The sequence below is a fragment of the Eulemur rufifrons genome, chromosome 6 (assembly GCF_041146395.1).
Source record: "Eulemur rufifrons isolate Redbay chromosome 6, OSU_ERuf_1, whole genome shotgun sequence".
Classification (NCBI taxonomy): domain Eukaryota; kingdom Metazoa; phylum Chordata; class Mammalia; order Primates; family Lemuridae; genus Eulemur; species Eulemur rufifrons.
The window spans coordinates 81,508,061-81,578,964 of NC_090988.1; the positions used below are offsets into that span (position 1 = coordinate 81,508,061).

Here is a 70,904-nt window from a genome sequence, read left to right on the forward strand (position 1 = left end):
GTCACAGCCTGCTCGGGCCTCCGTTTCCTAATCTGTGACAGAATCTCTGTACCACTTGCTTTCTAGGGTTGGGGAAAGATTTACAAGCACAGCAATATGTGGAACAACCTTTTGCAACAGAGGAACGTGCTACCCAGAGGTGAAGGGTCAGTAAATAAGGCCCGAAAAGGCAAATCCGAATGCACATGACCACGACGGAGGCTCAGAACCTTGCCTGCTCCCGGGTGGCGTATTTTCCAGATGCTGCTGAGGTCACCAGGAGCAGAGGGAAGTGGTGTCATATCCCCACTACTGTCATGGCTTGGCAATTTGGAGATAACTACAGCAACGCTATTTTATTTGTTTAACAAGCACTTATGCAGTACTTGCTTTTTTGCAAGGCACTGTTCTCCGTGCTTTACAAATATTTACTCGTTTAATCCTCCTATAACCCAGAGGTAGTCACTGTTCGCATGGTCATTTCATGTGGGAGGAGATCGAGTCTCAGAGAGGTCAAGTAACTTACCCAAGGTCACACAGCTTAAGGGGTGAGTGTCCACCTAAGGCAGCATGGGCTTTCTCCTTCTGTCCTTTCTCACTCCTCCTCTTGCCCCGTCAAATACGGTCATAGAGTTCCTTATGCCAGCTTATTTATCTCAGGGGCATGGGACTGAGATTTTGGTGTGAAATCACATGACTGGTGTTCCCGACTGACTTAGTAGCTTCAGTTCTAGTTTTCTGGCTGAGTTTGGTAGCATGGCAGAGTGGGGACGGGCTGGGGAATTTGGCTGATCTGGGCACCAGCCAATGATTTGCCACTTAGTAGCTGTTTGACTTTGGGAAGGTTACTTAACTTCTCTGATCTTCAAGTCGCATTTCATGAGGGTCAGGTCAGTTTACCTGTTGTGACAGTGCCTGGCACCATGTCAGACAGACAATCGATGCCTTCTTAATTCCCATATTCTCCTTCATCTTCATCTTAAGCAGTGAGCTTAGGCTTCAGGATTCAGAGATGCTTGTCTTTAAGGAGTTTGCAGCATGGCCTAGGTGGGGTTTGGGGAACATTCTAAATCAGGCGTCAGGGAACCTGAGTGCTAGCCAGGCCTGGCTGTCTTCTGCCTCGGAGACCTTGGGTAAGTTTCTTGCTGCATTGGCCCACTTTGTCATCTGTAAGTGGGCCTGGACTGGCCCCGCTCGGAGGCCCTGTCTGTCCTGTCATCTTCTGATTTGTCATATGTGGGTCAGGACAAGCCCATGCCCGCAGGGCCAGCGCCGTAGCAAGTGGATCCAGGGGAGTGTCAGTTCTTCCCTGCAGGCCACTCTTGCCCGTGCTCCCAAGGGCGTCCTCCCTGCGGTGCTCTGGGGAGGCCTCTTGGCCCTGCCCAGAAGTAGGAACGGTAGAGACGAAGACAGCCTCCCGTTCTCTTCCCCCGTCGGGATTGAGAGTGGCAGATTTGGGCGGTGAAAAATGAGTCAGAGGCAACTCCTTGTTGGGTGTGTGACTGTGCAGCTGATTGGTGGCTACGGAAGCCACAGTCATCGTTCTTGGCTGAAAATCACCCTCATTTAAGAGAGGTTGTGCGTGTGGCTGGGCTGTCATGGGCTTTGCTGGGTACCCAGGCAGCTTGGTGTAGGCAGCCTGGGGCCACCAACCGAGAAGTGGAGGGAACAGGAGCCAGCGTCATCCTCAGTGTCTTCCAGCCTCCCCGGGAAGTGGGTGTTCGGCAGGAAGGTGGAAGGTAAACACCTGGAACAATCCATTCTGCTCACTTTTCTGCTTCTCTGTACCAGTGCCATGGAATGAGAGGCAGCGCCCTCTCCCCAAGTTTAAGGTCCTTGTAAAGGGAGTTAATATCCTGTAATTACACGGGTGAATTGCACTTAGCAGGCCCATTTCACGAAGGGCAGTGAAATGCATCCTGTCTTAGTAGCGTGACCTTTACGGGGCAAGGTAAATCCCAAAGCTAGCCAGTGTGAGTTTGGAAGGGGCTTGCATGGCTTTATTTCTTCTTTGCCTTAGTTGTTGATTTGCATAGATCTTTCCAAATGATCCAGTGGTACGCTGACATTTTGAGACCTTCTAAAACTTAGCAGGCCTACTAAGACTTGCCCAGCATTTATAGATACATTTTATTAACTATTGGCTCATTCTGAGCATGAGGTGGAGAGGCAGAGACTATACAAGAAAATCGTACACAAGTCTGCTCTCCTTTTAAAAAAAAAAAAAAAAGCTAAGAGACAGGACATGCCATTTCTTTTTTGGTTTGGCTCTTGGTATTACAAGTTCCTCATTACTGTGTCCATTACCTACAGACAGCTTCTAGCACCCTCTGTGTCCTCTCAAAGGACTGCTTTGGTGCACAACTGAGCAGTCTAGACTGCTCCAGCTCTGACCACAGCAGCATGTTCAATTTGGAGGTGGCACCTCAGTTCCTCCTTCTTCAAATGCCACAGCTGGAGCTGCACAACCTTCTCCTCGGCCAGCCTGAAGGTTGCCACTCATGCCTGGAACATCTTTTTCTTTCACCATGGGTTTTGGGACAGAGCAGAATTAGCTGGTGAGAGAGGTGGCAGTGAGAATACTTCTGGGCTAAATCTGCTAAACCCTCAAGAAAAAAAGTGACTGTAACCTTGGAGGTGTTTCTTTCTGTTCTTCACTCTGTTGAGCTCCCAAACTCATTGTAAGTCACTCATTTAGACAGTAGAGTCACTAAAGAGTAAGAGACTGAAAATACAGGTCCGCAGGTGCCGAAGAGAGAAAGAGATGGCTGAACAGAAGCAGCCCGTCCTTGAGGCCCTCGGTTCTGCCGTTCTCCTGGGCATGTCCCATGGTCTCATTTCATCTCTCACCAGTCCTGGGAGGTTGGCACTGGTAACAGCTGAGGACTTTGGACTCAGTGTGTCCAAAGTCATACAGTTTGGGAGTGGCCAAGTTAAAACTCGAACCCAGGTTCACTCCAAAGCTATTGCCTTTAACCATGAAGCCATAAAGTCTCCCAGGAACTGCCACTAGGGAACAATATCCTTGAGCCCAACCCTGCAGGGTAAGTTGGGTTTAGATAAGCAGAGAGGAAAAGGGAGAGAATTCTGGGCAAGGAGAGCAGTAGGTAGGATGGGAAGCCTGGGGGAGGGGCTGAGTGTGACATGATACAGTGCCCCCCGGGGCAGAGCCACCATGGTCTCCAGGGCCATTGTTAAGTCTCCCATTGCCTAAGTGAGTGCCTGTGCTTAATGGGTAGTCAATGAATATTTATTGCATAAATGAATACACTGGTAGACAGTTATCTTCCCTATAGACTGAGTCCTTTGAGGGCAGGGACTTGGTCTCAGAAATCTTTGGGTGTTCCACAGCTCACAGTGGTCAATAAATAGTAGATACTCAGTGAGTATGCCTGGATGGAGTGAATGAACAAACAGCAGGTAAGGGACCGTGAGGGTCTGTGGCTGAGTGAAGAGACACTGATACTTTGGGAGACACTGAGCAATACACATGGAGTGGCATGGTAAGGGCGTATCATGGAAGGTCTTCAGGGCCAAGATGAGGAATTCTTGTGTTCTTCTGGAGGCAGGTTTTAAAAAGCCATATCTGGCCAGGCATGGTGGCTCATACCTATAATCCCAGCACTTTGGGAGGCCAAGGCAGGAGGATCACTTGAGGTCAGGAGTTTGAGACCAGCCTGAGCAACATAGCAAGACCCTATCTTTATGAAAAACAATAAAAAGAAATTAGCTGGGTGTAGTGGCGCCTGCTTGTAGTCCCAGCTACTCAGGAGGCCGAGGTGGGAGGATCGCTTGAGCCCAGGCGTTGGAGGCTGCAGTGAGCTATGATCATGGCACTGCACTCCAGCCTAGGCAACATAGTAAGACCCTGTCTCTGAAAAAAGGAAAAAGCCGTCTCTTACTGCACAATGTTGTGGGCTTCAGGCACCCAGGCCGTGTCCTAACTGATGCGTATATGTGGGAACCAGAGTCACGCACAGCTCAAAAATCGTTTTTCTACAGGACTGGGCTCAACCTGGTCCCATGGTCACTGTCTTCCCACTTTGGGGTGACCACACTGTTATAATCAAAAACAAACCTGTGAAAACTTACAAATGGGAACCCTCAGGGAGTGGATGCTGTTGCTGGGTCCTGTAGTTGTTTTTAGGATAGTTTGGCTGGAAAGTCCCAGCCAAAATCCTCTAAGATTTGGTCTCCTCGGACCAGGAGTTCTCAGTAAAAGCTGCCCTCTCTTTTCAGGTGTTGGCTACATTTGTGATTTTAAGAAAGCCTGAGGGCAGGAAGGCAGCCCTGGGAGAAGCCCTTTTCCTGGGCAGTCAGAACCTTCTGGTCCTAGAGGCGAAGCCGAACCCTCACCTGGACTTATGACCCGTGGCTTTCCTCCCATTCTGCCCGTCGAGTTCCACAAGATGGGCTCCTTCCGCAGGCCTAGACCACGCTTCATGAGCTCCCCGGTGCTCAGCGACCTGCCCCGGTTCCAAGCCACCCGGCAGGCTCTGCAGCTGAGCTCCAGCTCGGCCTGGAACAGGTAAAGGGGGCGGCCAGTGTGGGGCGGAGGGCTGCCAAGGGCCAAGGCAGGGTGAGGGGGGACATCTGGGCACTGGCTGAGCTGCCGCCGCCCCTGGGATCTCTGCCTCTGGAAGGCCGTGATTATAGGGGCAAATGACATTGAGAGCAAGTTCTTACGTCCAGTTGTGTCCATTAGCTTAGCAGAAAAGTAGATCACTGGGAGCCTCTGGCCTGTCAGAGTCAGTTAACCAGTTGGATTGGAATTTGCAGTTACTGTTCATGCTCATGAGTCACACCCCACACTCTCAGAGTATCCGAAGGTGGGCTCGTGTAAGTTACCTCCTTCCCATTTGGGAAGAGAAGACATATATCTATGAAGAGTTAAATTGAGTGGCGTAAACCGAAGATTATCAGTACCTGTGAGCCACAGGTGCTTGGGAGTTTTGGTAGGTGTCTAGCCCACCTTTCCAGCACCAGGCAGTGCGTGGAGACTGAATCAGTTCTATGCCTTACGCTTTTGTGGGCTACCATTTTTAAAATCTATGCAGATACTCTTTGGATGAATTACGTGCATCATTATTTTAAAGCATGACTGAATTCTTTGTCGTTTGGGTCAGTTTGGGTTTTTTCAATGATTGGACACAGAAACCACAACTCCGATGATGGGGATGGAGCGGGAACTCTGAAACGTTTTGGTATTAAATGGATTCTTGTTCTTTAAAGAAAAGGCCCAGGGCCCCGTATAGAGGCAGGATTGTGAGCAGCTGTTTTGCTGAAAGGTTGGGCTGGGGTCCCAGAGCCTGTGGCCTTAAGCCCTGTGGCCCCTCGAGGGACTAACTCTTACTGGCTATACACTGCACAGGAGTGGGAATGGAAGTGGCATGTAAAGGAAACCAAAAAGGAAACAGGCCAAGGAAAGTGTTATTAAAAAGGCAAGGAACTATCATTTCGTGTTCGCGCCAGGCCACCAAGCTGCCCTGTGAAGGCAGTGACCTCCCAGGAGAAAGCCCCACGCAGGGCAGCTCCTGCTTGTAGTCAGTGCCACTTCGGATTCTTCCAGGCCCAGTGGTGCCAGGCACGCAGTTTCCTGAGAGCAGATCCCAAGGCCTGCCCTTTATTGTCACCGCGCACCAGCGGGGCTGCCAGGGAGGCGAGGGAGGAAGACCTGCCCGCCTTCGAGAAAGCGGGGGCCACTTTGGAGTCCTTTGAGCTCGTCTTCCTTCCTCTCCAAGGACGCTGAGAAGGAAATGGTAGACTCCGGGCCTGGAGAACGTGGCTGTGTTCGTGCCATGGGTTTCCTGGCCCTTCCACTCGCCTTTGGCCCTGAGCTGCTTGTTGAAATGGCCCTGAAGGCAGATTCGCTAACCAGGTTTTCTCTGTTTCCCTGCAGCGTCCAGACCGCTGTGATCAACGTTTTCAAAGGGGGTGGCTTGCAAAGCAACGAGCTCTATGCACTGAACGAAAACATCAGGTATGTGGCAGGCCAGGTCTGGTGCTGTGTCCCCCTGTGGGCTTGAGCTGAGGCAGAGGGGCTACCCCACCAGGAGCCTTACCTCAAGTTTTGTAATGTTCTGTTTTTCCTGCTGGGTTCTTGTTGCTTTTTCTGTCAGCTTTTATGTTGCTCTTATGGCTGTTGACTTCTGATCCAGAGACAGTTCATCCATTTGTTCATGTATATAGTGTGTTTTAGGGGGTGAGGGATAGAGAGTTGATAGATGGTAGCTGTCATTTATTCTGTAAACATCTGTTGTGCTCTGCTTAATCATTAGGCACCATATCAGGCCATGTGGTTTAGTGGTCGGAACCAGAATGCTTGGGATTTTACTGCTATACTTTTACTAAGTGGTTTACCAACAAATGTTTGAGTGTCTCCCTGTTGGCTAGGCACCAGAGAGACAACAAGGAGCAAAGACAGAAGTGGAACCTGCCCTCTTGGAATTTATTTTCATTGGGAAGATAGTCACTAGTCACTTAGTCACGCATGTAAATGTAAAATTCAACTGTGACGGCTGCTACAACACAGTTGATGGGATGAAAGCATGTGTTAGTATGACTTGATCTTGCCAGGGAGGCCAGGAATGGCGGATATGATGCTGGTGCTGTGATCTGAAGTGTCAGTGGGAATTAACTAGGTGAAGAGGGCTCCAGGTGATAGAAACTGCTTGTGCAAAGGTCCTGTGGTTGCAATGAACAAGGAACCAAAAGAAGGCCCGCCCAGGAGCATAGGGATGTGGTTGGGTTTGTGTTTTGGTGAAATGAAGGTGGAAAGTCAGGCAGGTCCCTGAGCACCAGAATCTCCTAGGGGTAGGAGGTTGAACCATCAGAACTTTGAACGCCCTGGCATTCATTCCTCTCCGGGTGTGTTCAGTGCAGAACATCAAGGCTACAGACCCAGCCCTGGAGTGGGCAGAACAATAAACAAGGCCATTATTTGGGTCCTGTTTACATTTAGTTAAGGCCCGTGTTAAGAGTAAATGAGGTGTTTTAAGAGCTTTGCTTCCATTAAAACCTTTAGAGCTCATAAGTAAACAGAGTTGTGTTAAATTTCTACCCATGTGCTTGAATTTCACATCAAACTTACATAAATATGGAAAGAGACAAAAGCGATTATCTAGCCCAAAGGCTGATTTTACAGAGGAGGAAACCGATGCCCCAAGAAGTTGAGTGATGGGGCCAAAGCTGGGTCAGCCAACCCCCAGGTTGCAAGAGCTCAGTTTTCCTGTAAGAACTATAAAACTAAGATCCTGGCCTTTCCATGAAGTTCTTTAGCTCACAATAGAAGTGTAAATAAATAAAGCAGCAACTCAGGAACGTGCTCATTGTTCCTCACTTCGGGAGGCTGATCCTGAAATTGTACTTAAAAGCTCTGTTTGTGGGCAGCTTGGAAAAGTAGAAGCCAAGCCAGATGTCACCAGCCCTGTTAGCCCCGGGGCTGCTAACTCAGAAGCCTTTAGGTGCCAGGCAGGCCTTCTAAATGGGTGAAGCTGGCCTGGGTGCCCAGAGGTGAAATCTCACCGTGTATCGAAAGGGGATTACCTCGGCAGAACACAGGTGCAGTGATATATGGTCTTATTTCTCTAGAAGAGCCGGAAATTGAGATTTTTATGTGAGATTTCCTGACTTTCAAATGTTGGTAAATAATCCAAATTTCCCCAAACATTGGTGCAGGCCAAACAAAACACATCTGTGGACTGAATGTGGGCAGCAAGCTACCCCTTAAGGGGCCAGCCGTCGCATGCGTGGGGAGCCATGGCTGCTGGGGGGTGAGTCCTGACAGTGCTAGGCACCTTCTCTGTGCATCGATACGTTCAACCCTCCTCACAGCCCTTTGTTAGGAGTGGTTGACAGGGGAGAAAATTGTGGATAAGAGAAACTATGTAACTGGTCCAAGGTCAGACAGCTGTGAACAGTGGAGTCAGGATTTGAACTCCTCTCTGACCTAGACATCTGGTATTAGTCGGCGTGGGCTGCCATAACAAATACCATAGACTTGGTGGCTTAAACAACAGAAATTTATTTCTCAATGTTCTGGAGACTAGGAAGTCCAAGATCAAGGTGCTGGCCGACTCAGTTTCTGGTGAGGGCCCTCTTCCTGGCTTGTAGGTGGCCACCATCTCAGTGTGTGCTCACTTTGACCTCTTTGTGTGTGCGAGGGGGAGAGCAAGATCTCTGGTGTCCCTTCTTTTGAGGACACGAATCTCATCATGAAGGCCCTACCCTCATGACCTCATCTGACCCTAATCGTCTCCCAAAGGCCCCATCTCCAGATCTCACCATATGGGGGCTAAGGCTTCAACATATGAATTTGTGGGGACACACAGCAAAACCTTTGTTCTTTGCACTATATTGTAACGTCCGAGAGAGAAGTTTTGTGTTGGGAGAAGGGTTAAGCTGATGGTTCCTGATCTTTTCTTCTGTCATCATTCCTGTCCCGAGGCCTCTGTGGGCCATCTCTGATCATGTCCTGTGATTGACACGCCACCTGAGGAGCACGGCACTCCCCCAGCCCCCCTCTCTGGCGTTAGGGTTAGGGGTGCCACTAGAGGTTCCTCTCTGTTTTGAGTGATTTTTTCAGACTGGTGGGAAATGCATACAATGGGGGCTTGAAACTATTTGCTCAGATGTGACTTGAGCCCAGAATAAACCAAAGCTTTAAGAAAACCAGAGCTTTCACTCCCCATGTTTCTGCACCTCTGTCTTCTGGTCTCTAATACAGTGGCTAGAATGGAGATCAGTTTTCACATCAGACTCGGGGTATCGCCGAGAGCTTGAAGCGCGTCCCAGGCATTGGTGTGACCTGGACATCCCAAGCTGAATAAAGCCAGGTGACTTGCACGTGCTCCCCCAGCTGCAAGTTCCTATGTGGAAACAAACACAGCTGCCCTTATTTCAGAATTTAAAACACTGAGATGGACACGCTGCTTTCTGGTTACATTCGAATAGACCCTTGGGTTTTGATTTTCCTTTTGGAAGACTTGTTTGCGGAATGGATACATCAACTCAACAGGGTTGGGGCACGACCAGTGGGGCACGGGCTGAAGGGGGCACAGGATGGTAGGAACGCTAGAAAGAAGATATGGAAGGAGAGAAGGCTATGTTGTTCTCGGGCCCATCTTTCAATCAGTTGTGACAGTCCTGTTTACAAGAAGATCTGTGCTAGGTTCAATAGAATTTTTTAACTTAACAGAATAGCTTCTTGGATTCAGAGACTGGGGATCAAGATTAGGCCAGCGTGTGACCTTGGGCCAGTTACTTCATCTTTCTAAATCTGTTTTTTCTTTTATAAAATGAAGGCAATAATAATAGCACCAACCTCAGGGTGGTTCGGAGGATTGGGATAATGCTAAAAGCATCCTTAGGAGAGGATCTGGTGTATAATAAATGTTTAATAACTCTTAGCCATTATTCTTATCACTGGGAACATTTAGGAATAATAAAGTGATAAATGAGGGTGAGTATTGCGCATGAGAGCACAGAGCGGTGTGATGAATTGCTCCATGCACAGCACTGTATAAAGACTTTTCCAGCAGTTCGGATGGGGTGAGCTCACTCTGACCTGGAGAGTCTGGGACCGGCTCCTCAAAGAGTGTGCTTGGAATTGAAGTTTGGGTGAGGCTAAGTTCTTACAAGGAGAGCCAGCTGTTTCTCCTTTCCACAGAGGAAAGAGCAAGAGGAAATGACTTTCTCAGTTCTTCATTCTACTCAAGCCAAATGGTAATAAACTTTTTGATGGATTATCCAAGTCCAGTGTTGAAGCCTAAATCAGTTTCCCTGGGCCGCCCATCCTAGCCATCCCTGGCCACCTTTCTAATTGTGGAGTTAGCGTGGACCTGGGCAACGTGAATTTATTGAAATCTTAGCCAATGCAAAAGATGAATGGGAAGGTCGATATTTTATGTAACTGGGTCCTGTAATGCAGTCATTACAAATAAGTAGCCCATTCTCTGAAAATGTGTCATTGAAAATGGGCTCTGGTTTAAATTTTAGCAGACAGAATTTGAGGTTGCTATGAGGAAGAACTTGGGACTGAGGATAGCCAAGTCCTGAAACACAGTATTGGATCCAGAGACATCTGTCTCTGTACTTTAAGAGTAAATCCATCAGAAATGTCACACCTCAATATAGCGGCCAATGTTCCCCCAAATAAAACTCAGGGCACATGATCTATTGATATGAAAACCATAAATAAGGATATTTTCTAATGAAACTGCTTTAGAAAGCAGAGCTTGTACATTGTTATATCCCCAAAGGCAAGACAGTGACTTTTCGGAGTAGATATACGATGGCTAAATACCCCAATCATCACACAATCTATAATTCTGGCACCCCCAAATTTCCATCCCCCATAGCTTGGGTTGATCCTGGGAGCCTTCTTGTTTCTCTATGGGTCACTGATGTGGTTTTCAACGCCCCTCTCCAGCCTCACCCCTGACGTGGCAGCATTTTGGCAGTGGGGATGAGTTTGGTTAGAGGTTTAGGTTTCATGAGCCCTTCCAAGAACAAGAGTGGCAAAGCTCTCTGCCCCAGGGGCACACTCTTCCTAAACAGTCCTCTCAGCCAACTGTCCTACTGATTTTATGTGACCAAGAAGAGTTAGAAAACTGTGGGGGGAAAATACCCCCAAGGTTTGTGTTTACTGGTTCTTGTAAGAACCTATACACAGTAGGTTCTTAAAAGTGCTTTTAGTCTTAGATGGGTTGGGGTGTTACATGTCTAAGGAGGCGTCACTGATTGTTTTATTTATACAACGAATGTTTGTGGGCTGCCCTGCCGCGTACTGGGCTGGGTTCTGGAGTGGCCCCTGAGGTAGCTGGTTCTTGCTCTTGGGGAGCTTACAGCAGGGTGAGAGAGGGGACCTAAGCCGGCAGTTATCACATGATGTTTTTAGTGGGGTGATAGCAGAATCTAGAGTCCTGGGGCTGTGTTGGGGAGAGGCACATAATTAGATTCAAGACAAAATGATATCTAAGTTGGAATGTGAAAGGGGAACAAGCGGGGAGCAGGTGGAAAGGGCAGCTGAGGATAGAACTTGCCTGTCACCACTCTCTTCATGCCCTCCCACCCCCTCCCACCCCTCCGACTCCCTGGGAGGACTTGTTTCTCTGCAGAAATAAATGCTCAGAGATGAGGTTTCCGGAAGCCAGACATGAGTTATCTGCAGCTGGCCCGAGGCAGGAAACGCATTTTCCTTCTCTCTCCAACCTTCTGTTCTTGCCGGGAGGGAGGAGGCGTTGTGAAGGAAACCCCAGAGATTTTCAAGGAAAGGGGAGGTTCCAAGAATTGTGCTTGATCTCTGACAGGTCTGAGTTGAAATGTCCTCCTTCTGACTCAGTTGGCTGCTCCGACCCCGCAGGGAAATCCACCTCGGATTTTTCCACCTCTTTCACGGAGTCTGCCGACTGCAGTGGGACCCACAGCTGGGGGAAGATCTGGAAGGAGGTGAGAAGGGGCGCCTGGGTCCAGCGCACAGGCTGGGGGAGTAGACCTGTCTGAGGCCCCATTCCATGAGGTTATGACTATAGCAGACACTTGCTTAGCGTTTAGTGTGTGCAAGGCTCTGTTCTAAGCTGCAGTCCCCAGCGGCCGTACAGCAGGAGGTGAGCAGCGGGCGAGCAAGCAAGGCTTCATCTGTGTTTACAGCTGCTCCCCATCGCTCTCATCACAGCCTGAGCTCCACCTCCTGTCAGATCTCCGCCCCCAGTTCCTCCACTCCTGTCCGTGGAAAAATTGTCTTCCGTGAAACCGGTCTCAGGTGTCAAAAAGGTTGGGGACCACTGTTCTAAGTGCTTTATGTATGTGAACTCTTTCAAAACTCCCCACACTCCTGTGAGATAGGTACTATGTCCCTGTCTTACAAGGAAGAAGTACAGACCCAGGGAGGTAGAATAACTCACCCAGAGTCACCTATGGACTAAGTGCCTGAGCTGGGATTTGAACCCAAGCCTCCTGTGTTATTTATTTATTTATTTATTTATTTTTTTTTTTTGAGACAGAGTCTCACTCTGTTGCCCAGGCTAGAGTGAGTGCCGTGGCATCAGCCTAGCTCACAGCAACCTCAAACTCCTGAGCTCAAGCGATCCTCCTGTCTCAGCCTCCCGAGTAGCTGGGACTACAGACATGTGCCACCATGCCCGGCTAATTTTTTCTATATATATTTTTAGCTGTCCATATAATTTCTTTCTATTTTTAGTAGAGGTGGGGTCTCGCTCTTGCTCAGGCTGGTCTCGAACTCCTGAGCTCAAACGATCCGCCCACCTCGGCCTCCCAGAGTGCTAGGATTACAGGCGTGAGCCACCGCGCCCGGCCAATTTATTTATTTTTTTAAGACAGAGTCTCGCTTTGTTGCCTGGGCTAGAGTGAGTGCCGTGGCGTCAGCCTAGCTCACAGCAACCTCAAACTCCTGGGCTTAAGCGATCCTACTGTCTCAGCCTCCCGAGTAGCTGGGACTACAGGCATGTGCCAGCAGGCCCGGCTAATTTTTTTTATATATATTTTTAGTTGGCCAGATAATTTCTTTCTATTTTTAGTAGAGACGGGGTCTCACTCTTGCTCAGGCTGGTCTCGAACTCCTGACCTTGAGCGATCCACCCGCCTCGGCCTCCCAGAGTGCTAGGATTACAGGCGTGAGCCACCGTGCCCGGCCTTCCTGTGTTCTTAAATACGTAGTAAGTAGGCTGCAAGAGGCACACAGAGCTGGCATTGTCCAGATGTAGGTTTGAAACAGGTTCACCAATAGACCGTGAGGAAAGGGAGGCATTGTCTTCTGAGGAGCCCTGGTTTGGGAAGGATTAAGGTGAGGTCTTCTCTTTTGGGCCCTGATGACTCTGCCCGATTGTGTGTTGCTACCTGGTGCCTGCTGTGGTTGAGAGACAGACTTGGTTTGGAGGGTAGGAAGGGTAGTTAGAGGGAAGCGGCAAATCGGAAACCCCCGGGGATGGCCCACATGGTGTTTGACCTATAAGTTGTTTAGAAATCTAGACATCTCGGCCGGGCGAGGTGGCTCACGCCTGTAATCCTAGCACTCTGGGAGGCCAAGGGGGGGCGGATCGTTTGAGCTCAGGAGTTCGAGACCAGCCTGAGCAAGAGCGAGACCCCATCTCTACTAAAAATAGAAAGAAATTATATGGACAGCTAAAAATATATATAGAAAAAATTAGCCGGGCATGGTGGTGCATGCCTGTAGTCCCAGCTACTTGGGAGGCTGAGACAGGAGGATCCCTTGAGCTCAGGAGTTTGAGGTTGCTGTGAGCTAGGCTGATGCCACGGCACTCACTCTAGCCTGGGCAACAGAGGGAGACTCTGTGTCAAAAAAAAAAAAAAAAAGAAATCTAGACATCTCACCTGAACACCCAGGTGTCTGGCCTCTCTGGAAAGGTCCAATCTGTCGATGCTGGACCCTCGGTCTGGCATGGAACCCGCCAGGGGAGCGAGGCCTGGCTGGGGCTTTAGAGAAATTCACCTGCTTCCCTTCCTCACCTGTGGCTTGGGAGGCAGCACTGCCTGAGGTTCAGGCGGGCCTCTGAGTCGGGATCCACCCGTGTATGGCCCCGGGCAAGGCTCTGCACATCAGGTTCCATCCACAATGCTGCATGCAAATGGCATAGCATAGTGCATGCCACCTAATTAGGAGCTCAATAAATGCTCTTTGTCAGTCTCCTTTGTGTTTCTCACCGTCCCCACGGCCACCCACTAGAGTGCAGACAACAGGAAGGTGTTAGTACTAGCATGTCCTAAGTCGTGGACACCACCTCCGGTGGGCCCCCGTGGAATGGATCAGGGGAGGAGAGGGGTCTTTGCATAGGTCACTGCTTAAAATATGCTGCCTCCTTGAAATACGTCCTCTTGCAGCAACGAGGTGGGCATCTTCAGAGAATCTAACAGTCAGGCTGGGTGGGCACTGACTGGCTACAGCGCTGGGCACAGGACCCCGGGGGGCTGCTATTCCTGGATCTTGACGTGGTCTGGGTGGATCTCGCAAAGGAACCGGGTTGGGATACTTGGGTGCTTGGGGCAGCCCCTATTAGCCAGATGGCACAGAAATATTTAACAACGGATGTGGTGTCTGGACGCACCCTGGCTACACCGCAGCGCTTGTCTGCAAGCTGCCTCATGCTCTTTAACCTCGCCTGGGAAGAGCCTGGGGCAGAGAGAGGGCTTTTGCTGCCTTGGGTCTTTCCCTGTGTGCGGGGGAGATTGTGCCTCGGATCCGAGGTGGTTTCTCCCTGTCACGTCTGCCCTCGCCCGCTCTGCCTGCCATCCTGCCGTCCCGCCGTCCCGCCGTCCCGCCGTCCTGCCATCCCTGAGTCCCTCCACCGGCTAGAATTCAGCTCTGGCAGTGCCTCCTTTATTTACCTTTAAACCCACAGAAGTGGGAAGTTGAGTTAACAAGATGGTGAGGAGTAAGATAGCAGGTCTGTGTAATAACAGGAAATCCTGTCAACTGGGGTGGTGTCTCAGCTGGTCAGCCTGGGAGGGAGAAGGGGTGAGATAATATAGACCAGTGAATGGTTCCCCATTTTTTTTTTTTCCCTATTATGGCTCCTTTTGGCTTGTGATTGAACTTCATGCTCTGTTTCCCGTTTTGGCCCGGTCCCACGTAACTCTTCCCTTCCCATTACTCTCGTCTCCCCAGCTTCCTCCTCTTAGCTCAATGGCTTGGTGGTGGTGGTTGTTAGCAGGAGAATTCTATTTTGAAACAAAACCTAGGCCCCGAAGTCCAGAACGTGAAACAGGTCGAGTGGGGGCCGCTGAAGCTGGGGGGCTGCTTTCATGTTAGTTTCCAGTACCGGCAACTGTTTTCTCCAAAGCTCTGCTTCCACCTTCCCACCTTCTTACCCAGGGGGGCCTGGCCCTAATATACTGCCCCCTTTGTGAGTTTCCTCTGGGTCCTCAATCCCAGGTGTAGGAGATGCTAGTTTGGCTGTATGTGTAAGAAGATGCTGAGAAGCGGTGATGAGGAGTCCTCATGAGCGTGGGCTTTGGGGTTCGACAGACCTCGGTGAAATCGTAGCGGCTTGACGCTTGCTGAGCCTTGCTGTGGGCCACGCACTGTGCTCGGAACTCGATGAGGATTAACTCATTTGACCCTTGCAATAATCCTGTGAAGCAGGTATCCTCTTCGTCTTCATTCCTCAGTTCTAGTTGAGGAAATGAAAGTGTGAAGGACCAATGAATCCGCCCAGGCTGTTGCTAACACCAGCTACTAAGTGGCTGTCGGGAGTCAGACCCAGGCAGCCCTGGACTCCCTGCTCTCAACAGGACACCTGTCATCTCTGGCCTGTGCTTGTTGGGGTCATTTTCCTTGTGTATAAAAAATGAGGATATTACTACCACCTTTCGGTTCTGTTTTAGGCATGAATGGAGAAACACATACGTTGTTGACAATAGTATCTGGCACCCAGCAAGCGCCCAGTAAACTCTAACTGGAAGAGAAAAAGGCTCCATCCTAGGAGCAATTTGTTTACTGTTCCTTATTGTGATGATTATTTTTTATTCCAGTAGATAATTGCTTTGCTGTTGGCAGGGAAGGAACTCTAGGAAAGAGGCGGAAAGTAGAAGGCAGGCTGCCAGATTCTAGGACCGAGCCTCATGGGAACGTATGTCCCAGGTATCAGGAATTAGGATTTTCGTCTTTTCTGCATCTAGGGAACCACAAACCACAGGCTGTTTAATTCGGCTGTCTCTCTCTTGCTTTTCTCTTCTTCCTTGTCCTTTACCAGTTAAATTGGTACACTTAGTACGTGAGGTTACAGGGTGAATTGTCCCTCTGTGATTTGGGCCTATGTATCTCTGTCTCAATATTGTTTACTCTCAACTTTAGGGTAAGACAAACCTCCCGTGCCCTACGAGAGAGTGGCCCAGACAGGAAGAAATTGTTGTCTGAGCTCTGTCTGTTTCACCCTTTTCTTCTAGCATCCAGCGCCACGTCTAACACATAACAGGTTTTCAGTAAATGGTTACGATTTGAAGAATTAAGTATTGGGGTCTCTGATCTCTGAGAGTTCTTTCCTTTTGGGGGTATAAGGAGAATGTGACTCTTAAGTGGAGGAACTTCTGCCAAGTTCCACTAGAGATGGTGTGTGAGGACAAAGGTGTCTAAAATCCCCTTTTCTCAGTTCAGCAGAGATAAGAAGAGAGGTTTTCTAAAGCCTTGTAACCCAGTGCACGCGGCGTAAACACAGAGTGTAGAAACCGATGGCAGATTTGCAGCGCTACTCAGCTGTGGTCTACCCACAGGTTGGCTTAGGCAGCACTGTTTGGCCAACCTGTGGGTAGCCCCGGGCCCCCTTTCCTCAGCTGTTCACTCTGTTATGTAAGAACAGAGGTTCTCAGGGTACCAGCCTGAGGGGGCTGGACAGGCAGGTTCCCAGGACTCGTGGCATTCTCCGTCCCCCTGTGCAGCCTGCTTCCTGGTAGGGAGACTCACTCACACCCATGGTTCTTTCTTGGCTTCAGGCCATCCTGCAGTCACTTTGGTTGTGGTGATTGTATTTTAGAATCTTTTAAAAAGTTATTTTTGAATAGGATTGTATTCACATGGTTCAAAAGTCTTAAACATACAACAAGGTAGACAGTGGAGAGTCTCCCACCCCTGTATCCCAGAAACCCAGCTCCCATTCCCCACCTCCTCGGAGATAAATATTATAACAGTAGCCTATGGGGCATTCTTCCAGAGTTTCCTGATGCGTATGTAAGGAATATGTATGGGAACATAGCTGGCGAAGCTGGACACGTTATACCAGGCCCACGGACTGGACTCGGGTCCCAGGTGGGGTAATATGTCATCTGTGGGACAGTGTCTCCCTTGAACTTCAGGGAATAAAGTTTGCTAAAGTGTTTCATTGCCCTATTTAATTTCCAGTAATAACTTCCAGCTTCTCCAGTCTCTTACTGGGGAGGGATGGAGAGGAGGACACAAAACCTATACACACACACATACACACACATATATAAATGATTTATTGTATATATATATATGATTTTTTAATGCACGTGTTTTTTTGTATATGTTTAAAAATCAAGGAGCTATATATTTCAGTTCAGGGACTATAGGAAACCAAATCATATTGTATATAGCTAATACAGGCTCAAAGTGCAGTAATTGCCCACTCAGGACATTAGAATCTTGGCTCAAATGATCAGGTAGAGTCTTTTCCGTCCAGATGACTCTATAACAGTACCTAGCGGAGAGGGCTTTGAACTCGTGATTTGATAAAGGGACAAATACGTGGTTCTCCCTCTGTACCTGGTTAGAGTTCGTTACGTGTAAAGTACATAAAGCAGATTCCCACATCTGTGTCCAGTTCCTTGTCATTGAGGAACCAGTCATCACCCCGTCAGCGTGGCGGAAGGCACCGCTTCACGTTCTGCTGCTTTATTCTTACCCGTGACTGTCCTAGCACCGCTGACACGGCTGCGTCTAGCTTCAGAGTCCTTTTCGCTAAGGCCCTGTCTTGGCAGTTGCATCATCTCCTCTGGCTTCTGCTCCATTATTGGCTGATTTCTACCTAGACTTTGTCTTCCTGTGGTGCTGTGCAGAGTGCTGGCCTTGGCCGTGGTGTAAGGGTGCTGTGCCCCCCGCCTCCCCCTGGGGTGCAGCCTCTTCCTGGTAGGGAGGGGAGAAGGCCTCTTGGATTCCTCAACTGGTAGCATCAAGTTTCACCACTGTGACACGTCCTGGGGCAGTCGTCGCTGGTATAATCACGTCCAGCCCCAGTTTACGGTTTTTACGCCAGCACAGATCCCTCTTCCGTGTTGTTCCAGTTGGTTTTTGACCTTGAAGTCCCCTTACCCCTGACCTCTTTCTAGTTCATCTTACCCGTGGCATCTTCACGAGCACAGCCTTTTCCTAGCGTGGGTTTCTCGGGACACCAGTTCTGCAGCGTGTCACTTGATCTCAGCTGTGTTAGTCCCTCAGCATCGTGAGTACCCGAGATATCCTTGGCAGAGGCTCTGCCCTAAGGGGCTCATTGTTAGGACTTGTTTTTCCACTTTTTCATGAAGCTTGGCTTCTCCACCTATAGTTTTTTTTTTTCTTTAAAGGTGGGGTGTTGCTTTGTTGCCCAGGCTAGAGTGCAATGGCACGATCATAGCTCACTACAACCTTGACCTCCTGTGCTCAAGCAATCCTTCTGCCTCAGCCTCCTGAGTAGTTGGGACTACGGTGCATACCACCACACCCGACTGATTGTTTTCTTATTTTTTGTAGAGGCAGGGTCTCACTGTGTTGCTCAGGCTTGTCTCCAACTCCTGGCCTTGAGTGATCCTCCTGCCTCAGCCTCCCAAAGTGCTGGGATTGCAGGCGTGAGCTGCCATGCCCAGCCTCACCTGTGGTTTTGAGACTTCCAATGGCCACCAAGACCTTGTTAGGAGGTGTCTCTGTCTCCTGTGGGTGGAAGCAGACTCCTTACCTCTTTCTGTTCCAAAGCCTCCACCTATCCACTAAGAGCTGCTCTCTGGGTTGCTGTTTCCTATCTGAGAGAGGCCTCTGCCTTGAAGACCACCTATGCCCAACCTGCTCTTAGCTCAGTGCCTTTTGACAAAGGCTTCCCTGTCGCTGATCAGACCTGCCCACACCTGGGAGAACCCCTGGGTTGTGTTGATGGGGTGGCCCGCCAGGAGCCTGCCATGAAACTGGATCTCAAAATGCAGCATCCACCACAGACACATGTTTGCAGCTCTCCAGGGCTCTTTCTGGTACAGAAAGTTAGGTCATGGGTATTTCTCTCTTCTGTCTCAATGCTATTGTCCCTGTTGTCTGCACAGAGTGTCTTGCTGTAGCCTCCTGTTTACCCTTCAGTGACATGTGTGAACATGTTCTGGGGGGAGGTAATACCAGTAAGGGTTGTCAGAAGCTTGAGCATTTGTTCCTTGATAACCATAGCCCGTGGGTTGAGTAAAAGGAAATCAGTTGAAGCCCTGAAGAGTTTACTCCCTGGGGGACACGTAGGCTCCGGGAAGCCAGTCAGGCTTGTTTTGAGCTCCCTCACCTCGTCTGGATCACACGAAAGAAAGAGCAGGGGGGACGGCCCCATTATTTGTCACAGAGAGAGGGAGAGCTGGTTCCAAAACCCTCATTTTTTGGGGGGCCACTTAAGATTCTTTGAAATTATCTTGAGTATGTTTATTAATGTGCTGTCTATCCACCAAGCCCCGAGAGAGAAACTCAAGAGAGTTTCAGAGCCCTTGCCTGTCGTGTTCACCTTGGTACTCCTGGTGCTAGAACGTCTGGCCCTTAAAGGGCAGCTCAATCCTTGTTTGTTGCTAGATAAATAAAATCTCCATCTGCCTGCTATGGTCCTCTTTGGGGACTGGCTCGGTCTGTCAGGGAGGGGTGGGGAGACCACCCGAACCATGGCTCCCAGTGGAATTTCAGGTCTGAGTGTCTCTGATGGATTTGGAGGAGAGACGAGGTAGGGTTACAGGAAAAGATGTTGGATTTGCAGAAGGACTGGGTTCAAATTTTGGCTCTGACTTATTTGGGGGCCCTCTCTGGGCCTCAGTTTTTTTTTTGTCTGTATAGGAAGAATATTAATTGCCGCCCCCCGACAAACACACATACTTCATAATCCTTGAAGAATGTATGAAAAATGCATTTCAAACTATCAAGTGCTCTGCAGATGTGGAGGATTGCAAAATGGTGATGGTCTCTCTCTTCCTGACTGCTTTTTGATTCGTATGAAGCCAGGTGCCTTGGGCTGCCCCTGCCTACCCTGGTAGAGTTAGGATTTCCGGTGGCTGCCCTCTTCTGATGGTTACTTTCCCGAGGGAACTAAGGAGCAGATCTTCCTTCACTGCAATTCCCCGATAGGAGTGGGGGCTGGGGGGTTACCAGGTCCTAGGAAAGTGCACTCCTTTCTTAGGCCTGGCCCCAGCCCTGTGCCACTGGCCAGCACATCATCGTCATCATGGGCCGTGAGCTCATCACCACGAGCTGTACCATCGAAGGCTGCTTGACGGTGTTTCTCTCTCCCCAGGCGGCTGTTGAAGAGTGAACTTGGATCGTTCATTACAGACTATTTCCAGGTAAGCCATGGGGGTCTTGGCACCCGTCATCACGCATGTGGGCCCCTGTCCCTGAAGGGATGGCCAGTACTGTGCAGCTGGACATTCCTCCATCCACAGTTACACATCCCAGTCCCTGCTGCGTGCCAAGCACTGCAGCGCGGTGGCTGCAGAGGGCCACAGGCCAGTGTGGTCCCTGCAATTAACAGACACTGCAGTCTCATGCAGCAAGACTCAGGACCCCTTTACCCTCGTAGAACAATTATTGCTCATTTGGGTCATGTCTGTCTATCTTTACCATATTAGCAATTAAATCTGAGAAGCTTTCAAACATGTCTTAATTCATTTAAATAATATTTATTACGTATTAGCACAAATAGCATTTTTTTCCCCTTGGTGATCATTAGTTGGTTGCAGCAACAAATAGCATTTTTGTGAAGACTAACTTTGGGAATAAAAAGTAAGAAGAGTGGCACGGTTTTCTGTGTTTGCAAATCCCTGCACTGTCTTGCCTCTTAGAAGACAGCTGGATTCTCATACGGGCTTCACGTCCAACCTGTTGTGATGTTGCCGTCACGTAGCCTCAGGAGAACTTGTGGAGAACGCGAGGGAGAAGGCAGAAACGGCTTGGTGTTATTGAGAAAATCGTTTTGACTGTGTAGATCCCTTGAAAGGGCCTGGGGAAGCCTCCAGGGGACCCTGAACCAACCACACTTCGAGAGCTCTTGCTCTAAGGACATTCTCCCCCACTCCCGTGCTTGGTGTTTAATTGGATGTAATTACGTGTGCCCCTAAGCCAAGTTATTTCTTGTCACTAAGCCTCCTGGTGTGTTCTGTTAAAGATAGATCAGACAATCAAACTTCCCTCCTTCTTGTACAATATCCTTACGGGACTAATGAGCTCGAGGTTCCAGGTCCAATTAGAGGATAGTTTCTAATCCGCAGGCACAGGCTGCTTTCCTGCCTCTAACCAAAAGCATATGGTGGAGAGGGCGTGGGAGGTGTTGGGTGGCAATGAGTAACTAACAGGGTGACACCTTAGTGAAGTCAGAATCCCCGGTTCTCACTTGTTTGCTGAGTGGTCTCTGGCAAGCTGCTTTGCCTCTCTGTGCCTCAGTTTCCTTATCTGTAAAATGGAATAAAAATATGACTTACCTGATAAGGTTATGGTGTGGTTTACATGAAATAACACACCAAGCACTCAGCACATAGTGTGTCTGGGGCAGCACAGAGTAGTGGTCAAGATCACGGCCCTTACAGGCAGACTGCCGGGTTCAGTGCCCAGCAGAGCCACCAACTAGCAATCTGGGTTTTGGTTCCTTTTTTTATAAAACAGCGGTAATATTAATAGAACCAAGCCTTATGAGGTTGTCGTGAGGACTAAATAAGTTGTTATTTATAAAGTGCTTAGTGACTAGCACGGAGTAAGACAGAGTGATGTTTATTAAATTTATACAGGTGCCTGTGTGTTATTATTCTAAAGCCTAATTCATCCCTTTTAATGGGAAAGTAACATAAAAATGCATAACATCTTGGTTCAGGCTGGCGATATTATTCTGAATCCAAGTAGTGCATACTTTTAAGACAGTTTAAAGAGATTTTAGGTTTTAAAAATAAGGCAGGCATCCTTTTATTATTTTTCTTTACAAGATTCAGGAAGCTTAAACTTTTTTAGGTGCACTTTAAAAGAATGACAAATGCCAGTTGTTTAAAGACACAAACACACAGAGCAGAGAACGGCTCCTCTAAATCTGGACAAACCGAGACCCCACAGAAGCCTGGAATGCATTCGGGTCATAAGTCTCAGCTGCTTGGAAGACAGCTCCTGTTCGCGGAGAGACAAACATAAAGATGAAGAAACAGATAATTAGTCACAAATGTGAATCATTTCAGTTGCCCTTGACTCAAAGGTCAGTCTTGGCCTCGCTTTTTTTCTCTTGCTGTCTCTACTGATTGATTTTAAATCTAGCTACAGAGAAGTAGTTTCTCAATCAGTCCTGGAGAAACCTGCTGAGCTGAGCTGCCTTCCTGCTTGACATTTAAAAGAGACACGGTTTGGTGTGGTTTAAAATGTCAGTTGTCTTTTGGCACGGGGGGCTACCCCTCGGACGGGTAGGGAAGGGCATTTGGTGGGGACTTGTTTATCTGGGAAGCCCTGAGGTTTTCGGGGGCGGTTAATACTGCTTACAAAGCGTGCGTGTTACTTAAAAACTAATAACCACTTGTCATTTCCTATCTGGAGCGTAATCAGAGAGGCTGCTTGGTGACTGTGGTGTCTCTTGCAGGGGAGTGTGGGGTGGGAACTGGTATTCAGCTTTGAATCTGGGGTTTTCCTTATTTCAGGTGCTAGACTGGAAAGAGGCTCTCCTAGACTTTATTTTTTTCCCAATGTGTAATAGATTTTAAGTCTCATATGGCACAGAGCTTTTTTTTTTTTTCTTACTCTGTTTGGTGCCCTACTCCCTACAAAGTGTCTGGTACATAGTAGATGCCCAATAAACATTCTTGGGAGACAGGATGGGAGTGTCCACCACAGATACCTGGAATGATTTTGGATGACACATGCAATGGCATTCAGTAACATTCAGCTGTGGTTAGAAAGTGTTGCCCTGTTTTATTTTCCCTTAGCCCTTAGGCCTGTGCTGGAGAGTGTCCTGGGTTGGGCCATTGTATCCTTTATACTCCTCCAGGAGTTGGCGGTCTCCTTGGTTTAAGGAAGTGGGCGCGGGCCTCAAACTTAGTGTCTTTAGCTCGGGACACTGACGTTAGTTAGGATTTCATGACATTACTTTATTGGCATCGAGGTGATCACTCTGAGTCCTGACCCCGGATTCAGAGCTCACCACGTGTACGGCCATCTCCTTGACTCTGCTTTTGAAAATGAACATTTTCACTTTATAGCTTTAAAGAAAGACTCACAGAAAGAATATCCTTAGTGAAGACTCATGAGAATGACCCCAGGGGAGGGCAAGGGAAAGCAGGTGGGAAAACCGTGTTTGTCTCACATCTGCAGGCAGAGAAGACAGGCCGTGGGATCTGCAGGGGCCTGGAGAGGTGTCCATAAGACACCGGCCGGGAGAATCTCTGACATTTCCAGTATTGATTTTTCTTTTCTCTCTGTTTTGAATTGTGCCCAGGAGGAGAATTGGGGTTTCCAAGAGGAACTCTATATTCTTGCGACAGCTCTGAGGGATAATTGGTTCCTTATAGTTTTTGAAACTGATGATACGAAATGTTCTGCATTTTTCTATAGCCTAATTAGGTATCTTGGCGGTTCAGGGCATGGAGGTGCTTGCCAACTGCACTTTCTGCCATTCTGCATCTGCTGGCTGCATTGGGTTTATTAGAAACTTTTTCCCAAGCCCAGAAAGTTCAGTCCTTTTTGTTGGAACTGGAGTTTTGCTTGATACAGAAACTCAGGCCAGAGTCAGTGGCTGTGAATGAGTTAGCAGGAAGAAAGGAAACGTAGCTACCACGATTGCCAGTAGGTCATGGATGCCTGGTAGTGTTGGAGATAGACGTACGTGTCTGTGCGTGTACATGCGTGTATATGTGTGCACGCATGTACATGTGCACACATGTGTATGTATATTTATTTTTCCATTTGTTGCTTATATCTGTGAGAGTCCCCGGAGGCTGGTTTCCCTTAGCTCATCATTATCAGAGAACATTAAGAGCTTATGGCACGTGGCACAGAGCTGAAGGGGGGACCTGTGTGACGTGTCCTGGCCACCATGGAGTTTAAAATGAAGACAGTGCAGGGATATAAACACGTCTACACAGGTGACACACAGTGTAGCACTAACTGAAGACCTGAAGTAGACTTCAAAACAGGCCCAGAATAAACAAATAGACTTTGTTAGGGATGAAGGTGGGACTTGTAAGAATTCATGGCAAGGTGGGTGGAGAGAAGATGAAGAGTGGTAAAAATAACTTTTGTGATTTTCAAATGCAAATCAAAGAGGGGAGGAAAAAAGTTCCAGCTCTTCTTCGATCAGCCTGGGAAGGCTGCTCTTTTGAGAGGATTCCCCAGATGGAAAAAGAGATAATTAGGTGGACACAGGGTAGTAAGAGGAATCCCACGTACCTCTGCTTTGAAGGTAGAATCGGGGCCTGTCTACCAAGGGGCTTTGAACAAGGGGAGCTGGGATCTGGCGAGAAGGCAGGGGCAGCCGACAGGTTATGTTTTTAGGTGAGAAGGTCTTTAGAGGTTGCATTTTGGATTTGGAAACGCATCGTGGAGTTTGTAAACATGGGGTGGCCTCGAAGCTCCCAGTGGCCACTATGATTCGAGAAAATGAGGTGGAACTAGCCCGGTGGCTTCAAGATACATTACTCCCAGTGGGCCTGCCCGCCAGCCAGCCGTCTCCTGAGCAATTACTTGAATTTTGGGCAATTATTTGAGTATTTTTTATTGTACTTTTCTCATACTTTATGAAGCCAAATGGAAAAATGGGTCTTGAGATTGATGAGCACAGGTCCTGATGTGAGTGAGATGAAGATGAACATCCACAGGCGAGCAGAAATGGCACGTCTTTAGCTTCGCTGGACTTGGGTTATTGCACATTCAATTGTGAAGGAAAGGAGCGCGTAGATTCAAAATGCTGAAAATATATCACCCAGAGATGAGCTCTGAAGTGAGCTGTAATTAGGGATTTTATAATCCTTTTTTAGCTCTGTGGGGACAGAATTCCTCCTATATCACGTAAGTGTGGTGTTCTACCTGAGTGCGTATTTTCAGGAACCCATTATGTATGAAATCGGGGGATTTCTTGAAGACTAGGCAAGGATGGCAGGAGCCGGTTTTAGGGCCTTGATGGGGGAGGCATAGAAGGCAGGGGGCGGAAGCACTGTGGTGTTAAAATAAGTAGAAACATCAGCAGTTCGATGGGCATGAGAGGTAAAGACTGAGTGGGCAGTGTTGGGAAATGTTTGTTCAATATGGAGAGCGACAGGGCAACTTTCTCTGAGGCTCTTTGCGAGCTGTAAGGAGGACCAAAGTAACGGTAGCAGTAATGACAGCCAACATTTTCAAGTACTTCCGTGCCAGGTGTTGTTCTAAGTCAGTGGTCCTCAGAGTGTGGGCCTAGAGCCAGCAGCATCGGTAAGACCTGAGAACGTGTTAGAAAAGCAAATGCTTAGGCTCCGTCTCTGGCTTATTGAACCAGAAACTCTGGGGTTGGGGCCCAGCACTGTGTTTTAATGCATCCTCCATGGTTCTGATGCGTGCTCAAGTCTGAGAACGTTTCTCCTGTGCTAATGCATGTATTCCTCCTGACCGCCCATGAGGAAGATCCTGTTACTGTATATCCCCTTTTTACAGCTGAGGCTTAGCGAAGGGGGTGATTTGTCTAAGATCACACAGCCAGTAAAAGGTTCAGCAAAGACCCAACCCAGGTCATCTGGCCACAGAAGAAAAATTTCTTGGATTATGCTTTAAATGTTAAAATGCCCCTGAGGCATCTCCTGGAAAAACAAAAAACCCAGAGAGGTGGAGTTTCAGGATTACTTTTTGTTTTTTGTTTTGAGTGTCTAGCAACTCAGACATGGACTGTTTTCCTGCTTCCTTGCAAAAAAAAAAAAAAAAAAAAAAATTTTTTTTTTTTTTTTTTTTTTTTTTTAAGAGACAGGGTCTTGCTCTGTCACCCAGGCTGGAGTACAGTGATTGATCATATCTCACTGTTGGTTTCAACTCCTGAGCTCAAGGGATCCTACTGCCTCAGCTTCCTGAGACAGGTATGCACCACCACACCCGGCTAATTTTTTATTTTTATTTTTTGTAAGGATGGAGTACAGCTGAGATTACAGGCATGAGCCACCATGCTCAGTGCAAAAATAATTTCTTTCAGTTATCCTTTTAATTATCACTGATATGGTGCTAAATGAAGAAGTAGCATTAGTACCGAGTTTCTAAGCTGCTTCAGTCTCCATCTGGGGACTTTTCTCTAGTCCCATCGCACCCACATACCAGGATTGGTTTATAGGAACTCTCTGGCCCCAGGGGTGAGTTGTGTTTATAAGACTTTTTGTTGCTTATGTAGGAAGGCATCCAGGTTCACAAGAGATGCAGACATCATTAGAGGTGTTGGCTAGCCTTTCTGAGTCACAGACGAAAAAAAATGGAGGTGGCCCATCATTTTCATCCCTGGGCTCATGCCAACAACAGGAACCCTGGAAGACATTCATATCACTGGAATCAAATGCCTGGAGTGGAATTGGTTAACACAGGTTCTTGGTAGGCAGAGCAACACAGCTGCAACCCCTCTGGGGAAGGAAAGAGTGTCCATTTGGGAATGGAATCCACCTGGGAGCCAGGTGTTCCCCATGCTGGACATTGAATGTGGGCAGTGGAGAGGCAGGCCCAGCTGGATGGAAGCCTGTGGTAGAACCTAGTTACCTGGCCTGAGATTGCCAAGACAGCTGCCCCCAGTATCTGAACCTGAAATGGATTCCAGCTCCTTTCTCTTGTGGGTAGGGAGATAAGAAACCTCTCCAGGGCAGGAGAGCATGGTGGCTAAAGTCAACCAGCTTTTTGGCCAGGTAGGTCTGGGTTCTAATCCTTGCTAGAACATTTATTAGCTGTGTGACCTCAGGCTTAGTACTTAACCTCTCTGAGCCTTTCTTAGTAGTAATCTAGTTAATCTAGTTGTAATCATGGTTGAGAAGCTTACTGAGATGACATATACAAAATACTTGGTACACAGCAAAAATCCCAGAGAGGAGGAGTTTCAGGATTACTGAAACAAATGATAGGTATTTGTATCTTAGTATTTTCATTATGATTGCCAAAGTAAACCAGAGGAATGTAGTAGGGGAAAGATATGGGTTTTGGGTTCAGACCAACCTGGGTGCAAATTCTGGTCTCACGTTTGCTAGTTGTTTTTCTGAACCTCAATTTCTTCATTTATAAAAAGGAGATAGATTTTTGGCAAAGATAAAATGTGATAACGCATGAAAAGAGTCTAAGACAGTTCCTGACACAGGACAAAAACCAATAATGACTCTACTGACATTCTTACTGTCATTATCATTGTTACTGCTAAAGCATTAGACATGATGGTAGCTAGCAGCCTTAGCATTTACAGAACTGTGTGGAAAGTTCTTCCAGCTGGGAAGGTGAGGTTAGCATCTAGCCTTCTTGGTGACCAGTTTTCGCTGGGTCCCTCTGTCTGGGGAGGGGAGGTGCCTGCTTGGCAGGAGGCATATGTCACTGGCAGGCCCCACACCACAAACGCCCACCCCCGTCCTCCGCTCTCCCCACCTCCTCCAATCCTCCCTCCGCGATGAGCTGGGTCTTTCCTACCCACTAAAGACTGGGTGGTTTGGGATGCCTTTCCCCAGACATCCTTGTTTGCATTCTTCCTAGCTAAGCCTCATTTTTCTGTTTGCAGCCCATTTTTCTATGTCTTAGAAAAAAGCAGATATAGCTGGGGGTTTTTCACTTCCAGATTCCTCTGCCACTTCGTTAAAGTGCTATTTATTCCACGTCTAAGTTCATTTACAGGGTCAGGGAGGGTGCATTAAGTAACAATGGGCCCAGTTCCAAGTCCCAAGTCATTTCCTAGGTGGCTACTGTTTAATGTAACTTTTTTGGCTTGAAGCCTTCAGGCTGGGGAGGTGGAGGGTTGGTGCCATCAGGCAGGGAGTGGGACAAGAGAAAAGTCAGGTCTTCTCCAGCTGTTACCATGCAGGCCCATCACCCCTGCTCAGCTGCAGGCATTTACTCAGATCCTTCTGGAGTCAGGCATTTGTCAGGGGATGGGGACACTTGGAGACAAGGTCCAGGAAGAACAGTCACTTAGAAAGACAAACAATGGAAGTGCAGGCTGATTTTCTTTCTTCGCTCTCCCACCATTTGAGCAGGCCTCAGCCTCACAGATATCAGGTTGGCATGTCCTCAGATGAAGTGACCAGCAGACAGAGTGGGCTTCATAATTTACAGGGCCCAGTGCAGAATGCAAATGTGGTCACCTGCTGGGCTGGGGGTGTCAATCTTCCCTTCCCACGGGCCTGCCACTGCAACCTCTGGTGGGGAGGTAACCCCAAGAGATTGCAGCCACTACTCTGGGCCAGTCTTGGCACGTAGATCAGGGGTGGTGGGAGCCCCTGTCGAGTCACCAGCAAATGCACCACAGCGCTGCGGGTCCAGGGAGTACAGGGTGAGTGCCACCATGCCTCTCCCCAAGATGCTGCAGGGTGCATGCCCAGCCCCGCCTCTCCCTGCAGCAGCACCTAGACCCCCACCAATATGACCCTGTCCCCTGGAGTAGGGTGACATGAGTGGTGGGGCCCAGGCACCAGGGCAGAGGAGTGGGTGCCTGAAAACCCCTCCCGGGATGTGGTGGGAAACAAGACCACAAGTGAATGGAGGCTCCAGACCCTGGTGCATGCTCTGTTGTCCCTTCAGACTTCCCTATAAAACCCAGATTCAGAGATGGAAATATTAAGAATCGAAGATGGTGGCCACAGAGCACGTGAGTGGAGGCCTTCAGAGTGCAAGGCCCTTAGGAATGGAGGACCCTTTGGGCCGCAGATTCCCAGGAGAGGAGATTGTTGCTCAGTCTGAGACCCATCACTGATGCTGGGATGTGCAGCTGGGGCTCAGTTGTTGGAGCATGAAGGGGCACAGCTCCCCTGGGTAGACTGCGGGCAGCTCTCCAGGGAAGAGGGGCTGGGGGTGCAGCTGACCCATAAGATCCTTACTCCAATAGTGTGTGCTGGATAGAAGGTGAATAGTGGAGAGACTGAGCTTCACTCCTGTGTGTTTCGTTGCAATTTGGGGGAGCCTCAGTTTATTCAACTGTAAGATAAGAGCAAAATCTACAAGCTTCTGCAGTGGGTAAATAAAGAGTTTCAGGATGCTTTCGCAAGGTGCGTCAGCTTCCTGGAAAATGGTTCCAGGAAAAAACTTGATGTTTTTTTTTTTTTTTTGAAGTGACAAGGTCTTTGTCACCCGAGCTAGAGTACAGTGGTATGATCATAGCTCACTACAGCCTCACACCTCCTGGACTCAATCAATCATCCTGCCTCTCAGCCTCCTAAGTAACTGGGACAAAAGGTGTGTGCCACCATGCCTGGCTAATTTTTCTTATTTTTTGTAGAGACAGGGTCTTGCTATGTTGCCCAGCTGGTCTTGAATTCCTGGCCTTAAGTGATTCTCCTGCCTCAGCTTCTCAAATTGCTGGGATTACAGGCATGAGCCACTGAGCTGTCTGTGATTTATTTCTTTTCTTTAACAAAGTTGGTATATTCCTATACAGTGTCACTCTAACTTTGACTTGGGGTTCCATCCGCCATCTTGAAACTACATGGTGGCCAGTTAGTTTTTAAAATTGGGTCATATCTGTGAATCTTAATTTGGTTTATGTATATCAGTCATAGAAATGTGATAGTACTTTTGATAAAATATTCTACTAGTACACTTGATAATGGCCCTTTCGTTACTGACTCTTTACCTTGCACTCCTTTTATGAATAAGTTGGGCTAAGACGGTAACCGTTACCATTGCTACCACCACCACCAATTACTGAGTTTGTAAAATGCTGTGTGTGTGTGTTTATAATGATTAATTCTTATAAGAACTTTATGATATTGCTAGTATTATGCCCTTTTACAGAAATTAAGACTCAAGGGAAATTAACTGCAAAATCACATAGCTAGAATGTAGCTGAGCTGGAACTTGAACCCCCCTGTCTGATACCCAAGTTCTTTCCACTCTGCCGTGCGTGCTGTCTTCATCACTGTAATAAAGTTTTGGGGTCTTATAAAGGACAATGCTAAGGAATGCATTAGGTTTTCTGGTGACATATATATCGCCTTTGCCCCTGCCTCTCCCATAAGCATAGGCCTGTGGCAGTCGAATAATGTGAGATGAGTGGAGAGACACCAGCCCATCATTTGTCCTTGAGCAGCTATGACTTGCAGAGAGGCTGCTCCATGTCTTATAGGACCAGCTATGGCCCTTCAAGAGAAGGAAGGGGTCTGTCTGGGTGGGAAGACTTGCTGGAAGGCAGCAACGCGGAAAGGAAAGAACATAGTTTCTGGAACCAGGAAGACCAGCTGTCTCCCGTGGGCCAGTCTCCTTACTGACTCAGTGAGGTAATAGCACCAACCTGATAGGACTGAATTAAATGACAAGGAGGCTACAAAGCCTATGATACACACAGGACACTCAACAATTGTTAGCTGCAATTGCAAGAAGACAACTTTACTCTTTCTACACCTTCCCAAGAACACGCTGATTGACAGGCACATGCTCACTGCTGCTGAAGCTTTTGCATGTAGTCTCTCTCATGCTAGGGTGAGAAGCCCAAAATGTATCATGTGTAAAACCATTATTTCTGTATGATTTCCCATTGCCTCAATGCTCCCTTTTGTAAATTTAGGTTATTAAGGACCTCCAAGGACACTGGGTGTCAACAGTAGTGACTTCATCCAAGCTTGTGTCATGCCTCTTCCCTGGTTGGAGGGCTGAGGGTGGTGGTTGGGTTGGGCTCTTATCTTACTTGCTCGTTCGCTGTGGAAGTCTCCCTGTCTTCTCCTGAGGCCTGGGCCTTCTGAGAGATCAAAAGTCTTCTTAAACTGGGAGGCATGGCTAGCACACAAGTGCCTAGAACCCTGTGCCCTGGCCCAGGGTTGGGAGTGGGAGAAGATTTGTCCCTCACCCTGGAGCTGCCCGACTCTTGTGTTCTCTGTTCTCTTTTGGCAGAACCAGCTTCTCGCAAAAGGACTGTTCTTTGTGGAGGAGAAGATCAAGCTGTGTGAAGGCAAGTACCAGGCAGCCCGCACAGATCGGGGCCTCTGTGACTCGGCCTTTGGTGTTGGGACAGCTGAGACACTAATGTCCAAGCGTGGCAGGCTCCAAGCGAGGGGTTCACCCTGTCGGTTTCTTCCCCAGCTAGGTGGCAGCACTTGCATTTGGGGTCAGCTGCTTGTCGCAGAGTGAGTCAGAACTGTGTTTTTAAAAATGAAGTGGGATTGGGATGGTTTCTTGGGAGACCTCATTAAGGGGGTCTTTCATGGGATGCATGCTGGTGGTCTCCTTTGAAGGGCCGAGCTATACTGTGGACCCCGCCGTGCTATTCCCTCTGGTCTGCCACATGCTATTTCCCATAGGCCTTTGTAATGCTTCTTGGGGTCACAGAAGCCAGGAGTCCTGTCCATTAGGGGGACATTAGGCTAAGTCAACATCCACTTAATGGGGTATGATTTGATAGATAAAGGGAAATTTCCTTGTAAAATTTCCTTCTTGTAAGATTTTAGAATCCAGCTAGTGGGATGGAAAGGAACTGAATGGAGATGAGCAATGGTACCAAAGGCAAGAACTGGCCAAGCCCACGACTCTACCAGGGCTACTCTTAGCTCCCACTTCAGTGGGGCCTGATCTTAGCTTGCTACCTACTTGGGTGACTTTTGGCAAGTTACTAATTTCTCAGAGTCTCAGTTTTTTTTTATAATTTTTAAAGTGATAAGTTGGGGTGAGGGGCCATGGGGTGCATGAGGTGCATAGCTGGTGCAACACCACACTGGCGCATGGCAGATGCTCACGCTGCTTCCTTTGCTTCCTTTCTGCTTTCCCCTGTAGCTAATGACCCCTCTCTGGAGGCCAAACTCGCTTCCAGGCCCACACTTATTAGGTCCAAATGTCATCCCTTGTCTTCTTCCCATTCCCTGGGAAAGAGACGAGTGTCCACTAAAGTGGCTCCTAGAAATACAAAGTAGGAAGAAAAATGAGAAGCTGCCAGTGGACAGTCCCAGTGCCTGGCCAGTAAATGCTCGCCAACCTTTGGAAGAAGAGAGGTTAGAAATTAACCCCTCTGCGTATTTCAGAGCTGGCTGAACCTATAGCCTTTTTTCCCTTGAATACATCTATACTGTGATTTTTTTTCCCCAAACCTTATAAACACCCACTAACCCAAGGCCTTTAAAAATAATTTTTTTTAATTGTGGTAAAAAAACACATAAAATGTACCCTCTTAACCATTTTATACTTCAGAAGTGTTAACTATGTTCACATTGTTGTGTAAAAGATCTCCAGAACTTTCTTTTGCAAAACCGCAACTCCATGCCCATACACAGAACAACAGCTCCCCATTTCCCCATCCCCTCAACCCCTGACAACCACAATTCTACTTTTTGTTTCCATGATTTTGACTACTCTAGGCATCTCATATAAGTGGAGTCCTATAGTATTTGTCCTTTTGCAACTGGCTTGTTTTTCTTAACGTGATGTCTTCAGATCCATGTTGTGGCATGTGACAGGATTCCCTTGTTTTAAGGCTGAATAATGTCCCACTGTGTGTGTGAGGCCACCTTTTCTTTATCCATGTGTCCGTCAGTGGAAGGGTCTTGTTTTCAGGCTACTTGCTTTGACCAGGAACTTAGTGGCTCTCTTGCGTTTTGGAGTCGGGCTAGTACAGTACCCAAATGTGGGAGGCGGCTGCCTGGTGAAGCGGGGGGAGGAAGCATTGTCCCTGGTCACGTCATCTGTGTGGAAACCATCGGGGAGTTATTCCTGGAAATGTGGTGAAACAGCTCTATGAAAAAAGCACTGAGCGAAACCCGAGATGCAAGCGCCCTTAAAAGGGGAGGTTAAATGTCTCTCACCCAAGTGACCCTCGGCAGATACACTCAGCCTGGAAACTCATAAGGGGGCTGGCTGGGATGAGCAGAGATCATCCAGGCGTCTGTGCCCCTTTCCCGGCGTGGCCAGAGGGCACCAGGCCAGGGCATTCTCTCTGGGTGTCATCTAGCCCCAGGGTTGTGAGTGTCGGGGTCCTTTCTGCACAGGGAGTGGGCACATGGGGGACCTTCCGGGGACTCTCCCATCTTCAACCAGACATCTCTACTTTTTTATGTATTAGGACTCCAAGGAAGATTTTTGTCTGGATAAAAGGATTCTCTTGCTATAGAGTAGTTTTGAAACAATTAATATGCTTTATCCAATCACTGAATAAGCTTCACTTTGTTGACATATTTGTTTATATGTTTACATGTCTGTTTATGTATTTATATATCTGTTTATATCTATACACCCCGATTTATTGCTGCAGAAAGGACAGGTGGCAGCTCACATCCATCTGTTGCTCTCCTGTGGGCAGGATACGCCATGTTAACTCCAGTAATCTCCAGAGCTTTAGTGACCTTGACTCTTAGGAGCTTTCTTATACCCACCTATGTGCTTCTGGTGATCTAAACCCCTGTGGTACATTAGAGGACAGATTTTATGGGGCAGTCATCTAGAACCTTCCATCCAAACCCCCTTCGTCTTTGCAGGGAGTTAAGTCCTTGACGGGTGGGTTGTTTCTAGAAGTGAAATCGCCTGTGTCCTTTCACTCTTTCTTCCCCAGGGTTACCCGGTTTTGCTAGCCTGGGTCTGTCTGATGGTCTTCTCTGAACACCTTCCAAAACCTCCATTACTCTCTGAAGTTTGTTTGCAGCCAGCAATTAGACCTGGGTTCCCAAGAGGCGCCTTTCTGCTGACGGGTTTTAGGATTACCCCGTGTGCGATGAGCTTTCCGTCTGGGCATTGAAGGGGGAAGTAAGTAGGCACCAGCCAGCACTGACCTGCAGGGTCCTCTCCCTCCCACTCCTCCAGGTCGGGAGGGCCTCTGCTTGTCCTTGCCGTGGAAGGCGTAAGATAAGGGCCATCAGCAAAGGAGATGGAGTAGCCTCTTCCCCTCTGGGGTACATTGTCCAGGTGTTGAGTTTACTTTGGTTTTAGGAACCGGGGTGACCTCACATTTCAGATGGCCCTCTTGACTTCCCCACCTTCTCCCTGCAGTGAACTAGCGTAGCCTACATTTGAAAGAGGATGGTGATTGATTCAGTCCAACCTTTGTCAATTATCTGGTACCTGTCAGGCACTTTGCTAGGTGGTGAGGACTCAGTGGTGGACAGAACTGTCGTAGGATCACAGGCCCTCGTGAAACTCACAGACTGGTCATGGATACGGATGTTAATCACATCATCCCAAACACAAAACTGCAAGCAGGACAAGTACTAAGATACAATTCGTAGTAGGGGCATTTGAACAGTAGGGAGAGACTTTCCTGTCCCATATTTGGATTAAATCGTAACCTCCTTCCACCCTCCACTCTCAGCATATGCTAAAGCCTATATGGTACTTTTTACTCATTCATTCAAAGAATTTTAAAGATTGATGTGTCGATGTGCCTGGCACTGTGCCAAGCACAGCAGTACAGCGGTGAGCAGGATAGGCAAGGCCCTGTTCTTACTCCTATTCTAGCGAGGAGACAGAAGCAAATAAGCAATTCCAACAAACTGGGATCAGTGCTTTGTGCAGGGAAGTATTGGGTGTCATGGATTTGCATTTTTCCCTGGTGTATTTCACCTTGGCCTTTTAAAACCTGCTGGCTACTAGTCACGCCCTTGTTCTGTTCTCTCCTCAGTCCTGCTTTTTAGTGCCCATTAAATTAATAGACGGAAGGTGCCAAATGCATCTTTCAAGATTTGTGCAGTGGAACTGGCAGCGTCTTGCCAAATGCATCTCTCGGAGTCTAATCTTGGCTGACCCAGTTTCTCTGCCTGGGATGAGCAGAGACGGTGCCCAGTATCAGCCCTGTTATCTAGGTCATTAAACAGCGGCCGCCGTGCAGGCTCCTCTCCGCCAGGGCCCGTCTTTCCTGGAGGTGCGGAGTTCCTCACACAGCCTTGTGGTGGCATTGGGTGACCCGTGTGCTCTAGCCTGGGGATGGCACTTGGCCATAGCTCAGGCTTCCTGATCCTAGGGGTGAGCAGGGACAGTATCAGAAGGTGGCCCTGTGCTTGGCAGGTGGCCTCTCTAGAGAACGCTGCCCTCCCAGTTACTGTAGAGCACTCAGTGGAGGGACAGTTCCAAGGTCCTTTCTGCCTCTCTTCACTGACAGCTCAAACCCAGAATAAAGCCAGTCAGAAAACAAAACAGTACCTAACTGTGCACATGATCTTCCCAGATTAGGTTAGTCAAAAGCATGGGTTCTGGAATCCCAGCTCTGCCTTTGAGCTGTGTGACACTGGGGCAGTTACTTGGCCTCTCTGAGCCTGCAAAGCAGAGATAATAGTCTTACTCTAAGATACCTTATAGATGAGTAGTTTAGCATAGTGCCTGATAATGTTGTAACCATTCACGTGATAGCAGTTACTATGTGGTTTTAAGATTTCAGCTCCCTTTTCTGGATTGGGGACCAGAAGGGCATATTTGCCTATTTCAGTTGTGTCTTCCCACCCAACCCCACATTTACTGTAGCAACACCTTGTAGATCAAATGCAGACAACGAGCTCTCTTCCTGCCCCCGGCACCAAATGCTACTCCTCTCACTTAGAATCTTCCTCGTGAAGTTTGAGTTTCCATCCAGGTGTGCATCCTTGAGAGACGAATATATTTTCTGCCCTGAGAACTTCTGGTGGTCTTAGCCAGGGCTAAAGACCCCTCAGCACCACATCTCTGCCCTCTGGGCTTTACCAGCTCCTGGCTGCAAGTTTCCTAGCATGTGCGACTTTGCATTTTACATGGAACTGTCTTCTGGCCTCTCCTACAAGTAATGACAAGTTCTTTTCTTTCTTCCTCCCCTCCCATCTTCTCGCCCTCGTGTAGGTGAAAATCGCATTGAGGTTCTGGCTGAAGTCTGGGACCACTTCTTCACTGAGACTCTCCCCACCCTGCAGGCAATATTTTATCCAGTTCAGGTCAGTCTCCCTGGCGAACGCCTCCTGCTGGCCTCCGCCATCTGTCTTCTCTCTTGGCCTTGGCAGCCCGGGGCCTCCTGGTGAATGGGAGAAAACTTGCAGATTGGGCGCTTGCGTTGGTTAAGGACCTTGGAGATCTTTTGAGGGCTCTCTGGTTCTAAATTTAGTACCTAACTTCAAGCGAAGAAGAGCGCCCGCATAACTAGCAATTTGTAGGCTCTCCTTACCCTCTTGGTTTTGAGTATGTCTATATATTCTTGGAGTGGTTTGTTTTTCTTAGTTTTCAGAAGCAGAGAGGACGGGGGAAGGAGATTTTCCTTTTTCTTTCTCCCCCTGCCTCTCTCCTCCTTCCCTCACTGTTTTTGAAGCACGGTTTTTCAGCAGGTTTGCTGTTGCCCTCACATCGTGGGGAAGGAAGGGTGTTTGTTCCTTGTCCTCTGAAGATGAGAAGCCGCACGACGTAGCAGGAAGAGCAGAGGACCAGGGATTGGTAGACTTGGGTTCAAGAACGCGGGTTTGGGCACAATCGTTTAACTTCTCTGAGCATGGCTCCATCCCACCTCCTGCAAAATGAGGGATTTAGAGTAAAAGACGAGTGATGTCTCTTTAGTGTTCTTGTTCGGTGACCTCAGCTCATCCTACCACTTGTGTTGCTATCCTTGCCCCCTTCCGCGGAGGCTGATACCACGCGGATCGCTGCCAGGTCAGTTGCCACCTCTAAGGGAGGTTGACCAACAGATGTTCCAGTGAACATACATGTCTGTGTCATGCTGCAGTCTGCGCTCTGCCCTGCTCCTCCTACTGGGGTTAAGGCTTCACATGTAATCAATCAGGCTTTGTTGGCGTGGGTGCCGTATGCAGAACAGAGCAGAGACGTTAGGAGCAGTCGGAATGACCCTATGCCAGGGGTAAGGGCCCCCGTGGACTATTTGGTCTGAACAGTGTTTAAAGGGATTTAGAATTGCTTAAAATATATGTCAAATATTTAAAAACCGGGAAGTTTCCCAGTTTCCCATTTCTGGCCTGCCCCTACCGTTTCCAGTAGGAAGCCCAGCTAGAAGCCTCTGGCCCGCAGCCCATTCCTCTTTGTCATCCCAAATGTGGACCATGCAGCCCCTGTGCCCAGGAACCTGCCCCATCCTTGGATTAGTCACCCGTCGGCCAGCAGTGGGTCCTCTCTCAGGAAGACAGACCTGGGGGAGGGGGATAGAGTTGCCAGAGTTGGCAAATGAAAGTGCAGGAAGCTGAGTTATATTTGAATTGCATATATAAACAAGAAGTAATGCAATATTTGGAACATAGTTATACTAAAGAAACTATTCAAATTTAACTGGGCATCCTGAATTTTATCTGGCAACCCTGCTAGAGGGGTTGTGCAGACCTGGGTTTCTCTTAGGGCCATTTGGACAGGGTACCGGTGCCTGGATGGTTCTAGAGTAGGAAGTGTGGGATCTGGGTGGACATGGCCCCAGTACAGTCCAAGGAGGGCAAAGAAGGGCCCTCAAAACCTCAGAGTCAGGCTGGACCCCAGACATGAGGCTTAAAGGATGCCACTGCCCCGCTTTTCTTGAAAACGTGTAAGATCTGGCAACAGTTGACATTGCCCCTGTTCACCCCCGACGCCCTGGCCACTGCCTTGGACCTTGTCTCTGCTCCCCAGTTTGCCGCGGCCCCCACCTGCCGGCTTCTCCCTCTCCCTGTCGGCTCCTGAGGGCATCCGCATGTGCTCACCCTGTTTGATTCTGTTGGGTGAGATACATTCAGACCGTGGGTGGGGAAGCTCCGTGGCAGATGGGCACCAAAAGTGGTGGGTACCCAGAAGGGGCAAACTGTGCCTCTCCCCTCATTTTTGTTCTCCACTGACCCAGGTCCACATGTTCAGGATTTTACAGGGCTGAATGCACTTAGCTTTTACTCTTTCTTTGGCTCAGCCTAGAGAAACCGGATGGCACGTTGAGGGTAACGTGTACATGCACTTTTTAATTTTCTGGAGGACACAGGTTGTGAGGAGATGGGCTTGGTTTTGTTATGCTGTTTTCCCTCCCAGCCTAAAACAAGAACAGAAAAGCCAACTCTAGGTTAGCATGAATTCCTTCTCTGATTCATTGTGGGCTGAAGAGATGTCTGGGCCTGGTAACAAGCCCGTGCTCTGATTCGTGGCCCCAGATGATCCTCTGAGAAGGCAATGATTAACTGGTTTATATGGTAGGTTGGGATAAACCGGGTATGCTGCACCCTCCCATAAAAGTCTTTTCTGCCAGCGTCAGAGGCCAGGTTTTTGCATACGGGAAAAGCCTTTATGGTTTTGGAGACCAGCAAAAGGTTCTCGAGAGAAAGCCTCGCGCTGTGGGAGGATTAATGACGTGAGATACTGGAGCTAATTCTAACGTAAGTGGCATACCACGTTGCTGTCTGGGCCCGGTTCAGCTTGCCTTTCAACAAGGAGGCACCAGGTACAGGTTCAGCGTGCCCCTCTGGTCACTTATGAACCCAGGCTTTTTCTCCTGAGTGTGTAATAGCTAACCATGGACTGGGAAGCCCCAAAGGCAAAAATCTTTCATCTTCTCCAGGTAAACCCTGTATCTGCCCATGCCTAGCCTATTCCCAAATGACTGTAGGTATTTCACATGAAGAGGTAACGGTAACAGAATAATCTGGGAAAGAAGTGGGGGTGCAGGGCTGGGACAGCGGCACCGAAGAGCAGAGTGGTTCAGCACGTGGGCTGCAGAGTTAGCTCATGCCTGGCCTGGGTTCACATCCTCACTCCGCCACTTACCGTCTTGATAATCTTGGCAAGATAACCTCACCTCTCAGAGCCTCGGTTTTCTTCTATAAAATCATAATATCTACTTCACGGCGGTGTTAAGAAAGAGTGAGATAATATACAAAAAGCACTTAGTTTAGCATACGGCATACGGTAAGGGCTTAAGAATTGCTGCTGTCATCATCAATATCATCATTATTATTTTTCTCTGTACAGCTGATGACTCATTTATTTGGATCCGTTTTTCACATTTCATGGGCTAAGCAGATGGGTCTGGAATGGGTGATCCTGAGTGGCCACGCTGTGCCTGGCACTGTGCCATGGAGATGTGGCAAAGTTGGAGTTGCCTAAGTGAGGCTGTGACCTGTATTTTCCTGTCATCCCACTTAAAATATCATCCCCCCAGTTGGTGTGAGATCATAGGCTCTCTCATACACTGTTGCTGGGAGTGTAGGTTGATGCAGTCTTTTGGGAGGGCAGTGTGGCAGTATCCGTAAGACTTTTTAAAAGCATATTTTAATAAAGCAATTTTCCCTTAAGGGACTATCCTCTGGATACGCTAACAGAAAGTACTCGGAGAGACATGGATGAGTGTGTTTATTATAATAGCATTGTTTGTAGGCAAAAAAAAAAAAAAAAATTATGAAGGCATCTTGGTCAGGAAATGGTTGGTGAAATAGAATGTTCATGCAGTGGAATATTATGCAGCCTTAAAGAAGAATGAGGTAGGTTAGTATGTGCTGGTATGGAAAGATGTCCAAAATACACAAAGTTAAACAAAAGCAAGTTGCAGAACAGTAGGAAGGGTATAATAATCTATCTGTGCTTACAGGTTATATGTGTGATTTTTATAGATGGAAGAACTTTCTGGAAAAATTCAGAATATAAATAAAAACCTTTAAGAGTAGTTACCTGTGTGGAGTGAGAATAAGAGATTAGAAGACGACTTCTGCTGTTTACTGAACTGTTTTAATCTTTGCCTATAAATATCTGTTGGTTTATGGTTTAAAATCAAAACCAAAAAGAAAAAGGAAAATAAATAAAAATTGTCTCTCTAGTGTGCTGTGCTGGGAAATGAGGAGACCTCCTGGGGGCCTTGATGGCCTACAAGGGAACTCCTGGAAAATCAGTTCTGTGAATTGACTTGGCAGTAGTTGGAGCACGAGGTCCTGGAATTGTCTCTTCTAACCTCTCGGTCTTCCCTTTGCACCAGAATCGGTTTAGGAGTGGTTTCTAGAAGGCTGTGTGCCCCAGTCTTCCTCCTTCTCTTTCCCCATCTTTTATAGCTTAAATCAAACAGTTCTATTGTTCACTTCACTGGAAGGTTGCGTACAAAACTGGATATGCCCTATCAGCTGCCAGCATCATACAGTACCCAGAGCCCTGGGCCTGGCCGGAGGGACGGGGACTTATCCCCGTGCATCAGAGTGACGCCACCTGCCCAGCTTCTCAGAGGTAGCAAAAGAATAAAACCATGTCACAGTACCCTATAATTAAGGTAGCCTATTTAAAGCACTCAACATGATATTAGCTCCATTTATAATTCTTTTTAGGCCAGAGAAAGGCACGGAGGGTGGTTGTGCGTGTCTGTTGGGAGTGGAGGGTGGGGAGATACAGACGTAGCAAATCCACCCTTGCCCGTGTTTCTATACAACGCTAGGGAGGTATAGGAAATGTAAAACTTCCTCAAGGAAGTTTAAACCTTGGTGGACTTGGCGGATGGGAAGCCATGTGCTGTTTGGGAGGGTAGACACCCTAATGATGTCTTTGGCTGTCCCAAGAGCAGCTGAACTTTTGTGTGTACGGTGCATGTGTGCGAAGGGGAGTCTGGGAAACGGGCCTGCCTTTCCCTTTTGGTCTTGGGAAGCTTCAGGAGCTCTGAAATCCAGTAGCTTGGGTGGAGTGCGGCTCTCCCTTGGATGAACTACAGTAGCTCTCTGGGCTTCAGGGTGTTTCACCTGTGGTGTAGGCTTTAGTATGGAACCTATCTCAAAGGGTGGTTGTGGGGATTACGTGTGTTGTCTACGTTTAACGTATTTAGAATCTCGCCGGCACATGGAGTTTTAATAATGTCAGCTCTTAGGATTAGCTGTCATTTTCACCCTCTGACCCCCGACACCCTCTCAATTGAACACATCCCTTTCCTTCTACTTCCCTGATTTTTTTTCTTCCTGAGTTCCTGGCCTGTATATAACAATCTAACAGGTCTGATGTTTTCTTCCTTTGCCTGGCAGGTGATGGGTGCTCAGATATCTTACAGATGAGGTTGAGGAAACGGCCTTGGATGTGGGGCAGTGGTAGTGATCTTTTCTCTTGTTTCTCTCCATCCTCCTCCTCCTGCCTGCTCAGCATTTATGACAGCAGGGCCGCTATTGCATATGTGTCTTGTATAGTCGTCGGGTCATTCAGGCAGGTTGAGTTACGCCTTATCTTGAAAGAGGCTTGAATTCCAGAGGGCAGGGGCTGGCTCTTCAATTCTTTGACAGACCCCCTGGGCCGCCTCCTCCTGGCTCATCCTGTCCCATCTGGACGTTCTGTAAACACGTGCTGTCCTGAACCTCACGTGGTTGGTGGCGGATCCAGCAATGTCTCACCTCCCGGTTCCCGCTCCTCTCTGCTGTCCAGGGCCAGGAGCTGACCATCCGCCAGATCTCCCTGCTGGGCTTCCGAGACCTGGTCCTGCTGAAGGTGAAGCTGGGCGACTTGCTGCTGCTGGCCCAGCCCAAGCCACCCTCGTCCATCGTGCAGATGTTGCTCATCCTGCAGGTGAGGCCCTGCTGGGATGTGCCCCGAGGCCGAGGGAGAGAAGGAGAGGGGGAAGAGGCTGCTGATGTGGGATAAGGGGGAAGGGATTAAATGCCCAGAGCATCCTAGCTTGGTTTAGTATTCATGAGTTCGTTCATTTGATGTGCTCTCACTGAGCGCCTGGTAGGCCCCTGGTGCCATGCTCAGTGCTGGGATTGCACTGGGTGGTGAAAGAAGCGTGGTCCTTCATTCAGGAAGTGGATACCCTTCTCTCCTCTCCAGTGATGTCAGGGAGCCACAGTTGCAAGTTACAGCGAAGAATCCTCTTTGGCCTAGCTCAAGCCAGACCAGGAACTCACCAGAAGGCCACCAGGGTAGATGGACTTCATGGGGAATTATAGTCGGGAATGAGGCCATGTCAGGCCATGAAGCCACCAGCTTTTCTCCACTTCCTGGTCTCTGCTTGTATCTGGTCTGTCTTGTCTCTCTCTGATGCTGCCTCTCCTGGCTTCACACAGTCTCTCCTGGATTTGGTATTCTGTGTTTGTCTTGCTCCTGACCCAGTGTGGCAACCCACGGCTCATGTGTTTCCAGTCGGAGACCACCTGGTGTCTGCCTAGTGTCTCTTAATCCCAATTCTAAATCAACATTAGGGAGATGGGCTAACATTTACTGGTCCCTGGCTCTGTACACGAGCCAAGGACTGTAAGTGTGTTTTCTTAATCAAATAATGCAGACAACCACCTTATGAAACAGGCATTGTTGTTATTCCCATTTTACAGATGAGGAAACTGAAACCTGAAAGGTTCACGTGCCTGCCTGAGATCCCTCCGCTAGTAAACGGTAGTAAGATTTGGACTCCCTGCTTCCTCCCCAGAGACGAGAGTTTGATTGGTCCACCTTGAGCTAGGTGACTCCTTTGCCCAAGCTGTCACCTTGAGTAGGATCAAGCAGTATAAACAGGGACTTGGTGACCCATTCCTATGGGTAGGGGCACACAGGACACAGGTCTCAAAGGACAGGGCTGTGGGCTCGGGGCACCCCCACTAGGGGACTGCTCTGCCTCGTACCTCTAAATATTAATAGCTCAGATGCTGCAGCAGTAGCTCTGGCCCTCCCCAGGGTAAAGGGTTTCTTTTTTTTTTTTTTTTTTCCTGAGACACAGTCTCACTCTGTCACCCTGAGTAGAGTACAGTGGTGTCATCACACCTCACAGCAACCTCAAACTCCTGGGCTTAGGTGATCCTCCTGCCTCAGCCTCCCGAGTAGCTGGGACTATGGGTGTGCATACCACTACACCCGACTAACTTTTCTATTTTTAGTAGAGATGGGGTCTCACTCTTGTTCAGACTGGTCTCAAACTCCTAAGCTCAAGCAATCCTCCCACCTCGGCCTCCCAGAGTGCTAGGGTTACCGGCATGAAGCACTGTGCCCGGCTGAGGGCTTCATTTTTGATCAGGCTGGGGTGGCCCCACGCTGTCCGCACAGCGGGACGGAACGCCAGGCTTGGGGCCCTGACTCCCCCACCTCCCAGCTGCTCTTCTCTTTCACTTCTCAGCTGGGCTGTCCTTCTGGGCATTCTCCCCCTTTCCTGTAATCACAGAGGAGGGAGAGTGGCCCAAGAGGATGAGGATGGCTGTCATTGGCTGGAATGCCAGGTCAGGCATTTCTATGGAAGAAAAGGAGAAGGAGATAGAAAATGTGTGTGCAGCTTATGTCTGAGAAGCCTGGATGAGAGCTTGGATCCTGAATAAGGGGTCCTGAAAATGAGCCCTCTGGGCTGCCACCCTCCCGTTTCCATTGATAATATTTGGGGATGAGAAGTGATCCCTTTGTGTTTTTGGTGGTGGTGGTTTGGTTCTGTTGGAAGGAGAATCGGTCCAGTCGAGCAGGTGAAGGCTCTCACGTGTTGATGCTGGAACAGAGGGGCCTGTCTCTGTAATGAAAAACATCTAGCACATTCCGACATTCTGGCTCTGTGCCAGGCAACCCGGCAACCATATGAGAAAACTGTTGTCATCCCCTCGAATCCCCAAGCATGAGTTCGACTGTTTGCCTGGGAGAATCTGCCTCCATCTCTCCATGGTGCAGCTTCAAGGCGGATCCTTATGTTTTCTACGCGCTCTTGTGCCCCCAGCACAGTCTCTGGCACATAGTAGGTGTTAATTAAACGTTGTTCAGTGAATGATGGTGCCAGCCAGTAAGAGCCTGAGGAGGACTGATTCCTAAAAGCCCTGTTGGTGACCGCTGTGCGGGGCCTCCCCTCTGGCAGAGGAAAGTACAGTCAGAGGAGCTCCAACGTCGTGGTGAATTTCTAGAAGGTCAGGCAAGGAAAGGAAAATGGCATAGACTCCACTGTTTTGCCCCTTTCGCAGCTGGGATGGAAGAGGAAGTTGGCGACCCGGCTCAGGGTCACATCTCATTTGTGAGAGAGCTGAGTGTCCCCCATTCCACAGTTCTCACTCTTTCCACCTTCCCTCGGCCTCTCCCTGCTGCTGCCTCCCTCCCGCAGTCTCCCAGGTACTGGGAAGAGCCTGTCAGCTTCTAAGACAGGGGCATGTGGCACCGTGTTCCTGAGGGCCTCCTGGGAATGTTCTCCCCAGTAGCTGTAGCGCCTGGGGCTGGGAGTGTGACCTGGAGCGTGACCTGGAGCATGACCTGGAGGGCCTCGGGTCTTTCCCCAGCCCAAGTTCATCTTCCTGAGCCGCAGGCCACCCCCCCCCCCCCCCATGGCGCTGCAGGTGGCACTGCCCTGGGGCTATTCCTGCTGTCGGAAGTTTGGGCCTCAGTACTTAGAACTGTACATTCTCTCCCCACTGCCCCCCTTTTCACAGTGCCATGAGCCCTGGGGCTGGTTTTTTCAAAACTACCTGAGAAAAGAGTTCTTTCTCCAGCCTTTATCTCTTCCTTTTCCATTGCTCTTCCAAAATATCCCTGAACCTATTCTACCCTTCTCAGAATGCACAAGGGGCTCAAACTGTCCTACCATGGGCCCTGTGCTCTGCCCTCAGGCTGTCCCAGCCTGAAGTGTGCCGATCTGGTGGTCCCTCCCAGGTGGTCCCTCCCGATCTGGTCCCTCCCGCCTGGAGCAGACAGGTCCCGAAATCACCCTGAGAGTGGTACATTCTGAGGGGCCCCACCTAGCCAGGTGGGGTGTGCAGCCTGTGCTCTGAGGATCCTGCACTTGCTTTAATCTTCTCCCGTCACCTTCTTGAAATTCATAATAATTTTTGAACAAGGGGACCTGCATTTTCCTTTTGCAATAGGCCACACAAATTCCATAGCCAGTCGCAGCCAGCCAAGAGCTGAGGGCAGCACCTTCCTCGAGGGCTGTGTGCAGGCCAAGTTCTCGCCAGCTGCCTTTCTGGAAGGAAACCAGCCAGCTCCAAATCACGTGCTCATTACCCCTTTTCTTCCTACCTTTCACTGCTGCTCCTTTTTCTGCCCTTTCTCCTGGTTCAGCACTTAGGAATTACAGCAGGGAGAGGCATGAGGGAGAAGCCACGCATTTTTTCTGCCTGTCTTCTCTTCTGGCCCCTTCCCAGCCCCAGCCTCCAAATCTCTGACAGGACAACCTCTTTGAGCACAGCCCCACGGAGCCTTGTCTCTTTCCTGCTCAGGCCCCGTCTCCTGCCCGGTGGTCTCTGCTTCCTTGCAGCCTCTCAACATGAGAACATGCCTTCAAATCCTTTCCAGCAAGACACTGGATTCCCTAGGAGGCTGCTGGTTTTCTAGAAAATGTTGGTTACTGGCCAGGGCGGTGGGTCACACCTGTAATCCTAGCACTCTGGGAGGCCGAGGCGGGTGGATCGCTCGAGGTCAGGAGTTCAAGACCAGCCTGAGCAAGAACGAGACCCCGTCTCTACTAAAAATAGAAAGAAATTATATGGACAACTAAAAATATATACAGAAAAAAATTAGCCGGGCATGGTGGCGCATGCCTGTAGTCCCAGCTACTCGGGAGGCTGAGGCAGGAGGATCGCTTGAGCCCAGGAGTTTGAGGTTGCTGTGAGCGAGGCTGACGCCATGGCACTCTAGCCCGGGCAACAGAGTGAGACGCTGTCTCAAAAAAAAAAAAAAAAAGAAAATGTTGGTTACTGGTTCCTTTTGGGTTTTGACCACGGTGGTCATTTGTTTTAGTTGGTGTTTACTCAGGGCTTAGCTCTGAGGACTCCTGTTGTGCTGAGCTTTTGAAACGGGCTCTTCGTCTTGGTGCTAAAACTGTGCCTAGTTCTAGAATAATTCTCCCTTTCTTTGATTGTCCTGAGCTTGTCCATATTCTTTACCCCTTTCGTTTCTAGCCTGGCAACAAGTGGCAGTAAGAGGGGCTCAGGGCCAGGTAGGGTGGTTTCCAGGCTGGGGTTTCTGCCATTTACGGGCTGTGTTTTCCTGGGCGTGCTGCTTAACCTTTCTGGGTCTTTATTTCCTCCTCCGTAGAAGGGGGATAGTGAGAGCACCTTCCTCTTTTGGTTGTTGGGAGACCGCCATGCACTGCTACACGTCAAGTGCCTGTGCTGTGTGTGAACGGGTCACGGTGACAGTGGGGGTGGGATTGTTGCCTTTGGGACCAGGCTGCCCTCAACCCTGGGGCCGGCACAGGCCCACCCAGGTGCACTGACAGGGCCCGGTGGGAGAGGCTGCCGTGGGGCTGACCATGCACAGATCTCATCGCAGAGACCTGTGACAAGTGACTAGGGCATCAGGCCTCAGTTTCCTCTATTCTAGCCTCAAGGGTGCTGCCCGCTGGCAACACTGCCTTGCAGCAGGACGAGGGCTGCCAGGCTTCGCTGACTGGGTGCCTGCTGGCCATGGCAGCTTTCACTGACCTTTGTCTCTCTTGGCTGTTCATTTCCAGAGCGTTCACGAGCCCACAGGCCCCAGTGAGGGTTATTTGCAGCTGGAGGAGCTGGTGAAGCAAGTGGTTTCTCCTTTCCTCGGCATCAGCGGGGACCGTGGCTTCTCAGGCCCCACGTACACGCTGGGTAAGGGGCGCAGCTCCCGGGTTGCCAGGAGCCTCGGTGACGACGACACCGGCTCTGTTTAATGGGACGCTGATTACGTGCCGCGCCTTCCCTTCCTCTGTGGGTCACGTGCTCATCTGTGCTTTTCACTCACTCACGTTCCTGGCCTCCCCAGGCTGCAGAAACCTCCTCCTCCCTTGCCGATTCCTCCCCAGGGACCAACACGGTGCCTCTGTGGTGGCGCTTGTCTCATCCACATCTTTGATCTGTGGCTTTGATCTTATTCGTGTGCCTGGGACATTAATTTGTCTATATTTGATACCAGAAACTGCCTTGTTACGCCCTCAACGGAAAAACCACTCATGATGCATTTCCCTTTGAGAGCAGCTCGGAATGTGAAGCCAACTTGTCTGTGTGTGGCAGGTGTTGTGAGCGGCTGGTTCCCGCTCCGTTTCTGTAGGCGCCACCGCACGACAAGGAAAGGGGCTCCTGGATTTGGGGACGAATCCTGTCGGGGCCTGTTTTGGTGGCTGTAAAGTGAGCATCCGTGAGCATCAGGCTCTGTACTGGGTGCCTGGGAGAATCTAGAGCTGAATCAGGTCTCTCCCTTCTCTCGGTGAGACCACGGTGCAGACGGGCTGGGTAGGAATAGCTATATAATGTAATGATATAAAGCAGCTCTCGGTGAGACCACAGTCTGGGTAGAACAGCTGTATGGAAAGGCTTGCAATAAAAGACACAGTCACTGTCTGAAATGTAAGCCTTTAAAATGCAGGAATTTTTTGTTCGTTGTTCTGTCCCCAGGAATGGGGCCTGGCACGTAGTAGGCACTCAAAAAATATGTTAGATGATGGCAGGCAATTGTACCCTAAGACAAGGGGGTTCCGGCACCCGCAGAGAGGTGCAGGGGCAGAAACAGATACTGAGCTGGGAACCGACTGCCCGCTCTGCTCACCTTAGTGGTGCTGTAGCTGAACCTCGAAGAAAGGAGCAGCCTCCAGCGAGGTTCCCTGCCCCTTTCTGGGCCTCTCTACCACAGAAAAAGTCAGGGCCAGCCGGCAGTTTCCACGACCCTGGTCATGTTTCTCTGGAGACACCGGCTTAACCACAGCCGCTGCGTATTGCAGGGTGCCAGCGCCCGCCTCTGCCTGCTGGTTCTTCCCCTCCTCCTCTGGCTCGCTCACTCCAGCCAGGAGCCGGGACAAGCCAGCGTTGCAGTGACACTGAAGGCAAACAGTCTCCTGCCCCTACTCCCTGGCCCCAAGCTGGAGCCCACCTTCCTGCTGGCTCAGCTCACCAAGTCTGGGGAGCTGGGGTTGGGGGATCCAGGGAGATGTCAGTACGTCAGCATGTTAGCTGGGCTGTGGCAGGAATGCCACCATTTTGGGGCCTAATGCCACTGTAGGGGGAGAAAAATAGTTTTTCTTCAACTGTCATAAGCTCTTAGTTAGAACAGTCCCCTCTAATGGATTAATGAGAGACAAACAAACAGGAGTTTATTAACATGTATATTTCATATATACCTGGGCCACACCCAGGGAATGAGTAGTTGTCAAAGAGGTGGCTTTGAATTTCAGCTTATGTAGCATCTTTAACAAAGAATGGTACATTTTTAGAGAAGTGACAAAAGGACTTTTAAGTCTCTAGGAGTGGCAACTTGTGGGAAGACAAGTATGTGGCAGACAAAGGTTAGTTAGTAAAGCTTGTTAATGTAGACTCCTCTGGTACCATCTCCAGACAACAAGGGTCTAAAGTTGTCTTCAGGGGTGAATCTCTGTTCTCCCGGGCAGAAGGCGGGCAGGGTACCTTTTGTCTTTGTAAATCTGGGTGCTGCTCTTAAGCAAGTGAGGGAGGACAGAGAGTTCTCCTGTGCCGGCTTCATCATTGCCTTCAGCTCAGCAGTCCTCGCGTCCGGGAGGCATATTTTGGGGTGGTATGTTCTGGTCTCCCACACCAGGAGCAAGAGTGGATTTGGAAGTTTGTTCCGCGAGGACTCACTGTCAGAGAGGAGACCTTTCGTTTTCCAGCAAACATAAGAATAACGCACGCTTTGGTCCGATTATAAAGACCTTTTTATTCTTGCACTGAGGAGAGTCCCTGCCTCTGGAGAGTTGTCTCAGTAGAGGCAGAGGGAAGAACCTTACCCTCTTTTTGTTAATCTTTTTATTATTTCACCAAATGTGTTCTAAGACCGTGTCCCAGGCACCTTGTGAGGCGCTACGGATATATCCTCAAACAAAACCAACTCGTCCCTGTCCTCCAGTACACACAGCCCAATGAGGAAGTCACCAACGAGTCAGTGACTCATCAGTGTGCAAATATTCTGAAGGGGAGAAGGATAGGGGCCATAGAGCCCCCAGTGGGGGACTTTACCTTGATGAGGAAATCTGAGAAGGCTCCCTGGAGGAAGTGATGTCTGTGATGGGACCGGTGGGGTAGATACGAGGTACCTGAGTAAACAGGGAGGGAAGACTAACCCAGGCCAAGAGGAGGACCTTTGGGAGGATTTGGAGGGCAGGAGGTGAGCAGGAGGGCAGAGCATTTGAGGAACTGAAAGAGCTTCAGAGTTGCAAAGCTGCCTGTGTATGGCGAGGGAAACCACTGGACACAGGCCATGTCCTGAGCACTGTGCCAGGTGGGCTGGATGCCAGGCCACGGCTCACACTGCTGTTCCCATTTTACAGGGGAGGCAAGTGAGGATTCAGGTCACCTGGCTGTTGGAGCCAGGATCCCAAAGCCCAAGCCGTTGGCCCTTTCTCAGCTGGCCCACGGGTTCTCCCTTCACTCTACCTGCCCGTCAGCATTTAGGAGGAGACTTTATTATAATAGGGACTGCCAAGGAGTTCCTTAGCCCAAGAAGTATCCTAGGCGAGACGTTTCATCCCAAACCTCTGGATACCAAAAAAAAATAAAGTGGTCACAATGGTGCCTTCCTTACTGAGGACATCCCTTTCCAGATACAGAGAGGACCCTTGGGGCCTCAGTCAGTCCTTCAGTAAAATGGGACAATAATATTTATCCTGCTTGTGGGGCAGGGGTGTTGACACGACTGGCTGAGGTAAGAACTAAAGAGTCGAGTTGGGCGTGAGAAATCCCTTCACCGTGGGGGGCTGTGCCATGCCCCCCTGGGGCCTGAGTGGGGTGGGAGTGGCCAGGGGCAGCCGGGGCGATCGGTCCTCTCAGAGCCACCACCCGCATTGCGTGACCGACCAGGCTGTTGGCATGGGTTTGTTCCTGCTGGGGCTGGTCCTGCCGTGCCTCAGTCTCCAGTCACCCGTGGGGCGGGTGAGCAGAGCTGGAGAGCGGTTTACTCACGGGGGCTGCTCCCTGCGCCCAGGAGCCCGCCAGGCCTCGCCCTGGACCTAGGAGCTGGCCTCAGGGAGAGAAGACGCGTCGTCTGGGCTGTGCTGGAGCCAGAGGGTGCCCTCCCGCCCTCCCGCCCTCCCCTCCGAAGAGGCCTCTTTTGTACAGGGGGTGGGTGTGGGGGTGAAGAGGAGGGTTCATCAGAGGCCAGCCCTCGTCCCACCTTTCGAGTTCCCAAAGTCTGCAGGCTTTGTCCCCACTGCTGACAGGGACCTCCTGCGCACACTCTGGGCTCCTCCACACGGCAGCCCCGGCCTCCCAGCAGTCCCCTCCATTGTGTCTCCAGCGAGGGCCCGTCCCCTTCGGGAGGGTGTGACTGCTCTGCCTGCGTGACAGCCAGGCATTCATGGCTTTCAGGTGCCTGCCCGGCCGGAGAGCGGCGCCCACAATGGGCTTGGTGTGCAGGGGTCACAATGGCTGCTTTATGGTGGCCGCTCCCGGTGGGGCCCGGCCGGGAGCCTGGCTGATCAAAGGCCTGGGAACCGAGTCCCCAACAAAGGGCCTGAGGACAGCCTTATCCAGCTTTGCTTCTCTCCGGGGGTTTGAAAGGAGCTGCTAGCTCGGGTGCAGGGATGAATGCCAGCACTCAGCGGGGCTCCTGGAGGGTGAGGAAGGAATAAAGGCTCCCCAGCCCCACCCCGTGTGAAAGGCCAGAAGAGGGAAGAGGAGGTGGCCTGGAGGTGCTGGCTGAGGTGGCAGGACCCAGCCCTCCCTGCTAAAGGGCACCCCTGCAAGGGAAGGACCAGTTTGTAGGTCCCAGGGGTACCTTCAAGGTAATGAGTCCCTTAATGAGATTCCCTTCCCTGGGTGATAGGACCCAGCCCTCCCTGGGGCAAAGAGTAGAAAGAAGGGGAGGAAAACAAGCAAGAGCGTGGGTAGTTCTCTGGGTTTCAAGGCCTCCCGAGGGGCCCAGTGGGACTGACCCCAGTGGGACTGACCCCAGTGGGGACACAGCTGACGCACTCATCTGAGGTTTGGCTCTGGAGCCTGGCGGGAGCTTAGCAAGGAAGCGCTGTCTGCCCAGGGGACTCAACACAGCCGTGCTGCCTCTGTGGTCTAGGCTCTGCCCACACCCAGTCTTGGGAACCAAAACATTCCACCCAGAAAGCAGAAGGAAGAGCCCTAGTCCCCTCCCGTGAGTCATCGCAGGGAGAGAGCTGTGGAGGCAGCCGTGGAAAGAGCCGGAGCCTCGGAAACCACAAGGGCTGGGGCTCAGCTGTGAGGCCTGGAGCAAGTTGCCTAACTTCTCTGAGCTGCGGAGGGCTAAGCACAGAGGCCCTGTCCTTCTGTTCAGGGACAGCAGGAGAGAAAAGCTGCCCTGTCTCAGGGCAGGGCCAGGCAGAGTTGCCACCTGCTGTGTTAGGGACCCAGCTAGAGGCGGCCTTGGCCCCCTGGGATCACTCCCAGGGGGGCTTATGTATGCCTCCCTCTCTCCCTCCCCTGGATCCCAAACCACATCTTGGCCCTTGCCATGCTGTGTTGCTATGTCCTGATTATTTGTCAGTGTCCCCCACAGACCTTGTTCTGACAGTTACGTGCGTGCAGGTCGTGAGCAGGGGCTCTGCTGTCAGCCTTGGGCTCGAGTCCTGGTTTTATCACTAACTGTGACTGTAAAGTTCTTCAACATCTCAACCTCAGGTTCCTCTGCAAATGGTCAGAAGGAAAGCATGTGGGTGGAGCACTCCTTTGTTGGGGATGGTCCCTAGCACATTGCGGATGCTCAGTAAATGGTTGCTCATTAGACTGGACCCCTCCTCCCAGGCACACGTGCGCTGGGCTCAAGCCCCTTGTGGCAGGCCTCAGCAGATTTGTTTTTCTTTTCCTCTTAGCAACTAATGCAGCGTTTTGCATATACAGGTAGTAGCTTAAAAAGTGTTGAAGGAGGGGGTAGGTGTCAGGGTCCCTTACCCAGGGCTGGCCTCCTTGCTCTGATTCCGGCTCTCAGCCTATGAGCCCTGCTCAGTGGCAGCCATAGGTGGCCTCTCTTGTCTGATCACTGCCTGGGGACCCCTCTGAGGACCATCGGAGACACCTTTCCTGGGCTCTTTCCATGGGGTTGGAACCCATGGAAACCATCACACGAATTCTCATTTCCTCCAACGATGCTGCAGGTGTCGGCCGTGCAAATCGAGTCCCTGTTACCTCAATTTACCCTGTGTCCTCTCTGGGCCCAGTCTTTTCTCTGACTCTTCTCTTTTTGGACTGCCACTCCGGCCATATCTGCCTGGCCCAAGTTTTAGCCATGTTGTAAAATCCACCATTAATACTGCTTCTTTCCTGAGACTCCTTCCCCAAGCAGGAGTCCCCCATACGCCTATAAAACATTATTTGAGTCTTTGCCAACAGTAGAAATGATCTAGCTACTGTCTGCCTCTCTGGCTCTACCCTCTGCACAGAGATTTGCACGTAGAAAATGTCCACTGAACAGGTCTAGTTTAGCCTCCTGCTGGGCTGCTTGAAGGGTTCAGGCCACAGCGTGTTTCCCAACAACAGTCTACAGTGCTTGCTTTTAACAGCAGTGTGAGAGAAATGAATCGTTTTCCAGGGAGTTTTTTTAAGGACAGTTCTTTAATGGGGTCCTTGCTGCTTTGAACTCTATTTTATAGTTCTCGATTTGGGGGATTATAAAAGTAATACAGGGTTATTATAAGAATGCAGACATTATAGGAATGAGAAACTTGGAGGGTACAAGCGTCCCTGCTTCAGAAAGAACCTCTGTCAACACTTGGCATGGATTCTTTCTTCTCGGTTGCTCCTTGGTGTTTTGTCTCCTGTCCCCAAAGAGAAGGGCCAATGACCCCTCTCCAGGCCACTGCCAGCCTCTTGTCTAGCACCTGCTGGGACGCAGTGTTTGCTACTGCTCCGCTTCAGAGGGTGGGCTGGCTCAAGGAGCGTGGCTGCCAAGGGCAGCAGTAGTGCCCGGAGACACAGCAGCGTGTCGTGGGCAGAGTTTGGGCACTGCCATCTAGAACCTAAGAGAATTGGGGCTGAGCTGTGTTTTGTCATCTGTGCAGTGGGGATAATGAGACCAGCCCTACCTGTTTTAGGGGGAGATTGGGACTGAACAGTGAGCCCATGGATGGGAACACACTCCAAACCCTTAATTCAGTGAATTCTAATTTCTACATATTATCATTTGGTTTTGAAAAATTGTTATTGTTACCACCAAATAGGTCCCTTGGGGTTCTGAGCCAGTAGACTTGGAGATTTAGTCCTAAGGATTAGAATTTCATTCTCTTGTCATTACTTACACGCATAGACACACACATAACGGTCCGATGATGGGAGCTGCCGTGAGCTTTGCCGATGGACGCTGCAGAGCAGCCCTCACTGCGGTCCGTATCCAGGAGTGTGAGCTCTAGAAGTGACTGACACGTGTGTCCCGGGGCCCTCCAGACCCATGGGAAGAGCAGAGAGTAAACTAAAGCATTGTGGGCCATGTCCCCCAGGCCAGTCTATGGCAGCACAGTTTGCTTTCCCCTTGGAAGGTGGGTCAGCCCTGTCCTGTCCAAGTGTGGCGGGAATAGTGATGCTCTCAGACCCCGCTCCACTGCTCCCTGCCCTGCTGACAGAGGGAGTGTGTTTCTCTTGGGTCTTCAGGGTGTCAAGGACATGGGCGCTGTGGAAGGCAGTGACAGGTGACGAGGTGTGGGTGATTGGAAGGCTGGAGAGAGCTGTGCTCTGGCACAAACGGAGGTCGAGGAGAAGAGAAGGCCTTGAACAGGACCCGCCTGTCCCCCAGCCCACAGTTCCACAGCTGTGTTAAGGGCATCGCCACACCTTCAAAATGGTGCTCTCCCAGGCCAGGCTGGCTTCAGCAGCCGGACCGTCCCGCACCCCTGCCTGGCTGAGCTCCTCCGTCCAACTCACAACAGGATGCTGGGCCTCAGAGGGAGAGAGCAAAGCTGCCTCGAGAGGAGCGCAGGTGGCAGGGGGGACTTCTCTGGGACCTTGTCATGGTGCCACTGCTCTGGCCAAGGCTCTGTAGGTTTCTGTACTGGCACGGGCTGGAAGGTGGGAGAGGGGATGGCTGGGGATTGGGAGTTGCTGGTAGATATGCTTCCTCCTCTGGGAATCTTCTCCCCAGGCTTCAGTGACCCTACTGTTCTGGTTCTTCTCCTGCCTCTCCGACCCGCCCAGGGTTTCCTTCCTTCTGGAGAGGCAGTGGCGCTTGCCGGTACGACACTCGGCTTCCAGAGTCCAATGCTTGTGTTCCAGGCCCAGCCCAGTCTCTTCTTTGAGACATCAGACAAGTCTTTTAACCTCTCTGTGACTTAGTTTCCCTTTTGTAAAATGAAAATAGCAGTAAAAGCTCCTACCTCATTGGGTTGAGAGGATTTAATTGGTTTGTAGACACAAGATGCTGAGAATAGCTCCCAATGCTCTTAAGCGCTATCCTGCGTGTTAGCTCTTAGTACTTTTATTGTCCTTTTAGGAGGCCTCTCTCATGTTATCCACCCCACACAGATGCATACAGGAGAACAATTTAGTCCTTGACCCTGTCTTCATTGTCAGAGGGGTCACGTTCACTCTGAGGGCCCCAGCCATCACCAAGTTCCTCGGGACTCTGCAATTTTCATATCCCAAAATGTTTTCTTTTTGTCATTATAAGAAAAATGCATGCACATGGACTCAAATTTGAGAAGTATCTCCCCAAAAGAATAAAGGAGAAATTTTAAAAATCATTGGTAATACCTTTACCCAGCAACAACTACTATACAGCCTTCCCAGTTATCATACATATGTGCATGAACTCAACACCCAGGATAACCCCAGTTTTGTTTAAAAAGAAAAAAATACATATAATACTGTCGTTTATATTCTGCTTTTGTCACCAAATATTATACTGCAAGCATTTTCCAATGTCCTTAAATATTATGTGAAAATAACCAAATTCCTGTCTTTATGTAGAAACTTTCTCCCCAGCTTCAGCGTCACATATTGCAATTTGGCAGTGGAGGCTCCTCAGATGCGACCCAGCCAGAGCCCAGCTCTTGGTCGCACGGGCTCTGCCTGTGGCCCTCACCCCTTCCCCAAGTCTGTTGTCCCACCACGGCTCAGTGCCTGCCACCATCTCCATCCCTCCTGCTCCCACCCTGTTCCCGTGGTCTCCTGTTCTTGGGTTCTGTTGTCAGTCTCTGTTGTCTTGCCCGCATCACCACAACTCTAGATCCTGTCCCGATCACCTCTCACCTCGACTCTGATGCTAGTGCTAATTTTTTTCACACGGGATCCATATCTGTCATGGAACGTAATCCCCGAGCCTTCTCCCTGGCTTTCCTCACTCTGGCCTCTCTGGCTCCAACCCGTCCTGCCAAGGGGGCTGCAGAGGCATCGTGCCATCCTGCCCCGTGACCTGCAGGGTTACCTGCCTCCCCCCGCCCTGCCCTGGCCTGACGCATCACAGATGCTTCCGTCTGGCATTCAAGGGCCCTCCCTCCTAGGACACGGCTCATCCTGCCAACTTGGGCACATCCCCACTGTCTCCTGTGCTGTGTGTTCCGGCCAGGCTGGGACCTGATGGCGCCTTGTCTCAGCTGCTTGCTCAGGCTGTTCCCATTGCTTGGAACGCCGTCACCCCCCCATCCCCTCCGGGAGCTCTGTCACCCTGAAGGCCCATTGCCAATGCACAGCCTCCCTGGCAGGATTCCTGATTGTCCCCAGACAGGCAGGCTTTTTCAGGCCCTTGAACCCCCTGCACTTGGCTTGCCCTTCCTTGGGGCACCTCGCCTCCTCTAGCTGGGGGTGTGCTTTGCACGCGCATCGGGAAGAGCAAGGAGTGAGACAGACCTTGTTTGAGTCCCAGCTTCTGCCTTCTTAGCTGTGTGGCCTTGGATAAGTTATTACCTCTCTGATACTCTTTTTTTCCTCTGTAAAGTGGGAGCTATCACTATATCGTGACTTAGGTTCAGTTTTTAGGAAGATTCAAAAGGTGCGTGTCAGGGTTCAGCAGTTTCTGCATTGTGGTGATAGCTCAAAAGCAGCAGTTTTATCACAACTTGTGTTGAGCCCTCCTGGTGTCTGCCTCCTCGGGGCGGTCCGTGGAACTTAGCCTGCCTGTGATGGTGCTAAAGGCCCTTTGAATCTGGGAGAATTGACTTGAACAGACAGCACAGGTACCAGGCCCTTGACCTGGTGGAAGACAAGGGCACTGGTCGTCCTGGTTCAATGTGATTTGCAGGATGGTCCCGCTGCCTTGGCTTTGATAGCTGAGGCCACTCCCCAGTCACCTCTTCTGCAGAATTTAAGCTTATGAGGCCTCTTTCACGTCATCTGTTGGAACACAGAGGCCACTCTTGCAAGGAGCCAGGGGCTTCTTTGAAGCTGGCCAGCCAACACCCAGGTCTTCTGAGGAAATTGGTTGAAAGGGAATTTAGGGCAAATCCAATGAAGCTCAGGCAGCAGCTAGGAAAGAGAAATGATTCCCTTGACCCTTCTCTATGAAGGAAAGGCTTTTATTGACCACCTAACAGGGTAGGGTTGGTCAGGGGTGGTGTGTGGCATGAATGGGTAAAGTTGCAAGAGAAACCTTTAGATGTCGCCAAATTCTTCCCTTGCGTTTCAGCAGGGCTGTGCCTACAGCTGTTCCTAAAGGTTGAGCCACCACCTCGCTCTTCCCCCAAATTGATTGGGAGCTTCTGACCACCGTTATCCCCTCCCCAGTGACAGCCTCTGCTGGTTTTTCTCTTGCAGGCAGGCGGCACTCCAGGGTCCGGCCCAAGGTGACTCTGCTGAACTATGCCTTGCCGATGAGCACGGCCAGCCGGCCGCTGAACGAGATGGCCCTGACGCCCCTGACGGAGCAGGAGGGGGAGGCCTACCTGGAGAAGTGCGGCAGCGTGCGGCGGCACACAGTGGCCAATGCCCACTCGGACATCCAGCTGCTGGCCATGGCCACCATGATGCACTCAGGCCTGGGGGAGGAGGCAGGCAGCGAGGACAAGTGCCTGCTCCTGCCGCCCAGCTTCCCCCCGCACCCCCGGCAGTGCTCCAGTGAGCCCAACATCACCGACAGCCCTGACAAACTGGAGGAGGGGGCGGGTGGCAGCCAGGAGGGCTCAGAGCTGAACTGCACTTCCCTCAGCTGAGTCGAGGTCTCCGGGGCTTCCCAGCTCCTGCTGTGCAACCAGGATGCAGACAGCTCCATCCCCGTGGGCAACCGAGGGGCTCTTCCTTCGGGCAATGCTGCCTTATTTCTCTTGAGGTACAGGCCTGGGTGAAATGCCCTAGGGGGAGACCCCTGTGGTAAACCTCTTCATTTTGGTGACTGTGACCCCCTCGTTGCAGCCACCTAGACCCAATTGCCTAATGGTCACTTTCTGACTTCCAGCCTTGCCTGCCTGACTCAGATCCTCAACTCTGAGCCTTTTCCCCCCTGATGTTGGACTGCCAGGTCCTCCCAAGGATACAGCCAATGCCCTTAGCATGACTGTAGCTAGAGGTTGTTAGGACACACACAAAACCACCAAGGATGTGTCGGTCTTTGGGGTTCCCCTGTAGGTTCCCTGTGATGCAGAGGCTTCTGCGTGAAGAGAGTTAGGAGGGAGGTAGCCCCTTTCCCCTTTCCTTTTGTGTAGAGTGAAAGTATCCTGCACTCTTGCCAAGCATGGCTCTGGGAACGTGGCTTCCTTATTCTAGTTTCAGAATTACTGGGAAAGAGTTGCCCCGCTGCCTTCACTGCCTCCAGATCCTGTGCTGCCTACACGGAGGCCTTTGGCTTTTGGCCCCGGAAGGCTGCAAGGCTGGAGCAGCCCCGTCTTTCACTGAGCGGCGCATTTCCCTCTGGAGTTTTCCCCCGAGCTCAAGGAACCGACTCCGGAGGAGTAGCTGCTGCCTGCATCTCTCTCTCATTTCAGAAATGGACCGATTTCTTACTGTGGGTATGAGAGGCCGGCTGAAAACAACCAACTAGTCTGTACCTGGATTTGACTTGAATTTTTAACATGTGTATTGTTTCAAAAAAAAAAAGTTTGCAAATATTTGCACGTAGGATCTTGCACTGTTCATTTCTAATGGGGTGTGTTTTTGAACTAAAAAACAAGCAACCCCCCTGGGAAAGGAACCTAGAAATGGTCCAGATAAAGTGACCCATGGTGGGCAGGGCTCTTATGCTGCAGAGCTCTGGAAGCAGCTGGATTTGAATCTAGAATGCCCTGTGCTTGTGAGTGTCGTGGTTTCTAGGAAAAGCTGCATTGAAGTGGGAAGACTTCAGTTTGCCTCATGGGCAGAGAATTGTAGCAAATGGAATGTTTCCATGCCTCCCAGCGGGGGGAGATGTGGGCAGGAACTTGTGGAGGGATGTTTATTCCCTGTGATTAAAGAAGTGCCCAGAAGTGCCTGGAATTTCTAACGTGTGAGGTCTCAGAGTGCCATTTGGGGACAGCTGACTCTGGCACTGTGCTGATTCTTTTTTTTTTTTTTTTTTTGAGACAGAGTCTCGCTCTGTTGCCCAGGCTAGAGTGCCGTGGCATTCGCCTAGCTCACAGCAACCTCAAACTCCTGGGCTCAAGCAATCCAACTGCCTCAGCCTCCTGAGTAGCTGGGTCTACAGGCATGTGCCACGATGCCCAGCTAATTTTTTCTATATATATTTTTGGTTGTCCAGATAATTTCTTTCTGTTTTTAGTAGAGACGGGGTCTTGTTCTTGCTCAGGCTGGTCTCAAACTCCTGACCTCGAGCGATCCTCCTGCCTCGGCCTCCCAGAGTGCTAGGATTACAGGCGTGAGCAACTGCACCCGGCCTGTGCTGGTTCTTAATACTGCTCCCTGCAGGTCTGGGGCTCTTTATACACCTTGAATCCCTGCCCACCTCTCTGTATTTGCTGTCAGCCCACTGATAACAGCTCCAGGAAAAGAAGTGGCTCCCTTGACGGTCCTGTTAGTGTTTATGACATCTCAAAGACGTGAACCACCTTGGCTTCCAGTGTGGCAAGGTGGGGGGGGGGGCAGGCAGAAGGCGAGGTTCAGTTTAAGCTGCCATCAAGGGAAGAGACCTTCTAAACTCATCTAAGTCTTGATGGCATTTCCCTTCTGGGTGAAGACTTGAATTATGACCAGAGTTGTGCTCTTGATGGCTTATAATTTAGAAATTTTATTTCAAAAGTCATTTCATTTTCATCCTCCTAAGAGAATGATAGAAGATAACTATCCAAAGGAGATCTTCTGAGAATTTAAAAAAAAAAAATCTCTATGTATGTGTTGGATAAAGTCCCTAAATTGACTAACATGCATTAGCAAATGGGACATCAGTTGGTAGCAACATGTTGATTTATTTGACTGATGGTTACTGTCCTTTATTAGGACACTTAGCACTTGAGACTAGTATTTATTGATCCAGGCAAAGTAATTAATCATGCTTGGGTTTGCTTTTTTAGTTTACAGGGTTAGCCATACATATATATATATATATATATATAATGCCTTTTACATGTCTTTAATGTCCCTGATGAGGAGAGCAGTCATCAGTTAAATATATAAGCTCTTGCACTGAGAATGGGAGTGTCAGTACAGACCCAGTGTACTTAGTTGCTGGGTTAGCCAATTTACACCTTTACCATTGATGTACACACTTGATATTTGTGCAGTAAACAGACTGTACCTATAAAAATTTTGATGTTTATGGGCATTTTAGCCATCAGAGCTATTGCAGGAATAATAACTGTAGTGTTTCTAACCACTTTTTCTCGCCTTTATGAGATGAAGATTCATTTTCGTTATTTATGCTAGAATTTTCCTGAAGCTGAGGTTTAATGACAGGAAGCAATCACCACTCTCAACTCCAAGTGAGCTCACAAACCAAAAACCTGTCATGTTGTCTGTTTCCAGAGCGGAGTCAATAAACATTTTGTGCCCGTTACCCTGTTCTTGTGCTGGGTGCCTCCAGGGTGTCTTGACCAAATTGGCAAGTGTAGCAGACACATTAGATCTTGATGCGTCCTGTCCTCAAACCCTCTGCACCCTCTTCTTCTGCCTCCTCGTCCCTTTTCCTGTTGCCTCCTCCCCAGAGGTAGGCAGCAGCCCCCAGCTGATCTCCCCTGGCTTTTGTTCACCATCTTGGACTCAATTGGCAAGTCATTTCCCAGAAAAATAGCCTGTCTGTGGACCTTAGAAACTACTGAAAAAGTGTCTGAGAAGCCAAAGCCCTTTCTCAAACCAGCTTGGTCTCTGTCTCTGGAGTCTTTGACCTAGGGGGATACTTACCGTATTTACTCATGGACTGTCTCCTCATATATTCTCTGATTGCTTGGCAGAGGAAACTTCTGATATCTTACTCTCTGCATAAATACTCCTAGGAGGGCAATAGCAACATTAGTCTGAGGTCCCTGAAGGCTTAGTAAGAGACTTCGAAGAGGTGTGACCTAAACTAACAATCCTGTAGGTTGTAAAACAGGAGTGTGCACAGTTTTGTTGAGCCCTCACAGGTTGTAACTATGGTAAACTGGCCGTAGTCTCTCTCAGTAGGTTCCATGAGCGCACCCATGACCTCGCAGTGCACCAGCATCCTCGTTCACCCACCCACTCATCTACCATCACATATTCATGGAGCTGCCACTGTGGAGGCACTTTTCTTGGTACTAGGGATACAGCGATGAACAAATAACCAAGGTGCCTGCTGTCTTGGAGCTTACAATCTAGCGAGGAAGGCTAGAAATCGGGTCAACACAAGGATTTCAACTAATGAACAGCCCTGGACGCAATGAGATGGCAAAGTGCCAGCGGCTGGAGGGTGAGGAGAGGACGACCGTGGGTCGGTGGCTGGAGGTCTCTCTCAGAGTTGGCTGCACTGAGACCTGAGTGACACCATCTGCTTTGTTCCCCATCGCTGCCATAATGAACTACCACAAACTTAGTGGCTTGATACTTCTATCATCTCATGCTTCTGTCGGTTAGTCTGACATGGGTCTCCTGGGGCTGGAATCGAGGTGGTGTCGGGGCTGTGTGTTCCTTGCTGGAAGCTCTGAGGGGTGATCTGTTTCCTTTGCCAGCTTCTAGGTGTTGCCCATATTCTATAGACCGTGGCCTTCTTCCTCCATCTGCAAAGCCAGCAACAAATGGTTGGTCGTTGGTCGAGCCAGTGTCACGTCACATCACTCCAGCCCCCATTCTGCCTCCCACTTCCACTTTGGGGACCCTTTGTGATGACGTTGGGCCCACGCAGATAACCCATGATAATCTCCCATCTCGAGGTCCTTAATCATATCTGCAAAGTCCCTTAGGACGTGGACATCTTTGGAAGGAGGTTGTTATTCTGCCTACCACACAAGCCTTAGTTTTTGCTGCTTCTACCGATTACCCTTTTGTGAGTAGAAAGTTCCCGACAGACCACCTTAGATGCTCAGGAAACTCCCTGTCCACCTGCCCATCTGAAGGTTGTGTTTCAGTGAAAACTTATGGGAAAAGAGGAGGAAAGCAAGATGGACAAAAAACATCCACCCTGAGGGTTCACCCTGGGTTCTTGCCAAGGAGCAGTGGTAAGTTGGTTGAAGCTCTCCTGAAAGTCCCTAAATGTCCTTGGCCTCTCCGCTGGCCAGAGATCCTCTGGTGTCCTCTCCGACACGCTTCCTCTGGCCTCCATCCCTTCTCAGCTGGACTGAAGATTTCTGTGCATTCTGCCCCTGCTGCCTCCTGTGCTGATGTCTGTCCCAGCAGGAGAAACGCCAGCCACGTGGTGTCCTGGGGACCCCGGAAGAGGAGACTGCAGCTCACAAGCACGCATGTGCTGGTCTCAGGGCCCACGGAGACTGGGAGGCCTGGCCTGAGGGCGTAACAGCCTGACCACCCCCATGGCCCAGACTCCCACAGTGATGATGATTCTGGGGCCCCTCACACAAATCTTTTCCTCACTGCCTGTTGCATATGCTTGTCAAGCCCTTACCATCCACAGTCTGGACTTCTACGACATGGTACTTCCTGTATTTGTCTCCCCTGTGGACGTCTCCATTTGATCTTTCTAAGGTGTAGCCCCTGCTTAAGACTTTTCTTTGGCTTTCAATAAAATCCACACACCTGAACTTGACCTCAAAGTCCTTCACACGCTGGCCCCACCTACTTTTCCAGCCTCATTGGCTGCTCTGTGACTCCCCTGTGAGCCAGAGCCCAGCCCCAGCCTCACCAGGACTGTTCACTATCCCAGGAAGCTCCTTCCACCTCCACGCCCCCTGCCGCACTCCCACTGTTCTCTCTCCAGCGGGGGTCTTCCCCACCGCTTCCCCAGGAGAAGGAGCCCCTTCTCCTTCCACATTCTCAGGAGCTAGCCCCGGAAGACAAGGACAGGTAGAGTTTATACATTCATGCCTGTGGCCTCACAATACAAAGAAGGTTCTAAGTCACCGGCATTGAACAAGTTTTGTTTGTTTGTTTGTTTTTTGTTTTTTAATGTTGCCAACGGTTGGTCTTGAACTCCTGGGTTCAAGCGACCCTCCTGCCTTAACTTCCCAAGTAGCTGGGATGACAGGTGTGCACTACTGTGCCTGCCATTGAACAAATTAATGGGATGAGATGATTCTTTTCTCCATCCCTTCCCTCCTAGGTATTTGCAGGAAGGACCTTCTGCTTTCTTTCCCTCTGGATAGGGACCTTCCCCACACTGCTCTCTCAAACATGTTCCCACTGCGGCTGTGTGACCAGGCCACCCTGTGACACAGGTAGGGGCTGGGTCTGAGCCCTGCCCTGGAGCCCTCCCCTTCCTGCTCCCCCAGTGGCTGCCACGTCCCTGCAGAGCAAGAACCCTGTCCGCAGGGCTGAGGCTTTACCCCAGAGCCAGCTCTTTTTCTTGGCCTGCCCTCTCTCTTCGCAGTGAGAAACTCATTTAGGACCTGGAGTACCTGCCTGAGGGAGAGTGAGAGCCCTGTTGTTTGCCAGGTGGCCATTTCTTTGAAGAAGCTCTCCTGCCAAGAAGTAAGAGGGAGTGCCCGGGCAGTGTGCTCAGGCAAGAACCTCTTTGCCTTAACCCTCCCTGCATCAGGGATCCAGCCTGAGGCCCCAGTACTACGCCGACCGGCACAGCAACCTTGCAAGGCAGGAATCGGCCCCATTTTGCAGATGAGCAAACTGAGCCTTGGGTCCTTTAAGCAATGGAGCTGGGTCCTTTTACTCTGAGTCTAGTGGTCACCCCCTTATATTCTATGAGGTATCGTGGCCTGATAGGAAATGAAGGAGGAGCCAAGACAGGGCATGATCTCCTCAGCTTGCTGCAAGGTAAGAGATGGCTTCAGAGTTTCCAGAAAAGCTGAGAAACAGCTGCATCTCATATTCTTCCCCAGCCACTTCCAGAGAACCTCATGGGGTAGGGAGTGGGGTTGGGGGACTCTGGAGTCCTGAACAGTGGATTTCTTATGTAGAAACACTACACTTATGACTTTCACTCAAACTGTGCAAAAGCAAATTATGTAACCAAAATGTGTGTACCTCCCATAAAATTCTGAAATTAAAAAAAGATTTCAGTGTTTTTTTGTCTTTAAAAATTGTTTAAATTTGGCTTTAAAAAGTAGTATTTTAATACATTTAATAAATAGGACTAACTAAATATTAAATATTTATATTAACAAATTAACAAATAATATAATTTATAATTTTGTCTTCAGAATCAATATTCAATTTCAGATACAAATTCAAAACCTTTTTTTTGGCTTTTAAATTCAGCTTACAAATTTTATTATTCTTATAAGTCTAGTAAATTTTAGTGATAACTTTGGAGGAGTCCGAATCATGCTTGATCTTATTTACAAGCTTAGCTCAGCCCTTCAAACACTTTTAATTGAATTTAGAAATTAGTATATTTATTTCTTTAAGTACTTTAGTTTTTCTGACAGCAAGCAAAATCATCTGAAATTCTAAATTCTTACAGAAGATAATAAATTAAACTTATAAATAAGAGAAACCTAAGTCCTCTTCAATATTTTTATACTCTAAACTTAGATGTCACCATAAAAAATTACAAGTCTAAATTTTCAATTATACATCTTAAACTGGAGTTATAAAACTGTCACTCACAATAGGCTTTATCCTCTTAACTATCACATATCTAAAACACCAAATGTGCACAGATTCCTTCCTGACAAAAAAATCAGTGCTGTAGTTTTGTTTCTTTTAAATCTTTCTACCCTGAAATCTAAATCTTCCTGGAGTGTTGGTGAGCTATTGTCTCTCAGCTTCAAGCCTTTTCTCTCTGTTTGGATGCTGTGGCTGGGATTCTATCATACAAACATTTCTGCTTTGTCAGCTGGGTCCTTGATAGGTTCTGCCAATGGGGGGCGCTAGAGGGAGCCTGGGAGGCTGGTGGAGGGAAAAGAACTGGGCTTATCCTGTCATTGTCAACACCACCTGGCAGGGGCAGTGGGGTCCTGTAGCAGCAGTGAGTCCCTGTTTGCAGTTTCCCCACATTCCCATAACCGGCCTCAACATCTCCCCTTGGAGATGCCAGTATCGGCCAGCTTGGGCCCCTTCTCAGAAGTCTGAAGCCTTCTGGGAGCCCCTTTCTTCTTTTTTTAGGGACACAGTCTCTCTCTGTTGCCCAGGTTAGAGTGCAGGGAGGCAATCACAGCTCACTGCAGCCTCCAACTCCTGGGCTCAAGTGATCCTCCTGTCTTAGCCTCTTGAGTAGCTAGGGCTATAGGCACGCACCACAACACCTGGCTAATTTTTCTCATTTTTTGTAGAGATGAAGTCTTGCTATGTAGCTCATGCTAGTCTCGAATTCCTGGCCTCAGTGATCTGCCCACCTCAGCCTCCCAAAGTGCTGAGATTACAGGCATGATCCACTGTGCCCGGCCTTCTAACCTTTTAAATTTCAATAATCCTTGACTCTTCCTTTCGTTTCCCCAGTTCTAAGAGTGGTAGTTGCTACCTGTAGTTACTGCCTCTGTAATTCTTCTTTGCTGTTTTATTTGCCCAATACCTGATTAATAATTCTTGATATTAAATCATCTCTGTTGAAATAACTGATGTGGCTTTTGTCCTCTGACTAGACTCTGAATGATGAACCAGGATTGAAAAATACACATGAACTCAAGAAGATAATAACCATCCCAGGTAACCGAGGAATTTCAACCAGAAATTCCCCAATGCTGCAGACATGGAGTGATGCTTCTCTCCCCCACCTCAGAAAACTGTAATGTCATTTCAAGTAATTTCGGTGATTGCTCCTCAGCATTCCTGAGTTTGCAGGTGGAACACACTTGATTCTTGTCTGAGTCCCCAAGAGACACTGGGTCCTATTTATGGTTGCTTAGTCAATGACTTCATAACTTAAAGGAAGTGACTTGTAAGCCCTTGTTCCTGTACTGTACAATTGCTTAGTTCTTCAGTTAGCTTCAGAAGTGCCTTTCTCCCTAGGTCACTCAGCAGATTGGTTTTTAATTTCCTTTGCTCTCTGGCCTAAGTCTAATGACCTTTGAGAGGAATCCCAAGCACAGTAAATATCTTGAACCTAATAGACTTCTGAATTCTTTCATATTTTTCAGGACCACACAACTCTTAACAAATGCTTAAATTTCAGTCTGGTATCAGTTAAATATTTCAGATAGCTTTGTTTGTGGTCCAACTTATGAGCTCATTTCATTCTCTGTAGCCTGAAGTAGGATTAAGTCAACTGCCTGCCAGCAAACTTTTGCTGCCCACTCTAGAGCAGTTTTGAGAAGGGCTCAATAAATGGAAATAGCATAAGGCTTCTTGTTCTTCCTAGGGGAATGGCTTGTAACAGATTAATCTTCCTTGCAAAATAATTATAAAAGCTAGGCAAAATATGTACAGCAAATGTTTGAAGGAATTGGAGAGCACCCAGTGCAGGCAGGACCTGAGAGGCTGTGGCCCCGGAGAGAAAGGAAGCAGGAGGCCCCGGAGAGAAAGGAAGCAGGAGGCCAGCTTCACATTCTTCCTGGTTTTTCCCCTGAAGGCATTTCCCCAAATCACTGGTGGGGGTGAGGGTGGGAGGGAGTAGGTGATAGCAGAAAGCAGCAGCCCGCCTGGACCAAGATGAGAGTTTAAGGCCACCAGAGACAGGTGTGATGGCTCATGCCTGTAATCCTAGCACTCTGGGAAGCCAAGGCAGGAGGATCACTTGAACTCAGGAGTTCGAGACCAGCCTGAGCAAGAGTGAGATCCTGTCTCTAATGAAAAAAAAAAAAAAAAAAAAATGCTGCCAGAGCTGCTGGAATTTGAAGGTAAAATGATAGGGCTGAACAAGAAATATACACACAAGTTCCCCTTAAGTTGTTGGCTGACTCCCAAGCTTAGCATATGAGGCCTTTCCGGAAAATATCCAGCCATTGTTAATTTAACAAGAACAGTTTGCCGACATCGATGTAAACTGGCAGCCAAGGAGAGTGGACTGGAATGCACATGCGTGAACAATGACATCACTGTACCAGCCAGTGGGGTGCTAGATGCTATTGAGTGAGCATGTGTACTGTGAGGCCGTTGCATTCAAAATGACGGAGTCAGTAGAGCAACAAATCCGCATCAAATTTTGGATTAAGCTTAAGCTTGAACATTCCTCCACGGAAACTATTCAGATGATTCAGAAGGCCTTTGGGGACGATGCAATGAGTACAGCGCAAATAAATGTGTGGCACAAATGCTTCAAAAACGGTCGAGAACCTGTTGAAAGTGATCCATGTTCTGGAAGGCCCGCAACAAGCAGAACACCTGAGAATGTTGAATGTGTACGGGTTAGGTTAAGAGACACTGGGAGAATTGTGTGAGGTCCCAAGTGCCTACTTTGAAGAGGACTGAGGCATTATTGTTCTATGTACAATGTTTCTTGTATCTTATATCTTCTTTAATAACTGTCTCTATTTTTTATATTACATGGCTGGATACTTTCCAGACAGACCTCATATATAGCAAGAACTACAGGAAACCAGCAGAAAGGAAAAGAGAGCAGGGATGCTACATAGATGAACCAAGTTTAGCTGCTACATAATGCTGAGGAGATAGAGGTTCAAGTCCCCCCAAAGGTGGAAGGGCTTTGGCAAACATCCTGGGCTGAGGTTAAAACCCCAGAAGGGCTACAGTCTAGGAGTAAGGGTTGTGCCCCAAAATAAGATTGTAGGCTTAAACACAGCTATTAATGTATCAGCAATTATAAATGGACTAAACACCCCAGTGAAAAGACAAAGTTGGTAAGACAAGATAAAAAATAACAATATGCTGTTTATGAGACACACTTTCAATATTAGGACACAGAAAGATTGAAAATAAAAGGATGAAAAAGATATATCATGTAAACACTGGCAAAAGAAACTTGGTGTTGCTACTTTAGAACCATGTAAATTTTCTAATGAGAAAAGGTCAATTCAAAAGGAAGATATGAATTATAATATAGGTTGAGTATCCCTTATACTGAAATGCTTGGGACCAGAAGTGTGTCGGATTTTGGATTTTTTCAGATTTTGGAATATTTGCATTTGTAATATTTGCATTTCTGAGTGTCAAGTAGGTGCTCCGAAAGTTTTGCATTTTGGAACATTTTGGAGTTTGAATTTTTGGATTTGGGATGCTCAACCTATACATAAATTATCATTTATTGGTCAGCAACTACATGCCAAGCACCATCCTAAGTATTTCACATTCCTTGTTTTTTGTAGTCCTCCAGGCAATTTTATGAAGTAAATTTTATCATCCCAATTTTGCTAGATGAGGAAATTAAAGCTCAGCGAGGTTGAGCAACTGGCCTAAAGTCACACAATTAGAAAATGGTAAAGACAGGATTCAAACCTAGTTCTGTCTGATGTTTTGCCAAAGAGCTTTTAATCACTGCTCTGCTTTCTAAGCACCATCCTGCCTGTGGTGTGCTTGCCTGAACTAGTTGGAGAGGGCCTGTGCGTACAGGAGTATCATCTAACCTAAGGGCACGATGTTCTGCAGGGACTCCTGGAACTATGAACTGCAAACCATTCAAAAAGTAAGGTAGTATGTCTGTCTGTCCGACTCTCTCTCATACACACACACACACACACACACACACACTTCTGTATAAACACTCTGCTCTTCTGTCATGTGATCCCCAACAGGTTACTCCAAATGAGTCTAAGGGACCTTCCAGGTCATGGGCCACAGCCCAACTTTTTTGAATTCCTTGGTCCAAATTCTCAAGAACCTGATTGGTCCTATTCAAGAATCACGAACCCATCCCTGATCTAATCAGCTGCTGCCAAGGCGCACCATCTCACATGGTTTTAGACTTAACCTCTGTTAAATCCTTCCTTTGGCATTGAAGGGGCAGGTTCAGCAATTCTCTGGGAAAAGGAGAGCCTTGTCTACTCCAGACTGAATCAGTGCATATGTCAGTGGGTAGGAGCCACAGCAGAAGAGCTCAGATAATCCTTCCCAAGCAACCTCTAACCCTGGTCTTTCCCCAAAATGCAAATATACCTAGAATGGGTGACAGCCTGCAGGCTCATGTAGAAGGGGCTCGGGAGCCCTGAGAGACAGTGGGGAACAAATGGGCCCATCATCAGGGAGGAAGAGGGGAACTTGGAGGAAACCATGAGATAAAGCACTTCCTACAGTGGGCGGTCTCAGGCTGGGGCCCTTTCTCTGCCCTTGAGCCACCAGAGGGGCACTTTCTCTCACAGCATTGCCATCAATGGCTGCTCCTCTTCCTACTTGGGCAGGTGCAACTGGAAAAGCCCACAGAGAAAATAGGCTGAAGTTCTGGCATAATATGCTGTGGTGGTAGATAGCCAGGATAGTGTAGGGGGAGTTCAGAAATCCTACATGTCTTCCAAGCTCCTGAGACCTCCAAGGATATTACTGTAGCAAATAACTATAATAACATTTAATACTTATTTAGGGTTTTAGAAGAGGCCAGTCATGGTGGGTTATGCCTGTAATCCCACTACTTTGGGAGGCTGAGGTGAGACAGTAATTTGAGGCCAGAAGTTCAAGAACAGCCTGGGCAACATAGCGAGACCCTATCTCTAAAAATAAATAATAATAAAAAAAAAAAAGCCGAGAGGTGGCGCATACCTGTAGACCCAGCTACTCCAGAGGCTGAGGTAGGAAGGTCACTTGAGATCAGGAATTTGAGGCTGCAGTAAGCTGTGATCACACCACTGCACTGCAGCCTGGGTGATAGGGTGAGACCCTGTTTCAAAAAAAAAAAAAAAAAAAATACCTCCCCCCGGCTTTTAGAAGAAAACATATAAGAAAATTATTGAAATGTTGAGTTAGGCAGAGATTTCTTAGATATGACACCAAAAGCATGGTCCATAAAAGAAAAACATCATCAGTTAGACTTCACTAAAATTTGAAGCTTTTGTAGTTCAAAAAACACCATTAAAAACATCAAAATTTGGATCAGAACCTGGGCTAAAAAAGAACATGAAAAGATAAGCCACAGATAGGGAGAAAATATTTATAAAACACATATCTGATCAAGGACTAGCATCCGGAATTTATAAAAAGCTCTTAGAAATCATTAAGAAGACAAACATCCCAATCAAACAAGGCAAAAGATATAAACAGACATTCCATCAAAGAAAATACACAAATGGCTCAAAAGCACATGAAAAGACGCACATCATTAGCCATCAGAGAAGTGCAAATCCTAACTACAATTAGATATCATTTCACACCTACTAGAATGGCCAAAATTAACAAGATAGACAAATAACAAATGTTGGCAAGGATGTGGAGAAATGGGAAGCCTTATATTTCATTGGTTGGAATATGAATGGCACTTCACCAACAGCTACTGTTTGAAAACAGTTTGGCAGTTTCTCAAAATCTAAGCCTAAAACTGCCATATGACTCAGCATTTCCATTACTAGATGTCTACCTAATAGAAATGAAAACATGTGCACACAAAAAACTTGCATGTGAATATTCACAGCAGCATTATGCCTGATAGCCCAAACTGGAAACGACCTAACCACCCATCCAATGGATAGACAAAACAAAGCATATCCATACAGTGGTATTTTAACTGGCAATCAAAACAGAACAAACTACTGACACATGCTACATCATGGACAGACCTCAAAAACATTATGCTAAGTGACAGAAGCCATATATAAAAGACCACATATTATACGATTCCATTTATATGAAACATCCAGGGAAGGCAAATTTAAAGACACAGGTAGATTAGTAACTGCCTGGTGCTGGGGAAAGGAGTGACGATTAACTGTAAATGGGCATTAGGACTCTTACTGCAAAGATGAAAATGTTCTAAAACTGATTTATGTTGGTGGTTGCAACATTTGGTAAAGTTAATAAAAATTATGGAATTGCACACCAGAAATTGGTAATTTTTTTTCTTGTGGTAAAATATACATAACATAAACTTTGCCATTTTAATCATTTTGAGGTGTACAGGTCAGTGGCATTAAGTACATTCACATTGTTGCACAACCATAACCACCATCCACTTCCAGAACTTTTCATCGTCCCAAACTGAATCTCTGCGTACCCACTGCACAATAACTCCTCATTCCCTCCTCCCCCACCTGCTGACAACAACCACTCTACTTTCTATCTCTGAATCTGACTGCTCTAGATACCTCATAGAAGTGGAATCATACGGTATCTGTCCATTTGTGTCTGGGTTATTTCACTTAGCATAAGGTGTTCAGGGTTCATCCAAGTCATAGCATGTATCAGAATTTCATTCTGTATGTGTATGTTTTATTGTAAAATCTTTATATAACCTAAAATTTAACACTTTAACCATTTTAAGGGTACACTTTTGTGGCATTAAGTATATTCTCATTGTTGTGCGACCATCACCACCATCCATCTCCACAATGTTTTCATCTTCTCCAGCTGGAACTCCATACCCATCAAACACTAACTCCCTGATCCTTCTTCCCTTAGCCCTTGGCAGCCACCATTCTATTTTCTGTCTCTATGAGTTTTGCTACTCTTAGTAAATCATATAAGTGGAATCATACAATATTTGTCCTTTTGTGACTGGCTTATTTCACTTACCATAATGTCTTCAAGTTTCATCCATCTTGTAGTGTTTGTCAAAATTTCCTTACTTTATAAGGCTGAATAATATTCCACTGTATGTATATACCACATTTTGTTTACCTGTTCATCTGCTGATGGACATTTGAGTTGTTTCTACCTTTTGGCTATTGTGAATAATGCTGCTATGAATATTGGTGTATAAATATCTTGATATTGCTGAATTCTATGATATGTAAAATGTATCTCAATAAAGTTATTCTGAAATAAAACATCAATATTTTTTCAAAATTTAAAGAGCTAATAAATGGTAGATGCTGTTATTATCAATATCTTAAAGAATGGTAAATTTGATCAATGAAGTAGGTTTGTAAAAATTAATTTAATAAAAAAGACATGTTCTCAGTTTAAAAATATACAGAAAATTACAAAGAAGGAAAGAAACATAATCCCACTTAGAGATAACCACTGAAAGATTA

The 70,904-nt window shown here is 48.7% G+C and overlaps 1 protein-coding gene across 1 annotated transcript; it reads left to right on the plus strand.

The window, feature by feature from the left end:
- Positions 1-4,290: 4,290 nt before the first annotated feature.
- PRR5L (proline rich 5 like) lies at positions 4,291-56,872 on the plus strand. Its single transcript, XM_069469827.1, has 8 exons — positions 4,291-4,507; positions 5,879-5,959; positions 19,965-20,013; positions 30,701-30,758; positions 35,588-35,679; positions 41,069-41,209; positions 46,044-46,170; positions 56,206-56,872. Exons 1-8 carry the CDS (start codon positions 4,344-4,346, stop codon positions 56,598-56,600), a joined length of 1,107 nt encoding a protein of 368 aa, XP_069325928.1. The 5' UTR covers positions 4,291-4,343; the 3' UTR covers positions 56,601-56,872.
- Positions 56,873-70,904: the final 14,032 nt, after the last annotated feature.

Coding starts and splice junctions, on each gene's coding strand:
- PRR5L (XM_069469827.1), top strand. CDS start 4,344: ATGACCCGTGGCTTTCCTCCCATTCTGCCCGTCGAGTTCCACAAGATG. Junction 4,508..5,878: donor TCCAGCTCGGCCTGGAACAG/GTAAAGGGGGCG, acceptor GTTTCCCTGCAG/CGTCCAGACCGCTGTGATCA. Junction 41,210..46,043: donor AGATGTTGCTCATCCTGCAG/GTGAGGCCCTGC, acceptor GTTCATTTCCAG/AGCGTTCACGAGCCCACAGG.